This window comes from Sander vitreus, chromosome 14 (genome assembly GCF_031162955.1).
Source record: "Sander vitreus isolate 19-12246 chromosome 14, sanVit1, whole genome shotgun sequence".
In the NCBI taxonomy this organism is placed as follows: Eukaryota; Metazoa; Chordata; class Actinopteri; order Perciformes; family Percidae; genus Sander; species Sander vitreus.
Genome location: NC_135868.1, coordinates 9,844,202 through 9,916,290, shown reverse-complemented (window position 1 = coordinate 9,916,290; position 72,089 = coordinate 9,844,202). Strand labels below are relative to the sequence as shown.

Sequence of the window (72,089 nt, the reverse complement as noted above, 5' to 3'; positions counted from 1 at the left end):
CCAACCTTAAATCCTCTTCAATCATATGTTACTGTTTCTGTTCAGTGACATTTCTTGTGAGAATATAAATCAGTCATATTTCTGTGGCTTTGGCCATTACATATCAGATTTTATAGCATTATACTCATTATAAATGGTTTTCCTTGAATGGAAAATCATCTGTTTGTCGCATGAATACATACTACGCAAAAAAAACGTTGAGAAGTATAAATGTATACCTCTTAGTCCTCTAAATGGTACTTAATTGAATGTTATACTGTGGTTGAGGTAATAAGAGTGTACTACCGCTGTCATATATGAAGCTGGTCTCGTTTACATGCGTCCAACGCATGTTGGAGCCATTAACATAAAGCTGCAGCCACGGCTTAAACTGTTTGGATAGAATAAGCATCTGCATTTCCCATTATTTTACATAATTCATAATAAAGCTACGTTCGATTCAGTTTCTCCCTCCTGCCATCCACTTTGTGCACTTGTCTCAAGTGGCTGGTGGTGTGGGTCTAGGGATGGCAATAGCAGTCGGTCAACCAATTTGATCATCTCTGAAATATCTCAACAATTATTGGATGGATTGCATTGAAATTTGATACAAACATTCCAAACATTCCCAAGAGAATGAATCCTAAACTCTTTGCTGATCCACAGACTTTTATTAGCGCCACCATGTGGCTGACATTTGTGGTTGAAAGTTTTGGTTTTGAGTGAAATGTCTCAGCAACTGTTGACATAAATTGACATTTAATTTAGTACACACATTCCTGTTCCCGTCAGGATAAATTGCAATCACTTTGGTGATCCAGTTATCTTTTATCTACTGATATCATCAAATAAAATCTAACATTTGTCCAAAACTGGCTAGCAGAGTCAGCGGGAGACTGGTGAGTTGATATCCCTATCCTGATCAGCGGCTCATAGTCATGAGATGGCTGCAGAGATGGTCTTGCTAGCTTGAGGTCATCTTCTCGGTGTCTACTCTGATGTTTACATTTGAAAACGTCATCGGCCAGCTGGTTAGCTAGCCCAGCCTAGCAGAGTCGCCAGGAGGCTGGTGAGTTGAACCATCCAACGCCAACCACTTAAAGCACAACTAATGTTTGTAACATTGACAGTTTAGCATACATTTTGCAGACCTGATGGAGAGGAGACTGGAGATGTCCACGCTTTCTAGATCATAAAAACAAAAACACATACAAAAAACACAGTATGTACCAAAAAAGAATCTGAAACTGAAAATAGCCAAACGTGAAGCCAAAGTGACATTTGTTTTAAAGTCAAGGATTCTATTTGTTCTTTACCTTCAAGCGCCAGTAGTGTAACATGAATACGCTTTGTGAAGAAGGTGAAGGGCAAACAGATAAAAAGCATTCAGGGAGGACAGCATTGTGAAAAGCAGCCAGCATCCAAGTGGTATACAAAAGAAGAAGAGAACAACATCTGCATTGGGCAAGGTGTTTTAATATCTGCATTTTGCCATTTATTAAATTATGTTATTATTGTCACGTTAGCAACCAAGAACAAACAAGCTGTAGCCTTGGTTTGCGTGCTTGACAAGCCTGAAGTTTGTTTTATAATGATGACCAACAGGTTGACAAGCCTCAAAACAAGCATACTAATAAAAGGCACAAGCTATACTTGGAAAGCCTGTTGGTTTATAACTACCCAAGCAAATGCGAAAAATACTTTCTATTGAGTTGTGATCGTGTCTCTAAGTATCAAGATTACAAAGATATAAAGATTAAGATGAGGAAAATGTTGGGCACCAGTTGTCTCAGTAGCTCTGCCCTAGAGCACAGACTTGCAGGATGGAGTAGGAAGTGGATTATATTAATGTGTGTGCCATTGTCCCTCTAACACACACGAACACACATGCACATTTGGCACTATAGCAGGAAGCTGGCGACATGAGGATGAGCTCTAAGGCTGGAACTTCAAGATTTGGCCCCTCTATTTTAGAGAGAGCAAATAAGAAAACATGTATAAATTCAGTTGGCTCATTTGAATATTATGCAAGGCCTGATTAGTAACATCATATTTTGACCAAAGCATTGCCTTAAGTAGGGAAATGTGACAAATTCTCAGTAAATCCAGTAGAACAACACAAACATAAGTAACTGGCCTCAAGACAATGCAGATGTTAACCCTTCAAGGTTGTTGGCAAAGACAAAGTCTGATGCCGGCTAATAGGCTTGGGTTCCAGCAGAAAGAAGTCAGAGAACCACTGATTAATAACAGGAAGCAATCAGCTGTTCATCATGTCAAGGACAGTTTAACCTAGGTGTCAATAGAATAAACTTGATTGTCTAACCAAGGCAGGAAAATTGTCTTTTGTCTCACCCAGAAAAATATGAATGCAAAACAAGTTCACAAGATCAAACTGTCACATTAACAGACAATCATTGCATTCATACTGACGGTGTACAGCCTACACTGTCATATTTAGGTTTTACTGTTTGTTGACCACGTTAATTGCATTTGGGATAAAAGAATCATATTGCTACTGAATTTTCTAGGGAAAAAACACTAAATTCTACAATAATTCAGGCTGATTGTGTTTGAGTGTGTAGTAACTAAGTTCCCTGAAAGTGGAGGCAGTGTTTTTCTGAATGTAGCGTATGGTGACTAGCACCCTCTTGTGATATCACCACAGCCTCGCTGTTACCTTGGAGCTGGATAAACGACCAGATGCGATCCAGCTACTGCCTGGAAACTGAGAACTGTGATCCAACGCTGGCACCACCGCCAAGCTGTTTGGTCTTTGCTGTGGTGGTGATAGTGTGCAGCCTCAACGGCGCTGTGGGCAAACTGTGTGATCATAGAGTAAACCAACTTTATCTCAAAAGCAAAACAAACATCTCAGTTAAGGGACAGTTCATATTTAAATTGCTGTTCTACTCTATTCTATTCTATCAAGGTATCAAGTATTGAGATCATTTACTTCAGCAAAAGTAAATGACAACATGAATGGAAGGGGTTTGGCCTATTTGCCTGAACAGTAAAGCCCCCGTCCTCAAGGTCTGCTGACACCGAGGTGACAGAAGATTATACCCACACGCTGCCAAGCGTATGGAAGAACCGCTCAATTAAATGCAATTCATATCTGCTGAAAGGTGTCAGGACAGAGCAGCATGACTGTCTTTTCATTCTCTTACACCCTCTATTTATACCAACCACTGACAGCTGTACGGTGCAGCAGATCTGGACAGCACATGGAACCTATTCCGACAGGTCGTGAACAACCGGATGCCAGGCCCCTATCCACTCTGATCCCAACACTGCAGAGCAATTGATACTCAAATATTGATTTAGTCCCGGTTTTATGCCTCATGTAAATGTGAGACCAGGGACCTCCTCCGCAAAAACATCCTCATCAATTTGAATTGCACCTGGGGGATTTAGGAACTCATTTCTCGATGGTTACAATAAAAATAAAGTAAATAAAAAAGACACTGTCAGCCATCATGTTTCATTAAAATGGGCTTCCTATTTTATTTCCCAAATAATAGACTTCAATGTCTTCAACTTATCTAGGAAGTCAAGTTGTGTTAACAGACCACCCTTCTGTGTGTGTTGCTTTGGGAGATCCAGAATGTGAGATGTCTGAGTTTATCTGTAATTATACAATCGCTTTCACAGCTGCTTGGAATTATGGTCAATTTCTTGCACAAGCCTTGATATAAGCCCAACGCACTGTGCCACACTCCACCTATGCAATGATGTATTTGATTTGGCATCGGGATGCACACAACTGTCTACTTGACATCTCTAATGTGACAGGAAAAGCTGAACACAAGCCAATAAGCTCATTCAGTGTCAGTGTGATCGATGAAAAGAGGTTTAGCGGAAGATTTTCACTCTAATTGCAGAGCAGTCTCTTGACTCTGCAAACATGGTGTGTGTCTGCGCATTTAACCATGAGTAAATGTGATTAATCGCAAAACCAACGCGCTCCCTTGAGTGGCCCTTAATAAATCTGACCTCAGTTTAGCGGTTTAGTCCAGAGAGCTGCTTCATTTCATTTCAGTGTTGTGTTTTATTCCCTCTTCTCTTGACCACACATACCTGAGCAATGTCTGGCTGTGAGCTGCCAAGAAGTTTCCAAGCTTATTATTGCCACGTCTCTCTTGAGTGTCCCGTACATGGCTGGAGAGATGGCATCTGCGTTGAAAGGATATTTCTGCCCTGGTTGTTGAATAGGCTCTTTGTGTGACCGACTCAAACCTGCAGAGTGTCACGAAAAGTGCTACTCAGGTCCTTATCTGAAAACGGACAGAAATGAGTTCCAGACCTGTGCAGGAGGGAAAAGAGGGAAAAGTGTGCTATCTTAGATCTTGTAGGTGATTTGTCATCCTTTTGAAGGCCACTTTTAAATTCTGGCATCATGTTTTAAAATATTGTCATTGTGACTCACACTGTTAGCACTGAAGAAAGTAGCAAATTACACTTTCATTAGGGTTGGTTTGGTTTAAAATCAGATATGGCTTGCAGTGATAGAACTGTAAGTCATGTTTTCGGTAATTCAAAGCTGGTGCAGTGTGTCACTTTAAGGACCTTTTGAGTACACATAATATTCAACTATTATAACAACAATTATAATTAACTGTCCTATTTTGCCTTGGGAATTCAGCTTTGTTTTAGACTGAAAATGCAGCTTTCATCAAGACATGAAACTCTCTAATCCTTTCTGTCAGCATTGGCAGCCAAACTGAAGTAACAGCAATTTCACCCTTATTTTTACCTCTGAACTTGCATTCAATAAACACATAGTTGGAACTTGAAAAGGCCTTGGAGCTCAATGAACAACTGTAATAGAGAGTGCAGGTAAATGTTGGCACAGAAGTCAGATCATCAAAAGGCTTCACTATTAACAGTAATAATTTACTGTACACAACATTTGTATACATTATGTTGAAATTGAACTATCACTCCTTCTGGAGATAACACAATGAGATCAGCCACCTCTGTTGACATGCCGTGCATTTACAAAGTATTCAGACTCCTTCAGCATTTTCACATTTTGTTATGTTGCTGCCTTATGCTAAAATCATTTAAATTAATTTACCCCTATTAGTCTACAATCAATAACCCATAATGACCCATTTGCAAATGTATTAAAAACACTGAAGGTATTCTTCACCACTGCAATGGTGATGAGTGGTGCCTGGTTTCCTCCATGACACTTAGAATTGAGGCCAAACGCATCAATCTTGGTTTCATCAGACCTGATAATCTTGTTTCTCATGGCCTGAGTGTTGCAGTGATGCTTTGTCCTTCTGGAAGTGTCTCCCATCTCCACATATGATCTCTGGAGCCTTCCCCCAGATCTGTGCCTCAGCACAATCCTGTGTCTGAGGTCTGCAGGCAGTTCCTTGGACCTTATGGCTTGGTTATTGTTTTCGATGTGCTCAGCTGTGAGGCCTTTATATAGACAGGTGTATGCCTTTTTGTTTTTGCTATGTCTTTATGGTGTAATGAATGTAGATCGATGAGGGGATTTTTTTTAGCATAAGGCTGCAACATAAAATGGTAAAAGGCAAAAAGGGTCTGAATACTTTCTGAATGCACTGTAAGTGACGCGGAGGCTGTCTTTGTATGGCAATTGATAAACCTATAACACATCCTTCCTTTATTCTTTCCTAACAATTCATTACATGTTGTCTTGGTAGAAGAAGGTGTTAACCTTGAATGTGGACAAAGAGTTCCATATTATTACATGTTTTGTCTTAAGTGCTCCCCTTTAAGAGAATATATCAGTCATATGATGGTCAGCACCAGCAGCTTGTGACAATCACCTTCTGTTTGGTGAGACTGTTCCACATGTACTGTACTTTTATGTATGTATCTGTCTTCTGCCCCCCACTATGCATGTACAGCTATGCTGCAAGATAAACAAGGCAATGACATAACATAAATGTTTGCCTGACTGTCCATGGAATTTGGGCCCCTAATAGCAAAAAGCAAAACAGTATTCTTATTGTATGCTATTAAATTGGCAAAGATAGGAATTTGTATTTACTGCCAGTCAAATTAGAGGGGCTGCTTTCACTCAAAAAGGGTTGTGACCTAAGGCCAAAGTACCCGGATGCGCTTCTCTTATCTACAATACTGAATAATTTCAACAGCTAAGACGTCTGTGCAAGTCTTGATTCATAGCGACAATTATTTTAAGTGCTAATTGGAAGGTTCTTTGTCCACTTACAGAGCTGATGAGGATCTGATGCAGCAGTTCAAAACTGTGTTAAATCAACTTTGATGGGTGTGAACTAACAAACACTAGCATATAGCTGATTTTAACACTTGTGTTGAATTAACATTGACAATATTTGTTGTGTGTCTATGTGTGTTTGAGAGACAGAGTGGTGAAACTGGGAGTTTCAAGCTCATTCAGTCATTGACTCCATTTCTTCATTTCATCGGCGATGGAAACATAGCATCTATAAAACACGGCATCCAAAAATACCACTGAACCACAGCAACCTCAACTCTGGAGATCGGGTGTTCATGTTAAACATACATAGCTGATAAATCCATTATAAAGAAAGTGAAGAAACATTATTTTTAAGGGTAAAGATACTGAAATTGCAGACTTTTAACCCACTTTTTACTTGCTTTATTGATAGTATTCTAAAATAATGATATGTTAAATTAGCATTACATCATTGATTGTTTACGTACAGGAATACTTTGACATTTTTGGAAAGACGCTTATTTGCTTTGTTGCAGAGTTAGATGAGAAGATTGATACCATTTTTATGTTTGATAGTGGCATTGATCTTCTCATCTCTTCATCAACTTCATCAACTATCTGCAAGAAAGCAATCAAAATTCATAATTCATCATATGCCCTTTTTAACCACCTTGGCATCATTTTTTCTAATTCACGCTATTGGTAGTGATTACAAAAGCTTGATTTACCAATTCACCTCTCTGTGGTCAACTAGGTTTACATGCAGTGAGCAGGCCCAATTTGTTCACACCTTTCTCTTTACAAAAAGCAGCGCTTCTCAATGAGAAACAGATTTTTTGTGAAAGCAGCTGTGTGATTTGAAAAAGGCTGCAACCGCTGTAGTAGGTCAGTTGTGGTGGGTCAGATGAGATCTATAAGTCGTACAACCATAGACCTTAGTCTGATTAGAAACACTGATCCCTCCCTCCAGAGATGACTGATTAGAGAATTAGATTAGGTTGCATGGCCAAACTATCGCACATCTCCACTGCATTGTGTGTGTGTGTGTGTGTGTGTGTGTGTGTGTGTGTGTGTGTGTGTGTGTGTGTGTGTGTGTGTGTGTGTGTGTGTGTGTGTGTGTGTGTGTGTGTGTGTGTCTGACATGTACCAGAGGTAATGTCAGAGGTAACTCAAGCCTACCGTGTCCAGGATGTCTTATTCATCAGGTTCCAGGCACGCGACAGAGAGGAGGTCAGAGGGGTGTCTCCGCATGTGTCTGTGTCAGATGGGGTGGTTTTAGGAAACGGACCAGACAAATGATAGCAGCACACATGGCCACAGAGCAGACATAAACTGCTTTAAGTCTGAGCTCCAGTTAATACAGTATGGGAGATACTTGAGCACAGGCCTGGACTGAGGCAGGGGAAGATGTAGCTTTACTTTGCTGGTGAAAATCCCTTATCCTTTCGATCAATTTCAGTGTGGGACTAGTATGACATTTGGGAACTGCGCTTATGCACTCTCTTGTCAAGAGTTAGGTGAGAATATTCCACTCTCATGTCTCTAGCCTAATGAAGCTAAAGCCAGGAGTCAGTTAGCTTAGCAAAAAAGACTGCTGTCTGTTGTGATGTTCAGAGGTGCAGGTAACCATATTTTTTTCAGTCTTTATGCTATTCTAAGCTAATTGACTCCTCTTCTCATCTCATTCTTGGCAACAAAGCAAATATGTATATTTCTCAGAATCTGAAACTATTCCTTTGCTTTACATTTTCCTTGCTGTAAAGCTAATTTCAATCTCATCATCAAGCATCAAGCAGCGTGAGCTATGATTCTAAATGACGCCAGAATTGTCTTTTAAGCAGTTGTGCAGACTGACTGCTGCTTTCCCCCTGTTCTGTGACTTGAAGGAAACATTATGCCAATGGCAGGGGAATCTAATCTGAAGTTAACAATGTATGAGTGCTCTGTAGCAAGGATCAAAGGAGTGTGTGTATTTCAGCCATGGACCAACAAACCCTCTGGGCAAATGGGTCATGAAGGCCCCTGATAGCCACTGCCCCCGGGATGGAACTGGGACAAGAGTGAGGAGGTTGGAAAGTATTTATTAGGCTTTTATCATCCTCAAAGAGACAAAGAAAGTGCTGCTGATAGCAGGGGAAAATCCTCAGAGGGGTCTCAGTGAAAGTCAGCAAAAGGTAAAGCTGGGATTTTGAAGGAATGTTTGATTTCTTTGAGTTATTAGAGGAATTGGGTTACCATCGTCATTCTGCAGCTGGCCCACCAACGCTACATGAGCCCATAAAAGTAATCAAGTCGATAAATCATCTTCATCATCTTTTTTTTCCCCCTCTCTCTATATATATATTGTCTGTTTGGGGATTCTGCATCTATCATAAGAAAAGAGATCATAGAAGTGAATTGTAAATTGTTGCACTGGGAATAGTGTCAGTTTAAATGCAACATTCAGAGACACGCTCTGATTTACTGGTTTATCTTAGAATCTTAGAAAAGACAACAAGAAGGATATGACACATGGGAATATTTAAAATCAGTCTTTTGTGGGGGATATTGTTCATTCCAGTAATGAGCAACCTTTTTGTCTTTTACAGAGTTCATAGACGTTGTTAGAGTGAATATGAAACCATAAATGAATGTGTGATCATATGCCAAGAAGGATAACAAACTTGTACAAAAAAACTACTTCCCATATGATGAAATACCAGTTAGAAATATCACACAAAACTAAAATAACATTTCTATGTTTAAAATGATAGAATATGTGTAGAAATGTATGTATTTGTTTCTAATAATATTATTCACATCATGAAGAACTGCTGTAAATGTAGGCCAAGTGTTTCTTTAAGAGTTATATAGAGAATATAGGGCACAATAAAACATGACTGCCACCTGTTGGATAGAAAAAGTAACACGTAACAAAGCTGAAATAACTGTAAAATAGTCCTCTACTCATCCCTCTAGAGCTTGGTTTGCTTTTTTAACAAACACACCCCACTTTTCTCCATGAATCTTGTCAAACTAACATAAGCAAACTGACAACATAATCAATATTTCATCTTGCCAAGTTCAGTAAAATCTGTTAAAATCACAAAATAATTGAAAGGGCTCTGTGTGTTTAAGTGAGAAAGTAGGTTTATGATCAGTGGACACACACACACACACACACACAAACACACACACATATACACACAGCTGTGAACTATGTCACAGCTTAGGGAGTTAAGTCCCAGACACGCTGTCTAGAGGAGGGCTCATCACTCAGCAGCCTAGGGGGGCTATGCTGCTGGGGTGTGCTGTAAATGTGGGGCTATTATGGGCATTAACTGTTTGTGCAAGTGTGTAAGTGTGTGTGCATGTTCATAGGAAGTGTGTGTGTGTATATGTAGAGTAAAAAAAGGTCTTCTGTCTCTATGTGTTGGGCGTTATGGGAAGTCGCTGCATATCCTTCCTATTTCTATTTCTATCCATACGCCTCACATCATACTCAAAATATACCTGTGTGTGAACTTGTTTTTATAGATACAGTGTATGGTCATTGTAAGCATCTGTGCTGTTTATCTGCTCAACAGATCACCTCCTTATCTTGTTTATTAGAGGAAGCGGCTGCATTATTGAGGGATTTACCGTTGCTTCACAAATATCCTACCTACTTACACTGCAGCCTGTAGGGCGGTTTGGTTTGGCTCTATACTTGAGCACATTGGATTTGAAGTGGAAGAATGACTTTGAGGTTTACGTAAGTGCTGACTCTCTGCTGCAATTTTAGGGTGTTTACATCCACATCTGAGGAACTTTGTAGAAACTGTAGCCATCATTATACATTTCCAAGGGAAAACAATTGCAATGAGTTCAACAGGGTTCTCCCCAATATGGTTGTCAACCCCTTTAAATGTCCTAAGCTATAGTGTGCGACTATTTTATATTAATGGATGTTACAGTCAAGCCATTGACAAATGAGTTGATACGAAGCTAATTAAGCCTATCAACTCCACAAAACTCTCTCTGTATTTCTCAGTATGGCTATGTTTACAAAATGGTGTCCGGCGACACCATTGTTTTTTAATCCTCCATGTCCTCCTTGATTTGACGGGATAAACGCTACTAACAACTGCGTGGAGGAGGGGGTGGGGGTGAGTGTACGATCACCGGAGTCTTGCGTCATGTGGATGTGCTGACAGTGTTGTTGTCAAGAATTCCTCATGGGGGAGACAGAAACACTATAGCTTTATTTTAAGCCTGCAATAACTGATTTTTGTGGTCACTTGGGGGCAGTGGAAACAAGCTGTAAAGACACAACACTGACACATCATCACACTTTTAAGTTGATAAAACAGTTGCCTATTTACACATCCAGTAGATAGAGGGCAGCATCAGTATTCATTTGGAGTAGTGTTTCCAGCCACCTGGTAATTTACTTTCCTTTTATAGTTTGGTTTTAGGTCTCCACCAACTCTTCATCAGTCACTAGGTTTGTCGTTTGTCCTTCTGCCGTTTGGTGTCAGATAGTATAGTCAGTTTTTAGAGCTTTTCTTTGCTGAAACCAGCTGCCTGTTGCGACTGGAAACATCGCCATGAGACTGGTAAGAATAAAGCAAAACAGTTAAGTTGCACACCCAAAAACAAAACAATGAGTAAAAGTCACTATAAAGCCGAAAGGGAAACTGCAGAGTTGGGGGATAATCAATACGAGCGACCCCTTTCACATACAAGTAGTCATTTGATTCACTGTTAATATAAAAAAAAATATTGATTATAGCCGCTTTAAAGTCAGCACTTTAATAACAAAATCTTTATTTCAAATCCAGTGTGTTGGAGTAGATAGCCAAAACAATGAAAAACATATCATTGTATAATAATTTGGAACTGTAAATCCAACGAAACAATCCGGCCGAAACAACAAGACCTACGGTGAGTTGTTCAAAACCTTTCTTTTTAGAGAAAGTAGAGCCCCTGGTGATACTTCGAGCAAAGTTTCATGTTGTGTCGAGCCTTTTTAGTGTTTTAAAAATAGCTGTTTTGAGGCTAGCATAAAAGTGCCCCTAGCACTCCCGTTCAAAAGGCCATTTGACCGAAAAACCGTCCTAAATATGCTTTTAAACAAAAGTTTGACTCGGGTACATTCACAAAAAGACCCTAGGTTGTATTTTGGCGAGAGTTACGCTTTAAGTACTTTCTTTCAACAAATAAGCTTTTGAGATGTTGGCCAGATTTTTTTTTTTTTTTATTATTATTTTTTTTTTATGGTTTTCAGATCACTCTGTTATGAAATCTTGTTAATCCAAAGTCAACACTAACAGACTATTAAAACCAGTGCCTGTGTGTTTCTAAAGAGAGTGTGCTGGACTGAGGTCAGAGTGGAGATAGAGGTTTGGGTTGTCACTGTTAAATACAGAAATTATTTATTTTCTAGGTTATAGTAGCACAAGTCCAAATACAAACACACACACACACACACACACACACACACACACACACACACACAGTACCTATTTCCCCTTCTTTTCCCAGCAGAATTGAACTTTCACTTTACCCCCCAGGGAGAGATCGGTCTCTGGATTGTTTATGTCCCGTAGTCATGTGAGGCTGCACCACAGTGAGGTGGTGGTGATGTTTAGGCTGCCTGTGTCCTGTCTAACCTTCCATAAGAGGGGGGCTAAGGTCCCAAAAGGTCCCAAAATATCCCTTTGTGGGTTGATGGACACAAACCAGACTGTATAAGTGGGAACAAACGGGTATATGTGTGGACTGAGGTTTTCTTCAGTCAGTACACATTTGTGTGTTTAGAGAGGTGATTTAGTCCATTATACCAGTCAACCACTAGATGGCAATAGAGTATTTAACATAAAACATGACTCAGCCATACACACTGCTATACATGACTTCACATGCACACTTAAAGTACATATAAAGAGGTAAGCTCAAGATGTTAGCAATATATGGGAAGTCTGCTGTTAAATCGTAGTCTCTATCAGACAGTTTTGAATTTGCATTCAGTTTTGGAGGAGGACAAATATGTATCACATTACTAAAATGCCCAATGATAGCAAAATGCATCTGCATATAAAAAGCTTTTTTGTGTGTTTTTTATGTGTCCAACATTGTGGTGCTGTTTTGGAGGAGAGTTGCATTTTATGTAACCTGTTTCTGTGGCACAGTGGGTGAAAGAATAATAAATCTATACCCACCCTCCAGCAATCTGACTGTGAATAAAACAGGCTATTTTACTATTTTGCAGGAGAAGGAACACAATAGTCTAATGTTACACCCTTGTAACTCTGCTGTATACAGGCCTTGGCCTCCTCTGTTATGGGTTTTAGAAATGCCAAACCTGAAACATGATATCTGAATAGGTGAGTGAAAGTTAATGTGAACTTGCTTCACCATATACACACGATACACACACCCTTTGGGCCTAATATTTCAGTGTGAGACATAAAGCATTCGCAGCAGGCTCAGTAAGGTGACAGTAGTGGATTTGATATGTTTTCTGTATTGATGCTGGAGCTTGGAAAAATGGCAGAGCAACTATTAAAACAGCACCATTTTATATAGATACAAATATGTATGTGTGTGTATTTTATTTGCCTACAAGACATGAATAGACAGAGAGGAAGTAAGAATTCAGTCTACTAGGACTTTCCATAACAGAATTTGAGTAGCTTAGTAGTACAGTACTTACATACGGCCTAGGAAGGCTGTTGGACATTGGATATTTGAGAATGCTAGAAGTATATTTACAAACAAAAATGTAATCAGGCCATATTTACAGTTCATAACTTACAGGAGGGGCATTCCATCAGAAATCAATAACTTTCTGACCTCACCCCTTTGGATTTGAACACCTTTTTTTCCTGCATGAGAGAGTTGAAACCTGAGATGGCAGTAACTGCTACTGTGCTACGTTAGTTAGCTTTAGCATTAGTTTAGCTAGGTTGTACATCATAAGTGGATTTAACTACTTTCTCATTTAGTTTTTTTTATTCAAATAACAGTACATTTAGCTTCTTTTCAAGTAGGCTATTTAACAGTTACCTGTTTGATTCTCACCAGTTAGCTTTAGCTGTCTGGTAGGCTGTTCCTTTTTGGCAGAAAGAACAGTTAGTGCAACAGAGCCTGTTTTTTTAGCTCTGTTTATAGTTAGTTAGTCTTACTTTGCCAGACCTTCCTCCACAGTGATGCGGAGGAGAGTCTGGCTAGTCCACATAGCATGTCGGGATGGGAGACAAACATGCTCTGGTTTATTGGCATGCAGGGTGACTGAACAGACTCGTGTATAAACATGCGTTGTGCACATTCCCAACATTTAGACCCCCTCCCAACCCACTTCTTCACCCCTCTACTCTGCCCCCTAAATTTTTGTTTTGGACGTGAGATCCTGTGATGCTCTGCCAGTGGCACCCGGGCCATCGAGTGCTGCTCAAATATTTGAGCTCAGGCGCAGCCAAGTTGACTTAGCTTGGAGCACGGCGTTCCCATAGCTTTTGATAGGATGCCTGTGCAGAGCACTGTGCTCCTCTTGTGCCTCGGTCCATCTTATGTCGGTGGGTTTCAAAACAGACAGACTGAGCTACATGAGAGAGGACAGAGGTTTCCTCACCGTCAGAGACAGAATCTGGCTAAATTCTGCTATCCTAAGTTGCTGACTGGCATAGATCAAAGCATTTTGGTTGACAGGTTTGGTGGGTAGCAGAGAAGGTGGGTTTCTTCAAGGTAAATGAGGAATAGTTTACCCTCCATTTTCAAAAACTGCAGTGCTAATTTATATTCTCCAATAGAGTGGTCAAGCCTTTTCCAGCCTTTTCCCATTATACACTGACCAGTGCTGTTGAATACCTAGACTAGCAGAGCACACAAGGATGCTTCTTTATACACTTTCATTATCTTACAATTATGTGCAGTATGCAGGTGGTATAATACAGGGCTGCAATGCAGTATTGTAATTTGTTGAGTTGGTTCAATACAATTCAGATAATTTCAAAAGACAGCAGTTGGACATTTAAGTTGACTTTAACTGACTTTACTTGAATAAAATGCCATGCTGCACAGTGTAGTAGTTTAAAAATCCACTCAGTGTGGTTCGCTACACAACAATTACTTGAGTTCAAACTAGTTCAACAGACTGACATCACTCCAAAGTTTAAGATCAGCAGGGGAGTATGTAGTTTTTCAATATGTATTGCTAAATTGAGTAAAGCTGTGCTTCGGGCAAATCTGCTGCTTTTTGTTCTTATTTGCAACATTTTGCAACCAACTATTTTCCTTGTCAGAAGATTGTTGAGTCACATTTCTGAGTTTGCTACGTTCCTTAAAACATTAAAGCTTTCAGCTTCATTATGAAATGTTGTGATGCATGCTGAAGTGACAGGGCCCCCTTCCTGCTTTAACATTTGGATGAATAATTTCCATTTCGAGATGAGAGACAAATCAAGTTTTAATAAATTAATATTTGAAGTTGAACGTTTTCTCCCACTTGGCTTTTAGATAGCAGCGGAATGAAAAGTGCATATATCAGAGACATTGGAAACAGTGACAGAGAGTGGATCTGAAAGCCTATAATGAAAAAACAAAGAATCGCAATGATAATAGACTGTATACACAATGGCAAAATCCCCTGAACAACAACAAGACAGAGAGGCTAAGCGAGAAATGACATTCCATGAATACCTATAAAAAGGGTTTGATTTTCTCCGAAAACCAAATCCATCTTGCTCCGAGCGTAGGTTAAATAGATGTTTGCAGTCCAAGGAAATTCCCATGGTAGACTAGAACCCTGTTGTTTCCATGAGAAAGAGGAAACCGGGCCTACGCAGATACAGCCGAGCGCTGCAGCCCACGGGCCTGTGTGAGCTGGAGGTCTTCCAACTGAGACGAGTTCTGACAATGAGAGATCTGCCGAACGATCAGCACACATGTGACTACCCATGGAGCAAATGGAATGCTTCCCTTGTTCTCTTTCCTCTTTTGTTTCAGTTATGTCAGAGAAAAGTGTCAGTCTGAAAAAGGCATACTGAGACACACAGAAGACCCATTTACCATCCTGTCTCCATCCTTGCATCACCTATTTTTCCAGTAACGGCTGTTTAACCTGTCATGTCTGATTTAAAGGAAAGGTGGTGACGTTTGGCTGCAGGGTCAGTTGAAATTTCCACTTGTCCATCTCCAAATCAATTTTAACCTGAAGATGAACTCCCATGTGCTCCTTTAACATTCTCCTGTTTCATGCAGAAAACCTTTGTCCTAATTCTCCTCTCCTCAGATAATCATGATGTGTGATACATATCTTTGTTTATTCCTCAGACCAGGGGCGGATTGGCCATCTGGCAACTCTGGCAAATGCCAGAGGGGCTGTACCATTTTTTTTTAATGTGTGTCCGATCTTTATTTTTTTATTTTTATACAAATAAATTGTCTTTACAGGCCAATAGCACAGAGAACAGGTTTTTATCGCTTGCACGATTTCACTATGGTTATAATAATAATAATAATAATAATAATAATAATAATAATAATAATAATAATAAATATTAAGCATTTGGCAAGTCGGCAATGGCCAGCCTGGTCCCGAGATGGGCCGACCGACCCAATCAGAAGTTACTCAAATTGTCCGTCCGGGCGGCCGTCTGACGGCATCAATATTAAATTGAGACAGTTTCATTACCGGTTAAAAGCGTCTCGTTGTTGCGTTAAATAGTAGTCTAATTCGGTGTTTTGGTACAGTTGGTTTTAACGCCTGATGCGAAGTGTAGGCCTATAGGAGTACACATGAAAACCCTGAACAAGCAGCGTCGCTCTACTCCGTCTTTCTGCTGTGCCCCATTCATGTAGTGTTTATGCCGCGTTCTATTTACCTCGGAACTCGGTTTTAATGAGGTCAAAGTCGTAAACACGCCCCCTGACCTCGGATTTACGAGCTCGGAACTCGGACAACCTCACAGTAGCCCGAGTTCAAAATCCAACATGGCTGCCCCCTATATCAACAGTAACATAAAGTTATAAGCACTTCTGTCTTATTTGTGTCACTAAATCAGTCGTTCACACAGGCATGTCCAACTTCTATCTGTGGACATGTTATGCTGTTTGCATGCACAAAAAATGGTGTAATGCGTTGTTATCAACTGGTATTGCTAACAATAGCTAACCGGGCTAGAGCTAATGAAAACAATGAAAATCCGACTTTTAAATAGAACGCATTCAACTCGGGTATGACGTCATTCTCAGTTCCCGCTTCCGAGTTCCGAGGTAAATAGAACGCGGCATTAGTTTTACACTATGTAGGTTAAACTCTGCAATTAATCCGCGGTTCACATGTATGCATGAACTGTGGTGGTCCATTACACTGTAGTCTCAACGTCACTGATCATTTTTGATCAATAGAATATAGAAAACATTACAACGTTTTGTATCCATAACATGATTGTGTTATTGTACAATTTAGCAGTAAAAGCAGTAGCCTCTGTAAGTCAATCCTACATTTTTCAACTTGGGAGCAAAACGTGCTCTTTGAGGAAAAAAACCATAAAGCCCTGTTCATGCTAATTAAACAACTGGACTTTGGGGTCAAGTGTTGTTGTATCCCATGTCCCGGATGTGAAAGCCCTCTTACTGGACTACTGAATATAATAATATTCCATTATATTTTGTATTTTACATTGTTACCTGCCACCAGAATTTTGTGATTTCCTTGCCATAAATAGACATTTTTACCTTAAATTGGTGCCCAAAAATTGATCAGAATGCAGGAAGTCTTTTAACCTCAAAATTTCCTGGGGGAGACCAGACCCCCCCCTGCTTTATGTGTTCCCCCAAAGGCCAATTCTGAGCAAGGAAAAACCCTGAAGTATAATCACAGACAGCCATAAAAACATTAAAATTGCAGAGTTAGAGACTTAAAACAGATGAAAAGATGGAGCACCAGACAGACAAGTACTCAATGATGATGATGATGATGCACTGACATCTCTCACTACATTTGAAAATCATCGAAAAGCCTTGGCTTGACAATAAAGCAGTACAGTCGTTTATCTTTCTACACTGGCAGTAAAGACTTTCTGTCGCCTCAAACCTTCTCTCTGATCACACGTTTAAAATGCGTCATCAGAGAATACACAGCACAGCTGTTGTCATTGACCTGGATTTATGCTGATTTGGTCAGACGATGTCGTGACCATGAAATAATGATTTTGTCAGCCAGGCTCACCAGATGTTGGTTGTGATGTACAGTTTTGTTTGCCAACTGAAAAGAGGACAAGAGGGCAATATGTACCCATTTGTATGTTGTTTCACTATGGGAAGAGGTCTCTACTAATACAACCTGGAAACGCTAGTGTGGATGAGTCCCTTTAAAGCTTTAGTGTGTAACTTTTTGATATTAATAAATGTCCGTTACATTCAAGCCGTTGCCAAATGAGTTGCTACAAAGCTAATTAAGACTATCAGCTCCACACAACTCTCTCTGTATTTCTCAGTCTGGCTACGTTCAGAAGATTGTGTCGTCCGGAGACTTTCCCGCACGGAAGCTCGAGTTAAGATAATGACCTCTTCTGAAGAGTCCATCATGTTTTTTTAATCCTCCGTGTCCTCCTTGGCTACTAGCAACTGTGTGGGGGAGGGGTGGGGGCACGATCACGGCTCCTATCATGTGGACGTGCCGAAAGTTTTGTTGTCATTACTTAGAATTTGTCATGGGGACGACAGAAATTATGCACTATAGCTTTAACACAAAATTGCCATTATAAAAGACTGTATAGTGTAAACGTAGTCTCAATAATGCTTTACTGCCCAACACTGATCTTCTAATTCTAATACGTTAGCAGACATTTATAAGACACTCCAGCGGCACACAAGGGTTATGGCTTTTGTAAAAAATCACCTCCAATATGTATCCTACTGCTGAAGGGTGAACTTCAGGGCAGTTTGACTGACTTATTAGAGCCGTTCAGGACAATTTCCTTTACTACATATTACAGTGGATGGACTGCTTCCACAGAATTGTAAGCACTTGAATTGTCAATAACAGCCACTGATAGACTCAGCGTAGGGATTCATTTCTCCCTTTAAAGTTTGGCTGACATTAACAAAGTTTCATTTATTGTCCTTTGCAATTACATTTTCATAAAACCACACAACTCACCACTCAAACCATTAGTTTGATTACTCACCTTCCTATAACACAGCCCATGCACACCCACACACCTACTCAAACACACATACCCATGCATGCACACACACAATGCTTTGTCCAGTTCCATGTCAGTTAATGTGTAATTAGAGGCAGCTTAATTTGCATTTTTAATTAAGCAGTGCATAAAGGGGATACAAGGCCCAGATATTGATGTGGTATTTAATGGTGTGGAGGCAATCAGAGAGATTACTGTTAATTACAGATACACAGTCTGATTGCTTTCTGCTATCTAATGAATTTTCTGCCAGGATAAATGGCTTGATCTAATAGACGTGCCCTGGTGAAGCCACTGGACCACCAGCTTTAATAGCAGCACAAAGTTCAAGTTTATTAGATAAATCATTTGTAGATGTTCAACAGGAACACAGTTTATTTGCATGCTTATAACAAAAATCTATTTAGTATGCAGGGGTTAAAGTTGACTCAAGCTGTTGATTACTTCCATCTATATTTCATGAAGCCCCCCCACCCCACTCCAGGGGCATGCAATGGATTGCATAACTGATTGTACAGATTGAAAAGAATGTGCATGGACTTCTAAACCATACATTCAGTTTATTTTCTTTCAAATATATTTGTTTTACTTATTTGGAAGAGCACTCTTGTACAGCATGTCACCCGACCATGTTTAAAGGCAAAAGCATTCATATCTGTTCTGGATGGCCTCAGTCACAGGCGAGCTAAAAGCCAAAATTCTATGTAGAGTGGTGGGTGTGATTGTGGGATTGTCTCTTTCAGAATGTTACATAAAAATGTCAGACGCAAATCTCAAAGAATATTTTGCCATCAAAAAGGAAGTATCAGACACCGTTAGACGATCCAACAAGAAAGTGGTTTGTTTTGAAAGTACAAAACCACAGTGATATGGCATGTGGCATATTGTTTCCTTTTTAGATTTAATCTAAAAAGGTATGTTGTGGTGTAGTCTGGGTCCAGACTTTACTGACATCAAACTTCAAATTCCCCACATTCAGCTTTTGAAATCTCAACTGCCATCCTGAAATTTCCCATAACCCCTGTCTGCTGCTGCCGGGAAGAAGTCCGTCTCTTGTGAGCTTTTGTGGGTGAAGATGACACTGAAAGCAGAATAAAGGCATCAATTTCTTTTTAGAACATCTGCGCTTCTGGTCTGATTTGGGAAAGGTTTTCTTTACTAAAAGCTCATCCTTTTCTCTCCTTTTCCAGCACACAGCGATTTTCTCCATTACAATACAGAACAGATGATAAAATAAGGCAAGATGACCTGAAAAGGACACAGTAAACATGTTTTTTTTTTGTACAGACAGTGATGAGGCCAGGATGATCTGACATACAATATGTTGTGTGAATGTCATGCATGTGTAGCACACATTACCATCCAAGGAGAACTTTTGAGTGAATCCAAAATAGCACATTCAGCTCAGTCGATACTGCTCTTTGGCTCTTCTTTATCAGTGTTTCTCCTTTACAAACAAGTATGAGCAACACACACACACATATGCACGCACGCACACACACACACACACACACACACACACACACACACACACACACACACGCACAGAAGTACTTCCAACAAGCATATCCCTCCGCTTTTGTTAAAAATGCATGTGTGCTGGCATCCCATTTGGATAGTGGAAATGGGATGTGGTAAAGTGATATCGTAGAAAAAAATTTCAGTCTCAAACATCTTCTTAAATAGCTCTGAGGGAGGGGAGGGGTGAAATTAAATTAGGATTATGTAGGAAAGAAAGCCTTAGCGGCTTATTTAAAAGATGAGAAAGGAAAAAGAGATGCAATTATCATTAAGGAGTGCGACAGGTTAAGAATGCCCCTCATCAGCCGTCGCCATCGTGAATATGAGTCGTTAGGGAGTGCTAAAGAAAGGCAGCCAATCTGGATGGAAAGTTGAATTCTGGGACAGAAAAGGATCATGGAATTAAAAATTAAAGCTGGTGAAGATTTCATGCCGAGCTGCTAATCGGCTGTTATTCGTACAAAAATGAACCCCAAAAGGAAATCTGTGTTTAATGTTTAGTTATGTGATTAAAGATTCCACTGACTTTGCAGCCCTTTGGTCAACTCAGTTGTTGTGCGACATTAAAAACATGGTGTCAGCCTCTGTGCTGAGGCACTGAGCTCACTACACTAAAGGACTAAAGTCTGTGAACGTACTGAATGCCAAAACAAAAGTGATCTAAACTGCCTGTCTTCCCATTACACAGCAACTAGATCAGATAGTTTAAATGCAAGACAAGGCTCAGTGGTGGTAAATATTATACTTAGAGGATGAGGCTGGTGACATTCTACTAGGATATAGGTTGTTTTGCGCGAGTCCTCGTTTCCCCGAATCTCTACAACAGACATGGTAAGTGCAAAGTTAGCATGACCCACACACAATGGTCACTTTTATTGGAAATGCACCAGGTTAAAGAAAAGTATACCATAAATTCCCTTTAATGTTGCTCATTTTAGTGAGTTCCTACAAGTCTCTTTACTGTATGTGTCTTCATGAGTTAGTCAGTTCTATAAGTGTTTGAAGTCCAGTTTAACTTACACAGTTTATGTATTTTTTTCCTGTCACAGAAGAAGTAAATGCCTGATGTTTTGTCCTTTGTTTGCAGTAAGAGACTGTCTTTACTGCAAAAGTGGACTGTGGAAACCAAATCACCTGTCAATCAGAGTTACCACTGTTACTGACATGATGAGGAGCTCAAACTGTCACAAAAACTAATTAACTAAACGGACATACTTGCAACCTGTTTTTAAGAATTGAATAAGCATGAATGGGCTTAGGGCTGAGTGCCATAAAAAAGGTAGAGAAGAACTAACAAATTGTTGGTTTTTGTAATTTCATGTGATGTGTTGACAAAAAGGAAAAATAGAGAATAATACCAGTCTTATCATTTAACACCTCCGAAGTTTCAAAAGCTCTAAATGCAAAAAGAGTAATATAACTACTGCTATAGTCGTGTCTTCTTGACATAACAAAGTAATCATATAGCTGTCATGCTAGAAAGGCTTGTGTATTCCGACTTGTATGGTAGACAAAACCTTCTTTAAAAGCTGCCTCTGATGGGAATGGGAATGTTACGCCTGATATTGCCATCTTGATCTGTTTGCAGTTATTCTCTATGGCTTTGAAATAACATCAGTGTTGTTAAACCGGAGAGGGACAAGGGCATAAGATTTGTTATAGTGTATGCAGTTAGCTGGGTCCTCTTGAAATTCAATGCTTCAAGTTAACTTTGTCTCTAGCTGCACCCACCCACTGACAGTTTGTCTGAGGACCTGAGCAGCGGCAGGTCTCTGTTTGAACGCCCTTACTGGAAAAAAGTATTGGCTGGTGCCCATGTCTCCTGCCATGTGGCTGACAGGCCGGCTGGCTCAGGGATGGCCCATGTAACTTAATAAAAGACATGACTTAGCCTACGCCTTAGGTTTTCACAGCCTCCAAGCATGTTTCTTTCTTCTGTGTTGCCAAGGTAACCCTAAGCCTGGAAGAAAAACATCCCACTTACTGTCTACACAGCTGAGAGAAAAACTGACGGCGAGAGACAAAGCAGACCAGTCTAAATATTCTATGATTTAGGTACAGTAAGTGTGTTTATCACAGTGGTATGTGGCGCTGTCTTTTTCCAGTAGAGCCCTGCAATGGTTTTTATTGTCCCCTTTCCAGTTCTATAAAACATGTTCTCGTAAACTGACAAAGTTTATACTCTTGACGGCGCACCTGTAGGGCAACGTGTGAATGTGCTCTTTCTTAACAGGAGAAGCCACACACGCGGAAAGAGGCTAACATGACATACTGCAGAAAACACTGCAAGACCGCGGGATTTTAAAGAAATGTGTCACTGAAATAACATCCTTTCTTGGCTTTAAAGCAGAAGGAGACTTTCTATGTATAAAACTGATGAAGACAGACTCTGTGCAGAATTCCAAATGCTACACAGACATTAATTCTGTGTCTATTTTATCTTCATTAAACATCTTTTTATTTATATGGTTGAATCTTGAATGTCAACATAATTTATTGGTCACAAAGGCACAGTCATCAGCAGTGGTGGAGGAAGTGTTCAGAGCCTTTACTTAAGTAAACCACACTGTAAAAATACTTATTACAAGTCCTGCTTTGAAAATGTTACTTAAAGTACCGTATGTAAGTATAAGTAATATGTATCATTATAAGTATTAAAATTTAAAGTACTAGTAAATGCAGAAAAATGCCCTTTAGAGTGTAATATTATTTATTATATATCATTATTATTACTCATTTAATAATAATAATTTGGTTTGTAGACTAATGCCTGTCACAATTGCCCAGAGCCCAAAGTGACACCTTCACAATGCTTGTTTTGTCCAAACCTTATAAATATTAAGAAATAAATTCAAATTATGAAAACAATTCAAAGGAAAAGCAGCAAATCTTCACATTTGAAAAGCTGGAACCACAAAATATCTTTTTACAAAGTACATTAAAAATGAATGAAAACAATCATCAAAATAGTTGCCAATGTATTGCCTGTGAATTAATTGACTAACTAATGCTTCAGTTCTGTTGATTTATAACAAAACGTCATTCTACCGTAATTTGTAAAGTAACTAGCAACTAAAACTTTCAAATAATTGTAGTGGAGTTGATAAAGAATAGTTTTCTCTTAATTGTAGTGGAGTAGAAGTATAAGAAAATACTCAAGTAGAGTACAAGTACTTCAAATTTGACCTTAAGTACAGTACTAGAGTAAATTACATTGCACTACTGGTCAGCACTCATACCAAATATTAGTGCATGTTATGTAATTTCTCCACAGCAATCTACCAAAAGTGAAATTCAACATTTATATATTCAAAGAAGGTAAAGTCTGTACAATAGCTTAATGCTCCGTAAAAATACCTTCCTCAGGAAAATTCCTCAGGAAGGCCAAATTGTGGGCCAAAACATTGTCTGCATTATTTGCACTATTAAAGTATTTTTCCGGAGCATTAAGCTGTTGTTCGGACTTTACCTTCTTTGAACATTCACCTTTTTGTCCTGCACCCGCAACTACATGGATGTGCACAACATCGTCTTTTTTGAACAACATGTACAGGCTATATTGACATGCCAAAAAACCCTTGAGGGATTAATAGGGTGCTGATGATGTGAGTTAACATTTACTATGAAGTCCAAATGAGAAAGTTGCTCACGTGATTGTTTCTCACCACATAGATTTCCTGAAATTCACATTACACCCAGCATGTCACAGGATATTTCAAAATCAATGGAAATTGGATTTCTCCTGGAAAGTTACAGTACTGTGAGCAGAGAGAAATCAGATAAGCTTTATTTTTTAGGGAGAAGGAAATGTGGATGAAGAGGGTTTTCACCAGAAAAGGTGTTGATGAGCCTTTACTGCTCTGCTCCTCTTGTAACAGACCACAGTACATGTATGTATTTCACAGATATTCCATCAACAATGGATGGGTAGTAATAATGAATGAGGGACGCACTCAAATTCACAGGTTGCTGTCTTTTTGTCAGCTACAGCATAAACACATTTCTCACTTCGAGCAAACATATGGCACCGTATCAAAATAAAGCAGCAATATTTTTAGACAAATTAAGTGATGCAGTTTCAAGATAAAAAATAATCAAAATGTTTTTTTGTTGTCATTTATCATTTCAAACTGCTATACTGCGACAGGATATTGACAGCAAGGGTTGATTGAAGGGTTCATGGTGCATAGGATATATTTTTTATTGTGACAGCCTTCACATTTGCCACAATATTTAGCTGAACTGCTCTATTCAATTTGACTCTGTCACACTTTGTCTCACCTAAGCACCCAGTTATCTAAATGAAGAACGGCTCTTTGACAAGAGTCATTCAGAGTTTTCTGGGCCTGGTCAATTTTTATATTGGTTGGAGATCATTAAGTCCCACCTGTCCCCTTAGTAACTATTGCTAAGACTGTCAAACTTAAGCAATTTAAGCCAACGAGAATTTTGCTGGCTGAAATGACAGCTGTCTCTAACTAGCTAGCTAACTGATCTAATGTCGGCTCACGTCTCCAGCTGACTTTTTAATGATTCCAGCTGGCTTGTTTTAAAAGGCAAGGCAAGGCAATTTTATTGATATAGCACATTTCAGCAACAGGGCAATTCAAAGTGCTTTACATAAAACATTAAACATTAAAAAGCAAAAAACGAATAACAGTTTTTAAAATAGCTAAAATACGAGAATAAAATTCACAGTGCAGTATAAGGCATTAAAGAAAGGCAACATCAAAAAGAAAGGTCTTCATCCTTGATTTAAAAGAACTGAGAGTTGCGGCAGACCTGCAGTTTTCTGGAAGGTTGTTCCAGATATGTGGAGCATAAAAACTGAACGCTGCTTCCCCCTGTTTAGTTCTGACTCTGGGGACAGAAAGCAGACCTGTCCCAGACGACCTGAGAGGTCTGGGTGGTTCGTAGTGCAGTAGCAGATCAGAAACATATTTTGACCCTAAACCAATGTAAAAAAGAACTAAAAACTACAAAAAACAACAAATTTATTATGCACTTGCAGGACAGAGCTGCTTAAACTCTGATAGCAACCAGGACCAGCTTTCACAAAATGAGGAAATACTACATAGTGGATGTGCTAGTCGTGAGCATGGCTATTTGTTTTTAAAGTAACCTGTAATCACCGTAAAATAATGTAGTTAGTTAACAATGTGCTCACATGGCCTTGAAAAGTAACACTCCATTACTGCTGTAGATAGTACACTAGTTAGTTGGACATGCTTAGAACTGATAAACCAGAGCTTGACAGTCCTGCTGTGCCCAGTTAGGGTTGCTATGCAATGATTTGACAATCACTGTTGAGGAGAGGGGTATATCAAAGGGTTAGGGTTAGGGTTAGTTAACCCTATATTAAACGGTCAGTTAGCAGTATAAACTAGGGCTGTCAATCGATTAAAAAATTTAATCTAATTAATTTACATTTTTAATTAATCGAAATTAATCGCATACATAATTAACGGTGCCTGGACCGATACTTTTTAAGAAAGTTAAAAAAAAAACTAAAAAAACAAGAAGGGTACTAAACAACAGTCGGCGACATTAAAGAACGGCTTGTTTATTGCTAAGGCCATATGGTCAAAATGAAATGATTCAATAATAATGTATAACAATAACAATAACTTATTTCACTAGTAAATTGCTGTTGAACGACTAAAACAACCACCAGATGGAGAAAGGACATATCAGTGGCCCAAGGTTTTGGTAGCCAACCCTATTCAGGAAGAAGATTTTTACAAGTAAATGTTCCAATCAATGATCCTGGCAGCACATTCTCATCTCCCTCCTTCATTTTACAGTCAAATGGTGGCTAGAACGGCTCTGGGTCAAACGTCAATATGGAATGGATTAATCTGCGTTATTATTTTTTTAATGCGTTATTTTGACAGCCCTAGTATAAACCTATAAATAAATCATTCAAACCTGAGAGTAAAACTGCTGTTTTGGTGTCAGTCTGTGTTGGCTCTGAGTAAAGATTCAGATCTCAGTGATTATAGCTCTGAGAATCACTGAGATTATACATAATGTATTCATTTTAGTAAGGGGTTATCACAGAGATATGAAAATAAATAATAATATAAATCGTTTTGGAAGTACACACTTGTTATGCTTTACCCATACTGCCTGTGAGTCATGGCAATATTGGAACATGGCACACGCGGCAGGACACAGCAGGACGCAGCAGGACATCCACACTATACGAAATTAAATAAACGTTTCTACACTAGAAGCCTATCTGACAGTGCTATAGCTAAATTTAAGGAAGATACAACAGCATTTAACTCAATGTCATGCCTTAATATAACAGACGACCTTTATGTTAACTTTAGTCCCTCCCAAATTGATAATTTTGTAGACGCTGCTACGGCCTGCCTACGGACTACTTTAAACTCTGTTGCTCCTATCAAAAAGAAAATGGCGATGCAAAGGAAACTAGCATCTTGGTATAACTCCCAAACTCGCAAATTAAAACAAATCTCACGAAAACTTGAAAGTAAATGGCGTTCCACCAAACTGGAAGAATCTCGTGTAGATTGGCAAGATAGTCTGAAAAATTATAGGAGGGCCATCAGAAATGCCAGATCAGACTATTACTCATCACTAATAGAAGAAAATAAGAACAACCCAAGGTTTCTTTTCAGCACTGTAGCCAGGCTGACTGACAGTCACAGCTCCATTGAGCTATCTATTCCTGTAGCTCTGAGTAGTGATGACTTCATGACCTTCTTTAATGATAAAATTAGAACAATTAGAGATAAAATTCATCACCTTTTGCCCACAGCTTCTAACAGCTCACCATTGGGCGCAGGAGGGCTGGAGAGAACGATAATATAGAATAGAGAACTGATATATATACTTAGACTGCTTTTATCCTATAGACCTTCAACAATTAATGTTAAAGGTCTCTTCAGCTAAGCCAACTACCTATCTCTTAGACCCCATTCCAACGAGGCTACTTAAAGAAACACTACCCATGGTTAACACTACATTACTAGATACAATCAATATGTCTTTATTAACAGGTCATGTACCGCAGTCATTTAAAGTAGCTGTGATAAAACCTATTCTGAAAAAAAACAGTCTCGATCCTGAGGTCTTGGCCAACTATAGACCTATATCTAACCGTCCCTTTCTCTCCAAAATCCTTGAGGTGGTATAAGGTAAGGTAGTCGCTAATCAATTATGTGATTTTCTACATAGGAATGGTCTATTTGAGGACTTTCAGTCAGGATTTAGAATGCATCATAGCACAGAGACGGCACTGGTGAAAATTACTAACAACTTTCTAACTGCTGCTGACAAAGGACTTGTCTCCATACTTGTCTTATTAGATCTTAGTGCTGCATTCGACACTATTGACCATACCATCCTGTTACAGAGACTGGAACATTTAGTTGGCATTAAAGGAATCGCACTAAGCTGGTTTAAGTCCTATTTTTCTGAGCGATCTCAATTTGATAATATTAACGATAAATCCTCCAAGTACGCTAAAGTTAGCCATGGCGTTCCTCAAGGCTCAGTGCTTGGACCAATTCTATTCTCCTTATATATGCTTCCTCTAGGCAATATTATTAGGAAACACTTAATTAACTTTCACTATTATGAAGATGACACCCAATTATATCTGTCAATTAAGCCAGACGAAAGCGGTCAGTTAGCTAAACTAATTGCATTAAAGATATAAAATCCTGGATGACCTACAATTTTCTGATGTTAAACTCAAACAAAACTGAAATTATTGTGCTGGGACACAAGCACCTCCGAACTTCATTATCTAAAGATATAGCTACCCTAGATGGTATTGCCCTGGCCTCCACCACTACTGTCAGAACTCTAGGAGTTATTTTTGATCAGGATATATCCTTTAACGCCCACCTAAAACAAACCTCAAGAACAGCCTTTTTCCATCTTCGTAACATTGCCAAAATTAGGAACATCCTGTGGCAAAACAACGCTGAAACACTAGTCCATGCATTCGTCACTTCCAGGCTGGACTACTGTAATTCCTTACTATCAGGTTGCTCAAATAAGTCCCTTAAGACTCTCCAGCTGATCCAGAATGCTGCAGCACGTGTTCTGACAAGAACTAAGAACAGAGACCATATTTCTCCTGTACTAGCTTCTCTGCATTGGCTTCCTGTAAAATACAGGATTGAATTTAAAATCCTTCTCCTGACCTACAAAGTTCTAAATGGTCAAGCACCATCATATCTAGAAGAGCTCTTAGTACCTTATCGTCCCACTAGAGCACTGCGCTCCCAGAACTCAGAGCTACTAGTGGTTCCTAGAGTCTCTAAAAGTAGGCCAGTACAGCCCGATTCGGTTGGGGAGAGCTCTAGCCCGACCAGGCATCTCTCTTTAACCTGCCTCTCTTAGTTATGCTATTATAATTCTAGACTGCCGGGGAAGTTCCTTCCTTCCTATGACACAATGAGCTGCTCTCTCATCTCTCTTTTCATTTGTTTCCTTTTGTGTGCATCCTTGTCCCAGAAATGCTTGTTACTAACCTAGCTCTGGGGAGTTCACTCCCCGGAGTCCCTATGTTTCTTCTTTTCCCAGAATATCGCCTTGGATTAGGGTGACACCAAGATCTGGGTCTTGGGTGCAGCTGTCGCTGTGGACCTGCTACACCCTGCTACGCTCTGAGATTCCCTGCAATGTCCTGCTGCGTCCTGCTGTGTCCTGCCGCGTCCACTGCATCCACCCATGCTCTGCTGTGCCACGCTACATCCCGTAACGCCCTGCCGTGCCCTGCTATGACATGAACTACTACGACTACCATTGTAGTCACTGTCCCATTAGCTTTATTATGACTATTATTGCCACTGTTCATCACACCCCCAACCGGCACCGTCAGACACCGCCTACCAAGAGTCTGGGTCTGCCGAGGTTTCTTCCTAAAAGGGAGTTTTTCCTCGCCACTGTCGCAATAGCTACTGCTAATGCTTGCTCTTGAGGGAATTACTGTAATTGTTGGGGCTTTGTAAATTACAGAGTGTGGTCTAGACCTACTCTATCTGTAAAGTGTCTCGAGATAACTCTTGTTATGATTTGATACTATAAATAAAATTGAATTGAACTGAATTGAATTGAATTGCACAACCTCCTAACAATGAACAATGTTCTCATCTGGTCTCTTTCAAAATATAGTCTGTCTTCAATTTAAGAGCAACTCATTAGAATTTATACTGAGAACATTTTAAGAGCTCCTTTTAGTTAGTTTTGTTACAGTTTGCTTGTGTAAACTACAAAGTCGAGATACCACTTGTACTTTTCCTGGCAATATATTTGGTACGTTTTCCATTCATGATCATCAATCTCAAGAAAATCACTTGCTCATCACTTTGGCTGGGCTTTATGATCCATCAGATGACTGGAACCCCTAACCTCAATTACCGCTTTAAATCAGCAGTGCGAGACAAAGAAGATGGGAGGGAGCTTTGCATTTTCTTTCTTTTCTTCTGAGACAAAAAATCAATAAGAAGTTGTAAAATATTCAACTTTTAGAATGGTCTTTTTCCTGTCCGGGGGTCTTAAGTGACTGAGCCTTCATTCATATTTATGGCACCCCTTGGTGTAGTGATTTAGGATCATGCACCAACTCCCTGAGCCCCTTTTCCGTCATTCCTAACCACAAAACTGAGGCTAAATCATAATGTCATACTCTGCGGTGCTTAGGTTACAGTGACTGGTTGCAGTGTGCTCACCCAGCCTTCAGGGTCAGAGGATTCTGAACCATATAACACCCTGTCAGCAAATGAGGGAGGGTACGTCAACATGTGGTTACACACCTGTAATAACATGCTGTCCACCTTTTATATACACTGTCTCAACACCTGTGAGCCACAGTCTCGCTGAGTCAGCTTTTTATTTGCTTGCATAGCCTTACTTTTTGTAGCTGGGGTGCTTGCCTGCATGTATTTTACTGTGTGGCCAACAGACAGCACGCTCATTCCATAGAAAATGTATTGCAGCATTGCAGTGGTGAAAGCTGCAACGATACACTTTTACAGACAGTGTATCGTTATGCATTCAGACTTTGGACAAGTCTAAATTACGGTGGCCGACAGGGGCAAACGCCCTGCAACTTAAGAAAACACACACAAATAGACAAAACACAAGCAAATTAAGAAAACAACTTCATTAATTTGACAACACATGCGCAGCATTCAGCAAACGCGCTGCAAATGCACACAACACAACCAAATACATAAACGCGCTGCAACACAACGCAATTACACAACGGAAGTTCTCCAGACCTCTAGAGGGAGCAGCTAAGTGGAACAGCTTGATTTTTGACCCCACAGGGAGAGAGAGAGAGAGAGAGAGAGAGAGAGAGAGAGCAACTGCATAGACTGTAAATATTAAGTCTATGTTTGAGATATGTTTTCTCTCGTTTGGTGGGTGTGTCTCGGCTCAGGTCACAAGTGATACTCAATCAGCAGAGACGTCTGTAAACTCGTGGTAATAAAACAGTTAAAACTGCATCAGCATTTAACGTTGACATTTGTTTAAGCCATATTACATGAGAGGGTTTAATTTAGAGGTCCGAAAGGCGCATCACTGAAGTTTAGGCCTCCTCAAGTGTAATATTGTGATTATACAACAACGGTTACCAACAAAATAAGTGATCAATCTGTATTCATATTGTGGAGCAATTCGCTCTTGAAATACAAAAAACAGACAGGATTTATAGTCTCTCCCTGTTTAGTAAACCAGTCAATTTACCGTGGGATTTATCAAACTGAATAAATCCCATTCGCACATATAAACACAAAACTGCTTTGCTAACTCCAACTATGGAGTTCTCCAGGCTGCAGCCATACCCAACTCTAATAAAAAGGCAGAGCGCGCTCTCCCCGTGGGATCGAAAATCAAGCTGTGCCATTTAGCTGCTCCCTCTAGAGGTCTGGAGAACTTCCGTTGTGTAATCTGGATGCTGTGTTTTTTTGTTGCATTTGTTTTCTGGGTTTGTGTGCTTTTCTTTTTGCATCGTGTCATATTTGCAGCGCGTTTATCTATTTGGTTGTGTTGTGTGTATTTGCAGTGCGTTCATGTATTTGGTTGTGTTGTGTGCATTTGCAGCGCGTTTGCTGAATGCTGCGCATGTGTTGTCAAATTAATGAAGTTGTTTTTCTTTTTGCATCGCTTCTTTTTTCGGAGTTTGCGTGTTTTTCTTTTTGCATCGTTTTTTACTTGCAGCGCGTTTGCTGAATGCTGCACATGTGTTGTCAAATTAATGAAGTTGTTTTCTTAATTTGCCTGTGTTTTGGGTGTGTTTTCTTAAGTTGCAGGGCTTTTGCCCCTGTCGGCCACGGTACTAAATGCTGCAAAATGCTGTAATTACCATAAGAAATACAGACATGCTGAAGTCAATTTTCAAAACTCCAGCTGGAGAGTGACGGTAAATAGGCATGGTAGGTCTGTGCAGCTTTGGATTTCTCAACATACCAAGCATTTAAAGAGTTTGGAGGAAGTTGTCTTTTTTTCTAGCCTTTCCACAAGAGCAGTGTAAGGAATTGATGAAACAGGGTGTTTATCTTTTTTTAATATAAGCTGCAACACTTAGCATGTCCGACTAACTAACTTACTAACTAGTAAGTTGTATCAGAGTGTTACTACCAAGGAGCACATCATTAACTAGCTGACTAAATAGGTTTGCCCGGATCTCGATGACCACATCCACTTAGAAGGTCCTGGATGCTATCACAGTTTTGGTTGGTTAGCAGCTCTGTCCTGCTCTGTATCAGATTTGCGATAATGTACACTCGCAGCCCCAGCAAACGTTACCCGAGGTAGCATTACATTTGCTAAAATCATCAGTTACTCCTTATCCTAAAAGTCTTTTCTCTTGTAATGTCAAACAAGTATGTAAGCTAGCAGCCAAATGGAGTTAAGTTAAAAAGAAACAGTCTGACATTTTCCTTATGCTCATAATTAAAGGACTAATTAGCTCTGCGCTGCAATACAAGGACAATGCGGTTTTTTTTTATACATCTTCTACTTGGATGTTAAACTATGAGGATGCTTATTATGTGTCCGGCACATGAAACTTTAGCTTCAGTCTTTTAGCCTAATATTATTTATGTAGCCATCAAGTGAATATTTAAAAACCCTTATACAAGATCCTCATTTTAAACATCAAAAAGTCAGCCAAAGATGGCATATCTGACCAACTTACGCAGCTAACGTTAGCTTAATTATATAGCTAGCCACAGCTGAGAAATCTGCCAGCGACAGTTAGAACTTCTGCTAAATCTGCTAAAAATAAGAAGCTGCTTTTGTCTACCTCTATCTAAAATAAAAGACTCATTGTTTTAATGTACCAAGAATTTCAAGTGGTTTATCTGTCACTGTTAACTTTGAATGTGCTGTGCTAGATCTGAAAGCTTGACAGGCAAAGCAAGAGTAACTAAGGTGGGGCAGGGTTTAGCTAACTGTCAACATATCAGCACCTCCAACATTCCATCTCTAAATGATCAGAGGCTCTTGGGGTTAATGGAAAACATTCAAAAAATGAAGAATATAAAGGAAAAGGGGGACTTCCCAAACATGTGAAACAGATGCTTCTCATTCTCTCTATCTCCTTTCTCCCATCTTTTTCCATGAACTCCTCAAGAAATCATTCAAAAGAAATCATTTTGACAAGATTTTGAGGTTGTATACCACCTGGCACAACTCAGGAAACTATATGTCAACTTAAATTAACATTATATCCTCAAAAAGAGACAATTTAAGCGGGTTAGTAATCTATTTACATTTTATTTCCTCCCACTTTTGAAGCAGAGGAAAGAATCTGGCTCATTTAATTGGCCTCAATAATGAGCTTGATGAAAATCAATACACCCTCTTTCATTCAGTGTGTGTGTTTGGGCTATAATTAGCTTATAAAATGTACAAACTTCTGTAGTGGTTTATGGGGCTCAAAACACACAATCTGCGTCTTACACACAATAAATATTTCTGCAGAATGTTCATTACTTTGCCAAGTAGTTTATCCCTTTTCTTTGCCCACCAAAAGGGCCTTGGTGATTGTTAGTGGTTATATACAGTATGTACATCTGGTAGCAGTTAAAGCTATGTATTTGGCATCACCAAGTTTTCTGCAACTCAAGGAGAGCAGCAACACGTTCCAAGAGCAGCTCAGGCCCGCTCAGTTCTCTGATATAAACAAAAGAGACGTTTCATTCAAAGGAGCCCAACCTTTGGTCTCTATGGGAGGGAGGCGAGATGTGGAAGTCACCAGCTACCTCCATATCTTTACTTTGACAGCTGAGTCTAAGATCCCTCTGTCTTGAACAGGCTTTGTTTCATGTTCTCCTCCATGTATCTTAAGACCTTTTTCTGATAAGAACGCCTTACTATTAACCCCCCCCCCCCAAAACAAAAAAAACAAAAAACTGGAAAGATAAATAGATAGACCTTCTATGTAGTGCAAATGGCATTATGCCCAACAGAGCCATTACTATTTGGGTTATTTCATGCCATTTTTTATCCCACACGAGTCCCCTGGCTTTCAGCTAAAGCCAATGTTTGCTGGAAAAAAACGAGGTTGTGATGCCAGCTCCTACCAAGTGTTCTGTCCTTGTGAAGCACAACTGAATGCAAACCAAAATCACACACCAGCTCATAGCAACAAACCAATTCCAGACAACAACACGTTTTAACTATTTTCTTGAATCCAGATGCTGCTTGATGTAAGTGGTTGAAACAAAAACACAATATGTAATATAGCAGACTCAGTTCTAGAGGAATGTTTTTACAAGTCAGTTGTAAAACAACTGGACTAAGTAGTTCAAAACTGGCTACATCTCGACTACAACTGAAAAATGCTAATGATTATCAGTGATGTAATACATAATAATATATCAATCATGGGAGGCAATTCAGCAGAAAAAAATACCTTTACTTTTAATACTCTATTTACATTTAGTTTCTGTGCTTTTTACTTAAGTAGGATTATGAATGCAGGACTTATTATTATTACATTGTGCTATGGGTACTTTTACTTGACAAAATTATCTGAGTACTACTTTCTCCAGCATGTTCGCTGTACGTACGTTTATAGTATCTGGTTCGCCAGGAAAAAGAAAATCTGTGATCAACTAATCCTGATTCAACTGGGTTGGAATGCAATTATAAAGGCATTATGAGGTGCTGAGAGCAGCAAGAACAAGACAAGCAAGGGAGAACAGGCCAGACTCTCCTTGCCACCAGGTGACTTTACATATCTGCAACCCAAGCAGCTCAACCTTCCCACCACCCCTTCAGCTCCTGATTGTGGTAATGACTGCGAGCAGTCAGTCTCCTTGGCACAGCCCATCTGTTGTTTTTGTTTTTCAGAAGGGGTTGTTGGAGGGGAGTGGGTTGATGGGTGGGCTGGTGTTGGCCTGGGTAAGGAATGAGAAAATGATGGAAGGCTTTAGCCACAAATTGTTACCGGTCTGTTATTATTACAGTAGGTAGCCGTTAGCAACGGTTACATGGCCAAACAGTCTGACACATTGGACATTTCTAAATAAAGCCTGGCCCTTCTGACGCAGTCGGTGAGCCACTTTGGGCCTGATGAGGAGGATGAAGCAGAGCAGGTGATTTGTAGCTTGGCTGTACCCACCGCAGACGTGCAGAAAAGAATACTGCAAATGAAAATTGATATAATAAATATTATAAGTTTAAGGTCATGTTTTGGATTTCAGAATCAGAAACAGTCTATTTAGATACTTTAACTGGGCGGTAGGGTGGCTCAGTGGCCAGCACTGGCTCCCCACAACAGGACAGTTCTAGCTTCAAATCTCCACCCTGGTCCTTTCTGTGTGGAGTTTGTATATGTTTACCACGTTTCCGCTGCAAAAAGGCATGTTAGGTTTATACTCCCGCCATTGCCCTTGACCCTGTGCACTGACATTGTGTACGGAATATACTGAAGAATGGCTTAACAATTAGGATAGATATGAATGATTTAGGATAAATAAAACAGGTTGATTCACCAAAACTACCACACAACAGTGAGTGAGAGTGAGCAGTGAAAGACTTGTTGATGAAATCTCATACTCTACCTTTCCTCTCAGGGTTTTATATTCAGGTCCTTCAGCCATTGATACGAGTGTAAAAATATAACGTTCTCCTCTCCATGATCCCCAGACAAGCTGGCTTTTGTATGCAATGTAAGCAGCTCACTGGTTGCTCGCTTGCCCTCTCTGTCTCATGCACACAGTCACTGTTAAAGCCAGTCATTGTTACAGGCCATGATAATAGTATCAGTCCTTGACAGGGGGGAGTTACAGTTGGATTGGCACCAGCTGTTAAAGCAGCCATACTTTGTGGACCTGATTAGATTACAAAATTGCACTCAATCTCATCTGACATTAATTAATGGACCATGATATGTAACACTGTGCCTTACAATTTAGAACTACAAAAAATTGCATCGTGCCCCTCTGCAGTTAAACATGTCCAGAGTTAAGAGAGACATCTAAGTCCAGAGAATTGGTGTGTGCTGACTTTAATAGGGAATTCAGACAGCTTAATCAGTATCCCAATCACAATTTCCCAGGGAAAGGATAGTGTTTTCCATTGTTGGCTATTGTTGCTAGACCACCATCTGAGATTATTGTGTGCGTGTGTGTGTGTGTGTGTGTGTGTGTGTGTGTGTGTGTGTGTGTGTGTGTGTGTGTGTGTAGGATCTAGCTAATACAGTTGAGAGCTCTTGTTTCATCAGTAGTGGATTGTGCCCATGTTGAAATGTAACACTTTTAATTTCCTCTTATTTGCATGAAGATGCGAATCAGTGCATGTGTTGCCGTGTCAAATTTAAGAGTGCATGGATAAAAGTTTGTTCACAAGACTGTTGTGTGGCGATATTGAGGTGTGTGTGCACAGATGTGTGTTGCAGGGACATAGAGGTGACTGATTTGTCTGTCTTGGCTCTTTGCACCTAAAATAGTGAGGAACAGTCAATACTGTCAACATGTCAGAGAGGTAGCGAATGATCCTCGGAAATGAACTGTACTGATTAGATTAGTAGAATATGTGATCTAATTGTGCTATGGCACAGCTTTGATGTGAACACATATTGAGCTTAAAGAATAGGTGGATGAGGTTAAAGGTCAAAACTTTAATTGTTATACTATTTTGGTTTATAACTAAATACTTGCAAATCTTATGATGGGAATGTGTTTGGGGCTAATGAGCAAATGCTAGAATGCTAGCACTATGAACTAAGCCTCACAGAACTGCTAGCACGGCTGTAGATTTTAGTCTTGTTTACATTATGAAATCATGAAAACCATGACCTGAGTGAAAAATCTCCACAGTAACAGTAATTTCATGCAATCTGCCTGGTATGACTAAGTCACACAAAAGGCAACTTTTAAACCAACAGACGCACTGCCATCTGTCATAAACAGCACACATCATGAGAATGGCCTTCTTTTCATCTGTGAAATGATACATATACCATCGCTTTAATTACTGCCCACACATCTGTTGTCACTGCTTACAAAATCCCCATGCAGACTACGGGCAGCAGAGGGAAGCAACTGTGGGAAAGAGGGAGGGAAGATGTATGTAGGTAGTGAGAGATTTACTGAGTGATGTAGTGGAGAACAGAGTGCCTGAGATTTACGGCAGGTCTGCTGCCTTCGAGGCAGAGACACCTTCAGAGCCGTCCTGAATCGTTCCTATTAAGATTAATAATGCTAGTATTTACAAGGCCCAGATCTCCCCTCAGAACCCTGAGGCCGCCCTGGTGCCAAACCACCAGCAGACCACAGCAGAGAGGCTGACGGAAAGGAGGGAAAGAGCAGTGAATGAGTGTGTGTAAGAAATGAAAGTGAGAAAACGCACGCACTGATTGGCCACAGCAGTTCTTTTCAGCTTACAAGCTAAGACTATTTTTTTTTTTTTTTGGGAAAAAGGAGGAAACAGCTAGCCTGGCCCTGTCAGAAGGTAACTAAAGCTGACCAGCGCCTCGAAAGCTCACTTATTTACACATTACTTCAAAGTTACTGTTTTACAGAGGATTATGTGCCGGGATGTTACTTCTTCAGGCCAAGAAATTGTTCTAAGCTAAGCTAATTTGCTTTTGACTAAAGCCTTAAATTTAACAGCGAGATATACCAATCCTCTCATCTAACTCTCGGCAAGAAAGTGAATATTCATATTTCTCAAACTACTCCTGTATTTCATTAGGAACAGACACATAACAGTATAAACTTAGAACAGTTTTATTAACACCATGTAAACACTTAAACAGAGAAGATTAGACCTCTTGTTAATATTCCATATCGTCATTATAAGGTAGATGCATACTATTTGAAAACTATAATTTAAAAAAATATATACTACATGAGTATGCATTGTATATGATCAAAACACATAAAGGCATCAGATTCAGTCACTCCTTAGGCATTTTATTTAAACAGTCTGAACTTCGTTGACCTGTGAGGTTAATTGTTTTATTTTCTTCACACATGGTCTGCTCGACCGACCTGTTCTTACTCCCAACTCGCAAAATACGCATGGTCATTGGCTGTCAGCGTCAGACACGACGCAATAAGCACCCCTCAGCATGAGTATGGAACGCACCGGGCAGAGCAGCAGCTCCGTAGCTCGTGAAGATGACATAGTATTAAGAGCTACCATGGTAGCGAGTAGTATTAAAGCCCGAAATTCTGCGTTGGGAGGTTGGATGGGGTGGTGGATGGGTCAGCCAACACTGGACTTAAACCCAGGAGAGCGGGGTTCGTGTCCCACGTGTCACAGAAACATGCATTTTATAACGTTTTTCTTTTCCTAAACCCAACTGTTGCGTTCTTTTTCTAAACCCAACTGTCCTGTTCTTGTCCCGCGTGTTACTTAAACGCACCTTTTATAAGCCCACCCACCATCTTTTCCTAAAACTGTGTCAAAAGTGACGACAATAGCGCGTTTAGATAAAGTGCGTTAAGATAAAGTGCGTTAAGATCTGACGCTAAAAGACACTTTTAGTGTCAATAACAAGGCCAAAGGCACCTGACCAAGCGTCCGTATTTTACGCGATGGGAGTGAGAATGTGTTGGCTCTTCATTGCTTTAGATATCTCATTATGTCTCACTATTGAGTCTCAGATTGAAATGACACCTTCTTCTCTTCCTCACTCTCCAGCGGAGCATACTCACAATCACTTGGCTCTAAAAGGTTGAGATTAGCTTGTAATGCTACCAGTTTTTGCACCCTGTCAGCTGGGAGAGACCCTTGCCCCTTAACATTGCAAAAACGTGACCGCAGGTGCTCACAAGCACCTGTTGCTGGCGGGATCTGGAGTATCGCAGAGGCCACAGCGGACAGCGGTTCGGAGGAACACAGCCCTTTCCACCAGGTGGATGCGGACACGTGCTGGCATGAGCTCCATATCCCAGCACCCTTCCATAATCCCTGCTTGGCTGAGAATCTGGCGAAGCTGCCAAGCACTTTACCCTCATCAAGATTTAGATGATGCGACAGGTTGGAAATCACATAGTAAGCGCTGTTTATCTGCTCCCCTGAGAGTGTCTGCTGTCCAGCATGCTTTGGATCCAGCATGTACGCCGCTGCGTGAATTGGCTTCACGCAAAACTCCTGACACCTGTCCAACGATGCCATGACGGCTTTCTGTTCTGCGCTGTGCAGCACAGACCCGGACAGCGAAGCTCCGATGTGGTATCTTAACTGACTGAACAGGTCAACAACACCAGAGAGTACGGCATCTTCTCTTTTCATGTAATCAATGTAATTCCCAATCAAGTAGAGCAGATTACGGCTTCCGCTTAATCCTTTCCAAAAAGCTGCATCCTGTACCGTGGCCCTGATGGATGCTTCAACATCCAGTGTGGGTGAGACGGCCATCTCTTGTAGAGAGTTCTGACCCTCCAGGAGGCTGGTGAACATGTTAACCACACCAGTCCAGTCAGAGTTAATAGGCAGTGCCAATGTTGTCCCATTAGCAGTGTGGTTTCTTATATTTGAAGTCTGCCAGCACCTAAAGGCCTCTGCTAGTAGTTTTCGCTCTTTAACATACGTCACCACCTGCTCAGCTCTGCTGCACAGAGCTGTCATAGACGGCGTTGCAACTGTGTCATCGAAGAGCTGCTGGACGCCACACGATGTGCAGCCGATAGCTGATATGTGCGGGAAGGCTTCTTCTACTTGAGCCCAAGCTGCCATCATTTCCGGGGCGTTGTCAGTGACAACGGCAAAGACCTTTTGTGGTCCTACTTCATTTATAATATCTTTCAGTTCCTCAGCAATAAAAGTGCTTGTGTACGTCTGCTCCTTTGTCGTTGCACGTTTGTAGAACAGTGGTACAGGGGTTGCCACAACATAAATGATAGTTCCGGTTTCTTTTATGTTAGACCAGCCACTGCAGACGATGGTGACACAGTCTGCTTTCCCTATGGCCTCATGGACCTGGCTTTGTACTCTATCATACTCACAGTCCAGGAGATGAGAGGACAAAACCTCTCTGGTGGGCGGACAGTAAGCAGGCCGGAGCACGCTGAAAAATCGCTTCCAATAAATATTGTCTGTGAGAGTGAGGGGTGACGAAGTGGCATACACAGCTCTTGCCAGGCACTCGTCAGCATGCGCCTGGCTGCGCTGATCCACTGAATCAATAAGAAACTGTCCCCCAGGAGTGGCAGATGGTAAGAACGAGAAGGAGGGAACAGGAATGGAGGCAGAGGAGCTCCCATCTGGGCCCGGTGACTGCTGCGAAACCACAGAGTACTCCTTGCATTTGTCCAAATGCATCTGCATCTTGGTAGCATTCTTTGTGTAGGTCTTTAAACAGTAGTTGCACATGAAGGTTTCCCTCCCTTCTTTGATAGCCGGGGTGAAATGCTTCCAAACACCGGACTGCAAGCGTGGCATCTTCCTGTATGGGTAAAATTAAGAAAAAGTAAAAATATTAGCTATGTATGAAATTGGTGAACTGACACTACTTTTGTGTCTGAAAATGGCAGAGTAACCAGGACTTGTTTTGTCACACTGATGCTAATATGGTCTCAAGTCTTTGTTTATGTGTTAATTAGGATGCAACTAACGATTATTTTCAATAGCCTATATGTTGATTATTTTCTTGATTAATGAATGAGTCTTTTATCAATCAAATGCCTGTCACTACTTCCTAAAGCCCAAGGTGATATATTAAAATGCTTGTTTCCCAAGACTAATACTTAAAAATCTATAAATATTTAGTTTACTATTAAGAAAAGCAAGCAGGAAAGACAGCAGAAAATCCCCACGATGGAAAAGGTGGAAATAGAGGATGTTTGACATTTTTGCTTTGACATTTTAGCTAAATGCTGAATCAGAAATTGGCTAACTCTATTAAATCAAGGCAACTGTAAAGACACCAGAGGTAGCAACTGGATAGACCTGCTAGTAATGAATTGACAAACAAACATCGTTGTTGACAGCCAGGCCAAGTTGAGAATCAATCCTGAAGCTGAAAGAAACATAATTTTGCCCTCCTCTACAAAAAAAAAGACCTTAAGGACAATATGATATATTGGGATGTCAAACTCTTTTTGTGAAGTGGGACTTAGTTTTTTTTTATTACACACATCCCTGCTCTCTTTCTTTTTCTCTTCTTTAATTGATAATTATGTTTTTCCACTCTACCTTTAAGATCACTGAAATTTCCTTATGACGGTGATCCCCAGCATTTTAGCTTATAACCCCTTCAACAACTTATTTTGTCTTGTGACCCCTTATCACAGGTTAGGCCTACATCAGACTACAGGTGGAGGCCAGTTCAAAGAGTGATTTTTCCATCATTGTGTTTTATTTGAATGCTCTTCAAAGATTTCAAGACGTAAACATGTCTTGTGACTCTCAAGGTGATAGCAAATATTTGAGGAAAAAAAAAAAGTAATTTTCTGTGGCACTGCCTTGGGACAATCTGTGAGTTGCAAGTAAATTATTGTAACGTTATCAAATGAATTTAAAGTGTAACAGCAACCTTCACTTGCTTTAAATGAGATGAATGTTTTAATGTATGAATTCATTGAAAACATTAAACATGCTAAGGTCCTTATTAAAGTAAACAACTCCTTGGACTACCTTACAGACACAGTACATAAATTACTAGCCGTTAGTTTATCCACCCACCTCTATATATGAACACTATTCCACTTTCACAACGGTCTGAAAACACATTTAAAGCCGCCTTTGGCTCCGTCTTGTTGTGAATCGTTATCCAGCTGAAGTTACTTTAACATTAACGTTAGCTGTTTTGGCTAACGTTAACTTGATAGCCTGCTAACGTTACACTTTACCAAAGTGGTTCAAATGAAGGAATAAAGTACACATTATCCTGGCAGTAAACGGGATCGCGGACTGTCACAAGTATCCCGTGTTACGGCCTGATCTACAAAGCAATTTTGAAAAATAGTCATAATTTGGCGAGAAAACTGCGTTACACACGCTGTTGTTGTGGTAGTGTAGCTAGCTAGCTACTTCCTGAAACCGTCAAGTAAGGGAGCTCAGATGGATCAATACACGTGGGTTCGACTGTGGAAGTTGCAGGGAAGCAAACTGTTTGAACCCATACTGTTAAATGACAGGTGACTATAGCTGGAACAAAATCATGAAAGGTGAAAGGTAAACACTATTCAATTTAACATGAAAAGTACATAATGGCGAAGATAATAAGGTTTGTAGCGGTGAAGTGCTCTGAATTACTCCTAGCTTAAGTGGAGAGTAAGCTACATTCACTCCTTAAGTTTTCTTCATTGTCACTGCGGGTTTAAGTGTTACAATCCTCAGCAGTCAAACGTGGCTCACATCGTAAATTGTCCTTACTCCTTTTCCTTTTTATTTCCCTCTCTCCCTATGGTACCATGATCCTGAATTACTTGGCCCTAGGTTATTGACATGATCAAGTTCCTATATTGTTTTTTCTTCTTAGAATGGCTTTAAATGTCTACCATTATAAAAAGGCTTTAAGAAATGATAATACTGGTTGGCTGCATGACTTTGTCATTAAATGCTTACATTGTTAACAGTTGAGTAAAATACATCTTTTCCCATCAGACATCTTGACATGCCAGAAGGAAAAGCACAGGTGCAGTTAATTGCATTAATTGGAGCTTTGATATATGTGGTGGTTGTATCACTCTAAATAAGAAGGAACAGCTGGATGGAGACGATAGCTTTAAGCTGTCGTCTCCATCCTTTAAGCTTTAAGCTCTTCTTTACGCTTTATCAGCTCCACAACAACAACAACACTTCCTCGTTTTACTTTATCACATGTTGCTGAAGTAACCAATCAGACGATAGCAGAACTTAGACTCAGGTAAATGTGAGGAAAACCACAGAGGTAGATTCTTAACTGCTGATGTAAATAATTAAACATGTATACATGTGCAAGTACTGACTGTTTAAACACAAATATGTAAATCGTTAACTGTATAAACACTTTAAATACATTTTTAGTAAATTAACTCAAATATATGAATTAACGTGTTACATTAGTTCCACCTGGCTTTTCCTGCCATGAAAATAATATCAGCTGTGAAAAGTGTGTATTTAAGGATAATTCCAATTAATTACAACTTTGGTTTCATTGTTATATCTTTGGCCATATGGTTTCTATCAGTTTGTTTTTACTTGTTCAAGTTATGCTTAGATCTGGACTAACCAACCCAACCAACAAAGACAACGAGTACTAGCTCTATAATCAAATGGGGGAGTAGGGCGGGTCATGCAATTGTAATTGTAACTGTAACTGGTGTACAGTACAGTAGATCAAAGTTGAATGAGGAGGTCAGTATGTAAACTGTCATGGTTGTTTTACAATGGACATTTTGGGTAACACTTTCCAAAAATTTCAAAAATTAAATTCTGAGCCCAAGGTGTTGTTTTTTTGAAAAGTAGCAAATTCTCACATTTGAAAAGCTAAAACCATCTAATGGGGACGTGTTTATACTCTGTCTGATAACTGATATAAAACCAAACCTAAGCCCAAAAATGTGTACTGTAAGTATAAAGTATGTACTTTTATTTATCCGAGATGAAGGCACTTAAACCAAATTCATATCTAGAAGTTTTCAAACACAAGTAGTTTAAAGTCTTGTCCCTAAATGCAATATATAACAAACGTGATCCCTTACCGCTGGTGTAGGTCTGGTTTTGGTGTTAATGCCCCACACTGATTTGCTCCAACACTAAATGACAGTGATTATCTCTAGCTCGAGGTCGCATTTCAGTGCAATGTGTCTGTCATTAGAGACATTTCTGGAGTTTATACAGTGTCCAGGTTTTTGTGGAGCGTTGAGTGCAGCCAAAGGAAACTTACTCTATCTAATTTGGGGGCAATCTGAGCTGGTAATGTCAGGCTGTATCGCTGCACTCTTTGGAGGGAGAGTATTCACGTTGACACGGGCCAAGCACTATTTTTTTTCTTGTCTCTCAGCGTTGGATTAAAAGTCACCTACTCTTTTTTTGAGAGCATCAGTATTTGAGCCAGAGAATTAGGAGTCCAGACCACAGGGACACCAGTAGAGAGGAAGCAGGATGATGTCATGACATGGCAGTAATGGAGGGTGATGTTGGTTTTCTGGTTAGTTGGCGGGTTTGGCTGCTCTCAAGCCTTCTCTGATCTCATGGGAATTTTTTTGCCATTTATTCAAAGGTTATACTTTTTTCATACTTAAATGTTTCGATAGGAAATTCCACCGGGGACAGAAGGATCAACACAATCAAGATGTCTCAGAGAAATAGAATTTGATTTAAAGCACAAAAAAGCACATTTTAAAGTACGATGAATGTTTTTTTCCCCTCGTTTCGTTCCAGATTAAGTTGTCCCCCTAGCAATACTGTCTAATCCCATTTTAATGTGGAACTGTAACAGGATGACATACCAAAAGCAGTTTCATGCTGGCATCTTGACTGCCACTCTTGCACACAAGTAATTTCTTTTGTAAGAATACAGTAGTAGAATTTGCCAAATTCGTAATGACGAGACATAAGCCCAGTCTATCTGTAGGTTGTTGTGGAAAATTTGGCTCAAAGATTAAAGTTATCGTTTAAGATCCAAGAAATGCTTTCATGCGTTCTCTGTGAAATGCCCTCTCTTTATATCGCTCTGTCATAGTCTGGGCTTAATCCGCCAGCGCTAGCTTTGGACTTGTGACATAAAAACCTGTAAATTGCCAATTAAAATGCACTTCTTTAAACATGAAACAGCGACACCCATTCTTGACTTAGGAAGGCATTAGGCCACTCAATAGAGACAAATTAAATGGTATCATTTATTCCACTTCATGGCCAATCTCTACTTCTTGGAGCTTAAAGCTAAAATTACATCATGGGACTGTTAGCAATTACTTGATTTATATCAGAGCTTGGCTACTTTTAAACAGACTGAAAATAGCTTTACTGAGGTCTTTGAGAGCAGTTTATGGGAAAACATCACGTACTGTATGTATAGGCTGTATTTTCTGCTCTCAGAAAATGCCATTTGCTGTCGTGAGAGTTCAGTTTTTAACACCAGTTTCATTTGTTTTCTCTGTCTTTGGTTGACGTTTATTATTATAACAAGTGTTTCCATATTGTCCTAAAACTTTGCCTTCAAACATTGAGATGTTTTTATGGATGTTAGGTATATTTGTGTGTGCTCGTACTGTCTTAATGTCTTACTGTTCTCTTGCGCTCTGCTGTTGCTCTCAGCTTCTGTTCTTAGTGTGTTTGTTGTCTGGGAAATGCTAATTAATGTCATATTAATTTGATTTTGCTCTCAATGATATGACTGTACACACTTGATTCCCACATTATAAAAACATTCCAGGTATAATGTGATGAGCTCCATTCACGACTGACTTTTGATTTAATCACACAAACCCCACCTTATTCCAGTTTTAATTAAAAAGCCAAACATTGCTGTCATCATTCTCCAGCAGCTGTGCAAAGGCAGGACAGATGCATCCCACAGCCTCTCCCAGTAAGCAGTTGGGCTCCATCCACGTCAATTATAATCCACCGTGACATTTGGCTGAGTGTGATTCATTATAGTTTGATACAGGATTAAGCTAATTAGCGATTGTTAGCCCATTTATGAATAAATAATACGGATGCGTTCCTCCACACTTGAATCATTGAGCTCTACCCCTGCATGCTCTACCCTTACCACCCAGCAGAGGCCACTGTGGCCAAGTGTCTTCACAAGACCTTTGACATCAGTAGACATCTTTTCTCTCTCTCAGACACACTGGTGACCTCAGCTTGATGCCAATTGGCTAAAACACCTAGCACTCAAAATAATGCACTCAGAAATGCCTTATAATGCGACACCATGGCTCTGCAGTAAATGGGAATTTGGTGAAGCTCGTACTCTCTTGTTCTTTACCCTGTCAAATGTTGAAGTTCATGGTCATATTTGAAGCTGTAGATTGTTGTGCTGTCAAGGCAATATGCCTTGCGCATATGTTTGATAATTATCTGTCGTCATGATTTTTGAGACATTTCCATGCTCCTACATGATATAGCTTTGTGTCTGCGATTGTAGCGACATGCTGAAAAATCCAATACACAGACTGCTGCACACACATGAGTCATGTCAAATTTAGTGTTTAGCAGCATGTGTCCTTAACGGAGTGTTTTTTTGGAAGTGGATTTTAAAGGCAAGGCAAATTGCTTTTACACCAGTTGTCAATGATTGCGGAAAAGTCTCTTAACTCATGACAACACATGCAAAAAAAGAAGGAAATAGCTCTTAAAGCATAAAGGAGCACAGAGTCACAAGTAGATCCTCATGATGGAGAGACACTTAGTGTGATCATTACTTGACAATAGAGCTCTTCAAAGATCAGTCTGGTTCCCAGTAAGTTAGACTGTAATTTGGGAAGATGCTCACTTGGTGTGACTAACTCAGTCTTCAAAGCATCAAAATAACTTTTGACAGACATTTGAATATATTTTTGCAAAGAATGAGGACTGTGTAGTCGGGATCGATTGATACTGGTTTTTCCAAGGCCGATACCGTTTATTAGTTGTTAATGAAACGGATAACCGATATTTGGAACCGAAATGCATTTACAGTGAAAAAGAGTCAAAATTAAGATTTTGGAATGTTACATACTCCAACACAAAACTTTGTTTAAATGCTTTAAGGAGTTATTTAATAAATTACAAACTTTCAACATAACACACAGTAAAAGATAGTGTTGTAGGCGGGACATTAAGTCAGACTCAGTGTTGACTGAAACCGAAGCCGAGGGACAGACACAGAGCTGTAGCGGAGCCAAAGTAACGCACTTTTTAATAATTAATTTTATCGTTTATCAGGCAAATAAAACACAGATACAGATATTCTGCAAACTGCCAAAAAACGTCCCGATAATCGTCCAGGGCCGTTAATCGGTCTATCCCTACTGTGTTCCTTCGCAGCCAGAAAGGACAGGTGTGATTCATTACAGGAGGGAACAATTACAGCGACTCTTTCAATTTGCAAATTGCCATGTTAGTATTGTTTTAAGACAGACTTGAAAAAAATTGTGATCCGCATTGTAGTGCATCATTCTGCCAGTTGTTGGTTTTTTTTCTGTTTGGGTCAGTTTAGTTCAAACACACTACTTATCCTCTGGTCTACTATTTGGACGTGGTCTGACTGTCCTCAGGTCCAACGTCATTTGAGAAGCTTTAGATTGCTGTTCTGTTGGAACCTCTGAAGACCTCTACCCAATCACACTACTTACTGTGGCCTCAAAAAGAACAATGGAGTTCAATCAACACCTCTAAAGTGTGATTTATGGTTGTGTGGAGTCTCCACGCAGAGCTTTCTCCGTGGCATATGTAAGTGGCCGGAAGTTTATACTTGTGCGTTGGTGTGTGCGTCGATCTCTTTAAGAGAATAGCAGAGCCGGCATGTCTGTGTCCGTGGGGAGTAGTGTGTGGTAGAGCGAGTGAGAGTGACGATGATTAGCTTCTCAGCTAGTACCGACTGTGGTAGCATAGTGGAAATGAGTCGGGGGGGGGGATGCAACGCTACCAAGCCATGGCCGAGCAACGTGCGTCGCCATTTTTTTAGAGGTGCACGTCAGGCTACAGCGTAGGGTCGTGTCTCCACATACCTACATACGTAGCCATGGCGTAGATTTAACGCCGAAGCAGAAATCTCGCACAACAGTCTCAAAAAAGCATTGACCGTCACTAAAGTGCAATTAATATATTGGTTCTGTAGTTTATTGCATTGGTTTGTGTTAGTTTTGAATATGGACTTGTGTTGTGTATGTGGTTATGACTGCAACAGTGCAACACTACAATAGTACCAGTGTTTTTTGATAATGCCGGGCCTCTTGTGTAACATCCTCTGTCGCTGCTGGTTGAATGTCTCTGTACAGAGACAAAAGGCAGCGTTTGCTTGCACTTACTGTACCTTTTTATATTCTCCGTTTTCCTTTCTCTGTCCTCGCAGTATGTTTCTCTTCACTGTGTGACGGCATTCCAGTGAGCAAAAACAATCATGACCGTCTGCCGGTAAACAGTAATTTGCACAGGTACAATAGCTCGCCGCTCACAGAGCGGCTATATGCACAAGATGGATGTATTGACCAACAGAGGCTAAGAGGCAGTGTGTCTTATCTCCCCTCTGAACACAACTAATGTCCCGTAAGGAAGCAGGTGTGTGAGAGGAGGCAGATCAGGAGTGAAAAGGATGGGTAAAGCTTAATGGCTCAGAAATGTTTGCTAGGAAATCAATCTCCTCCTAGCCTCTCTCCTCCGATTGTTTCCAATCCCTATTTTCATTTTCTGTGTGAAAACGACTCGCTCCATTCAACCAATAAACACCCTGGAAAATATCACAACCATTTTTCTTTGAAATTACCTCTCGCATCAAAATGGAGATTTCCACCTGTTTTTTTGTGTGTATGTGCGAGGCGGGGAGAAAAGGCAGCAATGCTGGATGCTAAATCTAAATCCCATAACATCCTGCAGATCCACTGAAATAGAGCAACATTGATGATTAAAGCAAGTTCACAGGCAACCAGTCTTTGTAGATAAACACCAAAGCCATTGTTTACAGCAGCAGACAGATGCTAAACATTTGTAGGGCCCCGAACCGTAAAAGAAAAGAGTGTATTCTCAAGTGTCTAAAGTTTGCAAGACCACTCCTAACCGCGTTCTCTTTGTTGGTAATGGGCTTGAAGCAGCAGCCTGCTTTGTTTCATACAGTGAAGTCAGGTGGGAGACAATTTGTCTAGTGGAGAACAACATTTAAGTAACAAAAGAGCTTTAACAGACAAGAAATGTAAAATAAATTACAGGATACAGAATACATAACATTGCACCCAGTGTTCTTACAGTATAGCGTGAGTGTAGAATCACAGTGTACAATATGAGATGTGTAGTGCCAGTATGCGGGTTAGTTAACACACAAGATTGTTTCATCCTTGGATGCTTTAATCTTCCCGAGCTGTTTAATAATGTGTGTAATATATAAAACAAAGTTGTAAACAAGGAGTATCAAATCAAAGTAAAGTGTATGTGTCAGAGAGAATATGCACAAGGTGCCATCATGATGATGAAATTGCCATAATAATGAAATTGGTGTGAAAAAAAGGCACTTTGCATTTCAACAACAGCAAATCCTTTGCAGACAGACATATTTGTTCTGTCAATGTAATTTGTAACACATCCATGTGAATCCTGTATTCTTTCTGCTGCATTTTCTGGTGAAGTATCACTCCCTTTAGCAGATGTCATGACCCAAGCTCAACCCTCTTAGCATGAAGCATGGGCTCAGCTCACAATTATGTGTTGTCATAGAGACCCATAGGCTGACACAAACGTATGCCCATAACGCTAAGATAACTCACCCCAAATAGCATCCAGAAAGATCTACAACCAGATCCACACAACAAGGCCAGAATCAAAAATGCCGAATGTTAAATTTTTTTGGCTGCAAGAATAAAGAAAGAAAACAACAAAGTGAAATGAATGACCGCAACAGACACATTCTTAAAGTGTCAGGGGTTAAAAGGAGCCCTTCGGGTTGAGTGCACATGCTTCCAATTAGGTCTCAAATAGGCAAGAGGAAACAGTTGATTTAGGAATATTACTGAAGAATGACTTCAATTAGCGGAGAGACTAAGGGGCCCTGAATGCGGGTACCACGGTCAGCACCAAACAAGGCCAGACAGCATTAATCAGCAGCACTAACTGGGGCTGAACTCACTGGAAACAAGACCTTTGTTTATCATCGTTCTTTTGATAAATCTGTTGACAACAAGTTGAAAGAAGAATGATAAAAATATACCGGATGGAAGAGGCAGGGTTGTATGAAACGAACAAAGGTTCAGCCCTGCTTGTTGCTTTTTACTCTGCAGCGGAAACCATGCTATTGTCACTTCCAACTGGCACAGCTGGATTGTGACTGTTGTGACTTTGAAACCATCAATAGGCTCATTTGAATGGCAAATACAGCCAAATTGAGTCAGTATATTGCGAAGGCTGTGACTCACGCTCACTCTGAATATTTCAGCATGCAGTCTCGACGTGTTGATATTGTGGGGGAAATTAGGCTTGGCTTTATTTGGCTAAATGTATTAGCATTAGAATTGAATAGTTTGCCGCGTGTTTGAAATGTTACCTAGACGTGTTTTGAGATGAAGACTAGGTAATATACAGTAGGGTAAGGTTGTACTTTATACTCTACTACATTTATCTGGCAGCTGTACTTACTAGTTACTTTGCAAGATTAAAGTTGCACGTAGAAAGCATATGCAGAGCTTATAAAATCGAATGCATTATAATCAACCACAGGATCCACAGGAAATGAATTGTTTTTATCTGTTTTGATAGCTGATATGTTTTTATTAAGCAAGAATGCCAAAAAAAATGGTTTCAGCTTCACAAATGTGAGGATTTGCTGCTTTTCTTTGTATTAAATTACAGTAAACTAAATGATTTTAAGGGTTGGACAAACAAGCCCTTTAATGCTGTCACTTAGGGCTCTGAATTATTATGATGGGCATTTCTCACTATTTTCGCAAGTTATACAAAGCAGACAATCGATGTAATCGAGAAAATAATCAGCAGATTATTCTGTATTTAGAATCACAAGTTGCAGTCCTATATACTATAGTATATTTAAAAACCTTTACCTCAGCCAACTACAACAGTAAAATGTTGCCTACACATTCATACATACATTACACATAATGTATAATTTAATTGCATAATAGTCACAGAGGACATTTTTCTGCACTGAGTAATTTTACTTTTGATACTTTTACATAAACATTATCAGTGCAGGACCTTTTACTTTTAATTAAGTAGTTTTACAGCATGTTTTAGTACTGTTTACTTATACTTGAGTAACTGATCTGAATACTTCCTTCAACACTGCCCCATTTACGCTAAGATCTCTCTGTCACAAATCATATCTGTCAGCCACAAAAGAAGTGCTTCCCTGGTTTCAGTCCCTTCCTCCTGTAATGCCAATCATCACTTTATAAATCCAGGTTTTTATGTACTGCGGCAGCAGCTCCCCAAGAAGTGTTTTGCTTTCAAACAAGCCATCTGAAACTAACTTTTCACGTATTTATATTCAGGCCCTGACTTAACCAGGTAGAGATCCACCTGAAATGACTCTTGAGTAATTATGTAGCAATTATCCAGCCAGCGGAAGAGGCAGCGTATTAAAACCATTATGGGGCCTTGACAGAGTCTCCTAATTGATTGATGCATGGCAACTAGCTGGTGATTACCATGCTGTGTGCTCACATGAATCATCTCACATTAAAATAAAAGGCTTTAAGCCACACACCCTCCAGAGAGCGAGAGCACGTGGCATGGAAATTCACATGTAGGGAGTTAATTAATCCACAAACGCTTGAATATTATCATTACGCGTGTGTGTGTGTGTGTGTGTGTGTGTATTCACGCAGGTGTGTCTTTGTGAATATGCTGGTATACATAAAACATAATATGCTGGTCCATTATGTATAATAACCACAGAGATTCCTGTCAGAACATTTAAGTCTCTTCGCTTAACTTCACACTGAATTTGATAAAAACCTGCAATTTTCTTTGCATTCCTTGAACAGCTTTTGTCTTGGAAGACTGATTGAGGAAATGAGCTGAGAGATGATTGCAGAGGCGTACCAAGCATAGTTGAAATTGATAATTATATATATATATATAAAACACACAACAGGTATGACATGAAGACATGGATATGGGTTTAGCAGGTCCCCTCTTGTTGATGCGGAGTATGTAATTTAATAAACAGAGGATGATTTAAAAAACAAAAACAAAGCTCATGATCCTTTTGGAACCTCTGGAGGCTGTGTTGTTTTAGCTGAGTCATCAGGAGCCCCTACAGCTGATGGTTCAGCACAAGTGCATGAGGTCAAGCTGGTCAAAGTATCAGGTGATACTGTGGCATGCTGTTGTTCAAAGAATAGTTCGACATTTTGGGAAATGCACCTATTGCGTTCTTGCCGAGATTTAGATGAGAAGATGTATACCACTCTCATGTCTGCTACATATGAAGCTACAGGAGATGGTTAGCTTAGCATAAAGACTGGAAACGGGCGGAAACAGCTAGCATAGGTCTGTCCTAAGGAAAGTAAATCTGCCTACTGGCACCTCTTAAGCTCCTAAACTAATGTTTTTTTTTCCTCTTTTGGACAGAATCAGGCTAGCTGTTTCCCCCTGTCTTTATGCTAAGCTAAGCTTACTATTTCCTGGCTTCAGCTTCACACAGACACAAGAGTGGCATCTCAAACCTCAAGCTTTTCCTTCAAATGCTAAATGGTCACACCACTATAATAAGAGTAAACACCAACATACCAATATACCGTGTTGTGTTTGTAGATAGTTCCTAAAATGATAAAGCAAGAAGTCTTAATACATTATTCATAACCCAAACCTCAAAGCCCATAAGGACACAGTTAGATACAGTGGCATACATGAAGGAGCCATATCCCCCTATTCATGTGCACTTTGTCCTACATATTTTGTGTATTTCTCTGAAGAAGCAGCTCCTCTGCGTTCAACTGCTTCCAGATGTGGAATGCCAGTTTTGGATCTAAATGAGAGCGGGTGTCTTGCAGAAGCCATGTCCAGATCCGGCTCCCAGATTGTAGACATCCTACACGTGCGCAAGGTAAGAAGTAGAAATGCACATGTGGGTACACACAAACACACACAAACACCCACACACACCCACACCCACACACACACACAAACACAAAGCTCTCAAGCCCTCAAACCAGGAAAATGAGTTAAAACTATCTAACTTTAACTCAATTATTTTTTTTAAATTCTTATTATTATTTTATTGGTTTACACATATACAAATACTACCGATTAATATACACAATCAATAAAAAATGTGATGGAGAGAAAAACCCTCAAAAGTGGCTTAATCTGGGCACTCTGCAATTCATAATCCAATTAAAGTACAAATGCAAAAAATAAAACAATATTAGGAATTACATGGGTTGTTTACAAAGTTGTTTGTTTCTATAGGGATAGCATTACTTAAATTGTACAGGTGTTAGCTTTAAAAAATCTGATGGCAAAGCATTCCATATGGACCTTTAATCCAAACTGAGGTTGAGATGTTCGACAGATAGGAGGCCAAAGTTTATTTCGAGTGGCATGATTATGAAGTTGGTAACAGTAAAAATAGATTATAGTAGAATCAAGTATCTTGTTTAGAGATCTGTATACAAATAAAGCAATCTGTAGTTGATTAACTTGATAAACAGGGTTTTTTTATGGGTTTTCCAAAAGAACTATGAAGCAATAAAAATTCACATTATCAAGTGACATACAAGCAAAAAAAAGAGCACAGAGACACTATGATGGCCCCAGAAGGGGTTTTTGATATATGTGGATGTGCAAAATATCCCAATACTGTATCTTTCTAGAAAAATGAGACAAGCCCCAATTTGTGACATAAAATACGCTTTCAAATTAAGTTCCTTTTGTGGTCTTGGTTTCATGTAGTTTTCACAAAAACTCATTCACACCAAATACAACAAGACAAATGACTCCATTTGTTTGTTTTTTAATAGCGAAAAAGACATTCAACAAACACTGTCAAGATGGTAAATAAGAATTATTTTTCCCCTGCTATTTTATACTTTGATTACTGTTTATTCATTCCATTTTATAGCTTTTGAAGTGGTGTTTCGCTGATGGTTAACATATGCTTAGGGAGAGACGGAACAGATAGGAACTCTGGAAGCTCTGAAAGCTGGATGCCATTTAAAAATGTGAGAACACTGCCTGTTTAATGCACATCATCACATCAACACCAACATTATCATTACAAACATGTCACTGTGAGCGATGTGTTGGCCTGTTCTGCTTGCCTATAAAGCAAACATCTACAATGCATAGCAACGCAGAGGAAGGATTTCTGGTTGTTTAATAAGTGCCATTGATGTCGGTTTTGATTTTGAGGGGAAATATCCAGAGTAGCGTTTCATTACAGTTCCAGTACCTCTAGCTGGCAGGTCTCCTATAACCTACATGAACAACCAGTTCTGTACTCCGGGTGCCAGGCATCGCAGCAACCCAAAATGTATATAGCAACAGAACAGAGACCGGGCACTCGGGCAACTCGTCATCCAAGCAGAGTAAAGGTTTCCAGACTGGAAAAAGTGTCCGAAACATTTATCATAGTTTAGAGAGAAAAGCAATTCAAGCATCAAACTGAACAAGAATTTAAGAAAAAAAAAAAAAAGAAAAAAGCTTCTTCATAAACATTAGCAAGTAGAGAATGAATGTCATTACTATACATCTGGGTATTTTTCTGCCCGCAAAAACAAAAGATTGGCTTTGTCTGAAAAACCGTTCATGTACAAATTTTCCCTGGCATCAGAGCAGTCACAATGTTTGGCAGCAGCTGGCCTGTATGGACAAATTTTCGAGCAAGATTCACATCCAGAGAGGGGAATACCAGTCATCCAGAATGAGCTGAGCTGGAAACGTCCTAAAGTAGTTTTAAAAAAGGAAAAAAAAAGAAAAGCCACATCTATGGCCTCCACCAACCTTTTACCGTTTACGTGCGAAGCTGCATGGGATGTTGAAGTATGTTATCGAAGGGTTCTCTTGTGGTAGAGGAGGCAACGTGTCTTTACAGCACCAGATTGCAAATCATAAAGCATAACAAGCTCACATTTCTCAAAACAGTCTGCTTCTGCTTGAGGAAAAATGGAAGCGTTTAGTGAGAGAGGAGAGGGGGAGAAAAAAATATTCTGATGGATGTCGGATTCCAGGCTCATTGTTGTCTCTGCAGAAAGCAAAGCAGGATTTGGGGCCCCGTTGCGTAGTCGCCTACGAAAGTAATATGCCATATACTCGGTGTGAAACTATCCAGAGATACAGAGTATATGTAGTCTTACTTAACAGTCAAACTTTCTCCATTGGTAGTTTTTACGTGGCTCATAGAAATTGAGTGTTTGCTAAACCTCACCCTCTTACATGTACTTACTGTTGCTACACCTGTAAAGCTTTCTGTTCTCATCTTAAATATGCACTTGACTTGGCTACATACATTATATCGTGCTAACAGACTGAAGCTAAAGCTGCTTGTCCCAGGCAAAAAGTCAGCATTCACAACAATTGATGACCCCTGTAAAGATATTGAAATAAACAAGCTGCATTGTTTTGAGCTAGTTAGTCCTAATAGTAAAAGTATGAAATAAGGAAAATGCAACATTTCATTCTAGCATAACTGTGTTTATCTGCTCAGCTTACTTTATACCTTGTTTGTAAGTCTTTACTTTTAAAAGAAGTCTTACAGGCAGACAGATACGGTGGCCGACAGGGGCAAACGCCCTGAAACTTAAGCGTGTTTATGTATTTGGTTGTGTTGTGTTGCAGCGCGTTTGCTGAATGCTGCGCATGTGTTGTCAAATTAATGAAGTTGTTTTCTTAATTTGCTTGTGTTTTGTCTATTTGCGTGTGTTTTCTTAAGTTGCAGGGCGTTTGCCCGTCGGCCACCGTAGACAAACCTTTTGCCATCTCCGGTAATGCATCTTCTCAATATTGTCTATCCTGTTATTAATTCACCTTTTTTTTTAATCTCCTTTCAACTTACCTTTCCCTACTGCTATATATTTTTCAAGCTGTCTTATAGTTCTTCATCTTTCCTCCAGCCCTCCATGCCACCTCTCTTGGAACCCTTAACCTCAATCATCCCTGTACTCTCACTTTATTTTTCTCTTTTCTTGCTCTTGCCTTATTTCTATCTTGCTCCCTCAACATGTTTTTAATGCATCCTGTCATGTGTAGTCTGGCCTCATCTGATCTCTTGCTCTCATCTCTGCTCCCTCACCTCCTTCTTCTCCTCTCACAGAGATGTGAGGAGCGCTGCCCCGGGTTCTGGCCTTAGAACAAGCGGTTGCCTTGTGAGGCTCTGTTTGCTTTGCGTGGTGTTTTCTCACATAGCAGCGTTTCGCAGCCTTGCCTGGCAGATCACACCTCTGTGTGTGTGTTTGGGAATACTCCGTATGAAGTACTCCAAGCTTGTGAATTAATCTATAGAATATGCACGTTCTTTACTGCAGCATGTGTGTGAGCATTTGTTTACAGTCATGAGTTTGGAATGAGAGTTGCCCTCGGGCGGTGCCTACCCAAAGCCTTGCTCACTGCGTAACTAATGAACCAAGGCCTGCCTGCCTTCCTGTTTTCTTAATCAACAAACATTTAGGGGAAATCAGCAGTTCTATACAAGGCTTTATTAGAAAGACCAAGAGGAAAAACACCATCTACCTCAAGTGTTCTCAAATGAGAAAGTGCTCGGGGAAAATATGCTGCAAAAGTGATTATATCAAAAAATTGGATTTTGTGCTAAATCGAAAAAGATTGAAAATTGTTCTTTGCAAATGAAAATGAGTTTAGCTGTAAATGATAAACATATATTTCAAAAAGCGCACCAGTGGATAGATAGGCTGACATGTTTGGACCTGCTGGAATAGTTGATAAAGCTGATTGAATGATTTAACATTTTAATACAAATCCCTCAGGTATTCTTATTGTTATCATACACCCTGAGTTTCATTTTGTACCTCCCTTGAAGCTGTAAAAATCCATAAATTTTACATGGTGGACTCATAGATAATGGATTTGCCGAGTTAATAAACATGAAACTAAATTCAGCAAAAAAAGGAAACGCCCCTTTTTCAGGACACTGTATTTTAAAGATACTTTTGTAAAAATCACAATAACTTTAGAGATCTCCATTGTAAAGGGTTTAAACAATGTTTTCCATGCTTGTTCAATGAACCATAAACAATTAATGAACATGCACCTGTTGAACGGTCGAAAAGACAATAACACCTTGCAGGCTGTAGGCAATTAAGGTCACAGTTAAAAAAAAAATTAGGAAAGTAAAGAGACCTTTCTACTGACTGAAAAACACCATAAGAAAGACGCCCAGTGGCTCCTGCTAATCTGCGTGAACGTGCCTAGGCGTGGTGCAAGGAGGCACAAGGACAGCAGATGTGGCCAGGGCAATACATTACAATGTCCCTACTGTGAGATGCCTTAGACAGCGCTACAGGAAGACAGGAAGCACAGCTGATCGTTCTCACAGTGGTAGACCACGTGTAACAACACCTGCATAGGATCTGTATATCTGAATATCACACCTGCGGGACAGGTACAGGATGGCAAAAACAACCGCAAGAACTGGCCAGTGTGGTGCAGTCCATGAGGAGGAGATGCACTGCAGTACTTAATGCAGCTGGTGGCCACACCAGATACTGAGGGCTACTTTTGATTTTGAACCCCCCTTTGTTCAGGGACACATTATTCCATTTCTTTTAGTCACACAGTCTGTGAAAATTGTTCAGTTTATTCCTTAGTTGTTAAATCTTTTAATGTTCATGCAAATATTTGCATATGTTAAGTTTGCTAAAAAAAAGTTTGCTTGTTTGTATACATGTGTATGTGTGCGTCTGCGCTGACACAGCAGCCATATGAGGCGATAAAGGCCACTGCAAAGAGTCGGCCCACCACAGACATTTTCCATCAGTCTGGACTAAACATTCCAGAGACCCTAAGTGAGACGGTCCTTGTTAACAAACATAACCTACATTCTTTATATGTCTCAGCGAGGAACAAGAATAACGCATTTCATCACTCCAAAGTCATGACAGAGCCAGGGAGGTTCATCTGACAAAATAGCATTCCTGCATTATGTGTGTTTATCACACCTGCCCGCTCGACAGCCCCCTGGCCTCTCCTGAGATGTCTGAGGCGATGCATTCACAGATGTTAGCATTCCCAGACTCGACTCCATCTCAGGACGTTTAGCACAAAATGAGCTAAGGGATGGGATTTCCCCAAGATAATCTCTGAGGCAGCAGTCAAAGGTAGCACATAAGCACTGATCTCAACCAACATCAGAAATGCCTCTAAGGCTCAAATCTCACTTGCTGAAGATGGAATTATGTCCTAAATTAAACTGTTCTTATTGGAATCTCTCTTTTGCATCTAAAGAGTTCGAATCATGGTCTTTCACCCCTGCACCCAAACCAGTTGTCCTCCTCAGACAATCCTCCGAACCAGCCCTCTGATGTTATCACTGTAGCCGTACAGGACATGGAAAAAGATGAAAACGCAGACATACTCTGATGCATCTTGAATTACACCACCATGACCTCCCTCTCTCCTCTCCCATACGAAAAGAGAATGACTGGTTAGAACCAGACAAAGAGGAATTTTAGCACTGTGGCCAAAAATCAGAGACTAGAGCAGAGATCACATTGCATGTAGATGTAGTTTCTGAGCTTTCACTGATACCAGCCTCACTGCAAGCTTTTACAGGATTGGCTAACAGGGCTTATGCAACAGGGAGTACAGAAAACATTGACTGCATTGGGAAATCCAAGAGACTCATGCTCAAAGTCTGAGTACCCTTAGCATACTTATTTGTATTGTAAACAGTTTGCATAATATTTAAAACATTGGCTTTACTTCCTTGTTGAGTACAACAATGACAGATACAGAGAATATGAAAATGTATTGTATTTAACCATGCATTACAGCTGGGGTCTCCAACACTCTAAAAAGTAAATGGCTATTTTCTGTTGCTTACTTCCAAAACAATGTTAAGTAGTTTATGTTTTTAAGTAAGTTTCAAGTGGAGAGGAGACATGGGCATCTTTACCACAGCCATCTGATTCTGGCTCTGCACTGATCAACACATAGCTGTGACGACCTACAGGTTCATACAGCACAAGCTCCCATTTTAGAAACCCTTGCCCACACATTTTCCTTCGCCCTTTTTTCCCACACCCTGAACGTCTGTTTTATGTCTCACACTCTTTCTGTGTTCTCTCTCTCTCTCTCTCTCTCTCTCTCTCTCTCTCTCTCTCTCTCTCTCTCTCTCTCTCTCTCTCTCTCTCTCTCAGAGTTGGGCTTGCGGCAGGATGACTGACTGGCTTGTAGAAAGGACAGAGGAACCATTTTGTGCCCCGCCACCTCGCTGAATCCCTTTTTAAAATATTCATTCATAAATACTCCTGGAGCCTTTTACTCCACATCAAACATTAGACCCATAGGAGAAGCACTGAGCTGATGCATCCAGAGAGGAAAACCAAAATACAGGGGTAAACAGGACCACGGGTGAAGACCAAAATTAATCTCAATATTTATGCTCTAAATATACTCATTTGATGTATTCATTGTGTTTTTAGGGAAATGATTTTGGACCAAAAGTAAGTCAACAGGATTTGAATTTGGGAAAATCTGCAAAACCTGTTAAAACTGCTTACTCATTTTGCAGAGCAGCTGTGTTTATTTCTGTGTAATTGTCCAAAACAATGAGGTGTTTTTGTTTTTAGATAAAATGCCAACAAGTTTTTCAGATAGATAACGAGATATAAAGCATTACAAACTGTTTTGGTGAAGTTAAGCTGATGAGACATTGTCATTTGTATCTTTAGGATTGTGGATTATAAATCCATCACTAACTTTGTGTGTAAAATTCTTCCAAAGTTCTTAGTAACTAGTTTCAAACTAGTGATTTTTCTAAAATGAGTTGCACATTAAATCTTAAGAATTGCCTTGTTTTAAATAACAATGTTTTAAATAAATATTAATCTTAATGTCCAAAGACCTAGGAAACACCCTTAGCAATCCACTATGTAAACAGGAAGTCACTGTAGCATAACTGGGTTTAGGGGCTAAACAAAGTATTAAACTACTTCCAAAATGTTAAACTACTAATCTCTTTTAGAAATGGAAATATTACTTTTATTAACATGCGTACATGGAGAAATATGTGTTTCTGAGTTAGTAGTATATTCATGCAGTTTAAAGTGGGAAGTATCAGATTATGCTAACGTAGCTGGCGTTACCAGGTAAACGTCTTGTAATTTGAAGTGTTGTGTTATTTTTGTAAAATGTTATGTAGAATCTTCCCAGTTTACACCATTTTAAAACAGAATTGAATCAAGTGTCAAATCAGATGTGTCAACCATATACTCAACTCTTATACTCCTAACTTATAACAGGTCATGAAGGAGCAAGCTAACAAAAGTTTTCTTTTAAGTTATTATAAATTCCCTTTCATGCATGTGTTTGAACTGGTGTGTTTTAACTAGATGCACGCCCGTCGATAGGGGGGGACAAACGGGTCTGTTGTCCCGGGCCCAGGGTAGGGGGGGGGGGGGGGGGCAGAACTGGGCCCTCATTAAATTAATTAAAAAAAATATTATAATATTTGAATTACATAAAAGCTTTTATTTGTTTTCTTCCTAATTGTCCTTGAATTAGTGGTCAAGAACCCCCCACCCCCAACACAAAAATGGTTTGGCCACTGATCAAAATTTGATGTCATTTGTTTTGAACTTCAGTACGCTTAAAATGTCCGGTCAGCACAAGTCCGGTGCTCAGAAAAGGAAAGAAAAGAGAAGAATAAAATAGAGGCCTTAGAGATTTTCTAAACAAAGATTTTAAAAAAGGTGGTGACGGTGCGAAGCTGGAACTAGTAAAGTCAAGGTAGAGCAAGGTAAGAAACAGCGCAGCCAACGTTTACGAGCCTTGTAACTTAACCTAACAGGCCAGCTCTAATATTAACGTCCATTAGCTTGTATAAAAGCCGAAGCTACCCCAAAATGTTCCTAAGCTACCCTAAATAATAATATAATGCTTTATTTATATTTCACAAACTGTCAGCTGGAAAAGGCAGAGACAGAGGACAAGCGCCCGCGTGCGCACCTAACGATTGTGGACGAGCGAGGTAGAGAGTGACTGAAGAGAGAGAGCGCCTGGTGGCATTAAAACAAAGCAGTAAATCAGAGAAATAAAACGTTTTCGCAGATTTCTCACTCGAAACGCAACTCTAGCAAGCATCTCACTATCGCTCACGTTATCCACATTCATATTTAGAAACAACACAAAAGTCGAAAGTTAGACAGCTAAGTGCAAAGAGTCGATGAATATGAAGATGATACACCGTCTTGTCTCGTCTCATTGGTGTAAACAGCGTTGCAAGTAGCTGCAGGATTCATCACATCGGGAATCTTTGGTCTGAACTTGCTACTGCACACACAGTGAGTGAACAGGAGAGGAAGAGCAGAGGAGAGATCTGGGCGCAGGGGGCATCTAAGATTATCTCGTCCCGGGCCCAGGCAAGACTTCAGCTGGCCTGACTAGATGACAAGCTTTTTTTTTTTTTTAGCTTAATTGACCTTAACTGAACAGCTTTGGAGTCATTGGAATGGTTATGTGGCTTTTTTCGGGTTGAATGGTGGTCGTCTCGCTTCCCTCTAGCGCCTGTGAGCGGAAAAACCACCATTGCAACTTTTGGCCGGCGAGCCGGCGGCCTCAGCGTCAGGAAGTATTGCGTGATATCAGGTAACGCAATGTAACGAATTGCTTCACGGCACTGCACACATCCAGGAACCGGCTAGCTATAAGAACAAGGTAGTGATGGAGGATTTCACGCTATCGTCGTGGCTCAAACCCTTCTATGAAACAAATGCACATGACCAGAGAGAAAAGATGGGAGGGGGGAGAGTCGCCAATGAGTTTTTACAACAGTGTGGCCAAATATCTATTCCGAAGCTGTAGGGGGAGCTCTATAGCGAGCAATATATGCGAGCAAAAAGCGAGAAAACAGCGAAGAAATTGCCAACACTACATAGCGCCTCTTTAAACACAGAATTGCTGTATTTAAACTTTTTTCTACCCTTGTCTCACCACAAATGACTCCTTTTAACAGAAGCTTCTCTGACATCTCGTGTATCACCCAAACTAACTCCCTTGCTGTGCAAGTACAGAGTGCCTGGGCGGCAGTAGGATCTCTTCACAGAAAATACTACAATTTCTGTACTGAATGTCACAACTAATAGACCCCGGCATGACAGATTTATGAGCATGAAAGTGGGCCAGACAGAAAGGAGAAAATGGAGAGGAAATCAGGAGTGATTGTGATTAAAGCGAGGCCCAAGATGAAAGGAAGTAATGCATGAGTGTAGGAGGGGAGCACAGTAGGGGGGCAGTAAATCTGACTCAGTTTTAACTAACCCAGTACCAAGTAGGATCGAAACTTCTCCAGTCAAACGATACTTGCACCACAGCAGCTCCAAGCCATACAGTTTGTTGTGTGGTGAAGTCCAGTGCGGCATATTTGACAGAGTTGGCAGTTCAGCGTACCGAGATGCTTCCGTTCACATGATGGGTATCGAATTAAGTACTATTGGTATCGGTATCACTTTAAGGGTATTTGTATTTGGTACAGTTATCGTAATTTTTTGTAGACGATACCCAGCCCTAGTTTTAATTTAATTTCAATTAAATGTATGTGTGCAATGGCTTGTGTATCTAAATCAGTATGAAATTAGCGGTGCATTTGATGGGGATCTGTTGAGAAGTAAATGTTACACTTTGTCGTCGAATATGAGAAAAGAAAATGGTGGAGGCGGTAAAATAAAGTGGGATGAGGCCTCTGTAAAAATCATCGTTCTTTGTTTTTTCACAGTTCCGTGTTCCTGAAAGCACCTTGGCCTATATATATATATTTTTTTAGATCCATGGCGTCAACACAGTTTGTCACGGCAGGGGCACCAAACATGCAGGCTGCCAAAACATCCCATTCTGGATGGGGTATTAGATGGCTCTCTCTCCTCCCCCCCCCTCCCCTCTCTCACTCCTCCCTCCTGTAGACACCATAAATCACATGTCTCTTCGAGGTTGACCTGCTGGTGAACCATCCGCTTTTAAAAAAGTCATTTAAATAGCTAAAGCAGGGGCCACGCACATGCGTTCATGCACTTCTGTGAGGTCAGAAGTTTAATATTTAATACCTTACTACAGTACTTTTGCAGCTACTTAAATAGAAGCAAATAAAAGGTTCAATCTGGCAACAGCAATGACCTGATGAAGGACAAGTGCTCAAAGGCATGTAGTTCATTTTACAACCAAAAAGTAAATTTCCATGCTTGGTTATGGAGATGATGTCTCATCTTTATATTCAGTTTTCATTTTTGATAAGTTTTCCTGTGAGTATTTTGTCATGGCGGACAGGAGAGATTTGGGAAGTTCAGGTGGGTCAGCATCAGGTCGTAGCAGAGAGAGGAGTTGACAAAGGTAGAAAAAACGTGGGTAAAAATCTGAAAAATAGACACCGCAAGAGACACACAGAGAGAAACAAACCTCCAGAGAGAACCGGTGAGGAAAAGAGAAGGAATAGAAAACCAGAGGAGTGAAAAAGCAGACAAAAGTGTCCCGGGGCAAGGCCTGCAGGAAAGTCAACAGTTTTAGAGAAATGAGAATGGGAAAAGCAGCTGTGGGGCTGAAGTCCTCTGCTCCCCCAATGTGCGAGGCCTCTGAGGGCCAACTCTACTAACACTGCATGGTTAATGAGTAAAACCAGAAAATTACACTGTAGTTACTGACAGGCTGTAATTAAATGCTGATTAGAGTGTGATTCTAGCATTCCTTGTGCCACAAGTGCTATACACTGATGACATAAGCTTTAGAAAATCAACAATACCAATGTGAGGGACTGCAAGGTCCTCATTGTGACTGATTCCAACTTACTATGGGACAGATTTTTTAAATAAAGGCTGACAAGAATTGAAATAAAATGTAAGTGTGGAAAAAATAGATATGCATGCATTGCTGGCTGGGATAATTGAATTATTAGACTTTGTAGCCGTAAATCCCACGTAAATAAACACTTATGCAAATGTCAAATGTTTTCCTATTAGATTACAGTTAAACAGGTTTGCTTCCTGCATCCTTGGTGTAAAGCGAATTTTGCATTTATTTTGCAACATTTTCAGCCCTTGATTCAAAATGTCCGCTATCCAAGGAGGATTAAAAAACACTGTTTGTAGCATGAAACTTAAAAGTCCCAACAAAGACTAGAAGAATGGAGGGATAGTTAGGGTCTTTTCGGTTGAGGATAAGCCCACACAAATGGTGCTGGGACAGAGAGAGGACTGATTAATGATTAATCTATCTTGGCCACAACAGAGAAGATGCAAACATGGCCCAGGAGGAGAGCCACTTCAAACTCTGGCAGAGAAAGCAGAAACAAGGCAAATGTGCCATCATTCAGCGTGCTCACTGGACCTCATGCACATTGTATCCTTAAGTGATAGACCAGTGAAAGAGAGAGCTATTTAAGGCCTTACAGAGACCATGCTTAAAGTGAGTGAGCGAGTGGGTGGTGTGTGTGTGTGTGTGTGTGTGTGTGTGTGTGTGTGTGTGTGTGTGTGTGTGCATGTGTGCATGTGTGCGTGTGTGGATGTAAATGTGTGTGGGAAAGATTGAGAAAGAATAAGGCTTATGAGAACACTTAACAAAGGAAGAACTGCCTTTTATGTTTATTCACTTGTTTTTTTTATTTTATTACACTGCACTGAGTTGTTAATTATCAGTTGCTTCCATTGATTGAGAGGTTGTAAATGAGATCATAATTTCAATTAACTTTTCAGATATTGTGATATGAGGAAGGGATGTGGTTTCCTCAGTTACCTATGTTTATATATTTTATAGTCTATATCCACAACGTTCCCCTTCTGGGATTGCTGCGGTGCCGCCTGAAATTCCGCCGGATGTCCGTTACCTTCCGCTTTCTAAATTCCGGTCGATTAATAAAGACTATAGTTAACTGCTCCTCAGATCTCTGCAGGGTAAATCCATAAAGCTAGCTAGACTATCTGTCCAATCTGAGTTTTCTGTTCCACCAAAACAAGATCCTTCCCGAGGCTATTTTGCAGCGGCACTGTGGCTCTGTCTGGCCCTTAGCGCCGCCCATGATGATTGTGATTGTTTTAAAGAAATGCCAATAAACCAGAGCATGTTATTCTCCCATCCTGGAATGCTGTGTGGACTAGCCAGACCCTCCTCCGCAGCGCTGTGGAGGAAGGTCGGGCAAAACGAGACTATATATTTTATGACTAATTTGTACATTTATACAATTAGTTTCAGTTGGAATAAAATAATTCCAAACTATTATGTAATGCTGAGTTACGTTTTAATATCATCATTCTGATCATTACATCACTTGAAATCGTATTGTTCTTACAGTAGATGTGTATCATTGAAGTTGCCTTCTCACCTCATTTCCTAACTCCAGTTGTTGTACAATGTGAGTGTAGCAGGACAAGTCGGGTTTAAGCCAGAGAATATGAATGTACATGAGCGGTCCGGTTCGGGTCGGATCTAATATCTAATAAGTGATAATGACCCAATTTACATGTTGTGATTTGTATAGTCACAGCGTGTACAAAAAAACAACGTAACATGAGACACAGCCATCTTCTAACCGTAAACAAACTGGGAACTATATTCTCAGAAAGGTGAAGCTCTGCTACTTGGGCGGAGTGATTTGCTTTGCAGCAAGCCTTTCTGAGAATATAGTTCCCGGTTTGTTCACGGTCTGTTTACAGTCACAAACTCCACCAGCGGTTAGCAGTTAGTTGGATACAAGCACCCCATTTCTGCAACAGTCCGTGTTAAAAAAGCCCACCTCCACTAGCTAGTCTTACCCGGTGACAGAGCAGCACTGTTGTTCAGCTATGTTTCCACAACAACAAAAACACAGCAGTCTCTGAACTCGTGTTGGGAGTTTCGTTGAAGTTGGATGTAGTCCAGTTTGTTGTCGAAAAAGAGACACTTGCAAGCAGGATTGATGGGACAGGTGTCCGGCAAAGATTCAGCTTTCCAGCGGTGAAATAGCCATTTAAATGGATGAAGTAGCATTTGATTTAATTCACTGTTTAACAAAGCTTGATAAAGTAGAATGGCACAGAACAATAAGGATTGATGGTACATGTCGTTAACAATTTTTAGATACTGGAGTAAAAAACACGGAGTGTACTGGTATTGGAGCGGTACTTGGTATCTGAGTACTCTGAGTTTGGCTATTGGAATCTGTATCAGGAGAAAATTAATGGAAAATGGATAGGTGGACTGCTTTTATCCCTTGTACTTTACAGTCCTGCGGCATTGTTAGGGAGTAAAGAAGAATGAGAGATTTCCAAAAGAAACTGCAGCCAAGTAACTAATAAAATAATCCAGGGTTGTTGTTTCAGTTTTACATTTGGGAGATACATTTGCCTATTTTCCTCAAAGAGTACAATCCTAAACCTAAAGCAGTAAAGGTGAAAGGCTCATACTTCAGTAGGATAATGAAGCCACTGTGGATTATTTCTTGTTACTGCTTCTGTATCTGCCTCTCATCTGACAGCACAGCTGAGGTTATTACTTCTCTAGACAAATACTGAGAACAGATCATGATGTGGCCCTGCCAGGCGAGGATGGCAATTCTGGTGGAGAGGAAGACGAAGACGGCGAGAGGAAGACAAAGGCAGAGTGTGCAACACTGGGGATAGGTGTTTTTTTGTGTGTTTGAATGTGGGGTGCTTGTACATTTGTGTTTATGTGCGGTAGTGGTGGTGGTGGGGGCTTTCATATAACAGATTAAAATCAAAACAGAAAGACATTCAAAATGAAGCCTTGTGGTTTTGATGGACTGTCAAAACTCTTATCGTGTGATTACCCACCTGTCACAGGAATGCTGTCATGGACGTTATACAACACTGATAACATAATAGGATTCCTGTTATGAATTTAGCTGTGCCCTCAAAAAAACAAAACACTTTTCGCTATTATTTAGCTCTCTGTGTGTCTTTAAGTGCCCCTGCCAAACTGAGCTCAGCCCTCAGTGTGCAGCCCAATCAGGACAAACAGCAACTGAACCTCTCACTGCTTACCTGCATGAATCCCAACAAATTGCATTCTATTTATGTTGATTTATTACACCTTTTCATCACTTATTAGATCACCACAGCACTCAAAATATTACTGCAGTCTTTTCGCCCTCTCTCGTCTTCCTCTCCCTCCCTTTCCATCTGTTCTCACCAGTGGCTTTTGATCAAACGGAAGAAAAAGCTGCTAAAACCAATGTACTCGTTCTGTCAGCCCAGCCTGGAAAATGCCAGGCGCCAGCATCTCAACTCTGTCATGTGAGTGTTGCAAGCAACTGCCAGTCATAATTGCATCTCCTTTTTAAAGAGACATTGACAAGAGACAGATGCAAAACAAGCTTATGTAAAATTTGTGCTGTTTCATGGTACTTAAAAAGGAGTAAACTGAACTTCATGATTCATTACAAACTAGAAAACATAGTGTTTTGAATTTTTAGGGGTCCAAGCCCGAGTCTGCAAGAACGGGCAATAGCAAAGCTATGCCGTTCTTACAGCAGGGCTGTAGAACCCTATTGTTTTTCTACTGATTTTTATTATTCTTCTCCGCCTAAAACTCCGACTACAGCCTAAACCGTACATGGTGGGGGGTTGGCATTTTCAGGAATGGTCCAGAACTCCGCAAGGACCTCAGGTGCAACAATTGACCCACTTCCACCACTAGGTGGCACTATTACGCGTTTGGCCCTATAACTCCCACACCATACACCAAATACACGTACATTCAAAAACCATACATCCACGCGTTCCCTGGATCCAACTGAATCACGTGATATAGGCCACGCCCATTTCCACCTAAACTTTTATGCGTGAAAAATCGCGATTTATGAAAAACCTACTTTTTCGAACTCCTCCTAGACCGTGCGACCGATCGGCACGGAATTTGGCAGGTAGCATCTCCAGATGGGCCGGACAAAAAGTTAATAAAAATAATTTTGATAGGATAAAAATTGCAAATATTACGCACAAACAAATTTGTGTAGCTAACCATGAAAACACCATATCTCGGCCAAAATTTGATTGTTGACTTTGACACACATACACCTACCTCCTGGAGAGTGTTCTTGATCTGGCCAACCTTTGTGAAGGGTGTTTTCTTCACCAGGGAAAGTATTCTTCGGTCATCCACCACAGTTGTTTTCCGTGGTCTTCCGGGTCTTTTGGTGTTGCTGAGCTCACCGGTGCGTTCTTTCTTTTTAAAAATGTTCCAAACAGTTGATTTGGCCACACCTAATGTTTTTGCTATCTCTCTGATGGGTTTGTTTAGATTTTTCAGCCTAATGATGGCTTGCTTCACTGATAGTGACAGCTCTTTGGATCTCATATTGAGAGTTGACAGCAACAAATTCCAAATGCAAATAGCACACTTGAAATGAACGCTGGACCTTTTATCTGCTCCTTGTAAATGGGATAATGAGGGAATAACACACACCTGGCCATGGAACAGCTGAGCAGCCAATTGTCCCATTACTTTTGGTCCCTTAAAAAGTGGGAGGCACATATACAAACTGTTGTAATTCCTACACCGTTCACCTGATTTGGATGTAAATACCCTCAAATTAAAGCTGAAAGTCTGCAGTTAAAGCACATCTTGTTCGTTTCATTTCAACTCCATTGTGGTGGTGTATAGAGCCAAAAAGATTAGAATTGTGTCGCTGTCCCAATATTTATGGACCTGACTGTATCATACATGATCCAGCTTCATAATGCTTTAATTTAATTATTGCTTACTGAGATACAGAGCAATGGCAACACGGTGGCCCAATGCTAGCTAAACCCAAACCCCTAAACAAAAGCCATATTTACTGTTCAGTGTGAAAACACTGAATTTTATAATGACATTGACATAGAAAGTGTATTTAATGTGGATTGGTCATGCCATCACGATACCCGATCCGCTTAATAGGGTCAGTATCTGACGAGACATCCCAGTTTATCCCTCACGTTAACTCCATTGGCTTGTTTCCAGCCTGCATCTAGGTAGAGTAGCCTTCTGCTTCTTTTGTCTAGTTTCTTGTTGCCTGGTATTTGAATTTCATGTGGCTAGCCTATCCCCAACCCACAGCCAGCGTCAGCCCACCAAGCCTCTGGCCTTTAGGCAACCCATTCTTAAGTACCAGCAGACAACATTTTTTGAGCTCTCAGCTTGTTATCTTTCAGGCTTCATGTTAACTCATGATCCCTGGGTCCAAGTGTGTTGCTGAGGCCAAGGTTCCCATTGGCCTCAGCAGGTGCTTTCTCTGCTACTCAGCAGGTCAGATCCTCTGCCTTTACCTTGTTCTCTTTACCTATTAAAGTGGCCATGTTATGCTCATTTTCAGGTTCATAATTGTATTTTGAGGTTGCACCAGAATAGGGTTACATGCTTTAATTTTTAAAAAACACCATGTTTTTGTTGCACTGCACATTGCTGCAGCTCCTCTTTTCAGGTCTCTGTTTTAGCTACAGAGTGAGCCCTCACACTGCTGTAACATCTTTGTTGGCAGTCGCACATGCACAGTAGTAAGGATCACATCATCTAGCTAGCTGTTTGTTTCTACAACTTCAGTAGTACAAGGCAGGATTAGCTGGGAGACTTCTTCTAAACGAGGGCACCCTTCCAACTTTGCGTGGAATACCTGCAGAATAGGGACACGTAAGTAGTTCTTTGGTAGATTATGGTGAACTAGTGTGTGTTGTAGCAGTGTTTTGCCATTCAGAACGAGCTAGCATGCTACGGTTAGCCACCTTGTTTCGGCTAGTGACGTAAAAAGCCCTGCCGATTTTGAACAGCTCACCTGGAGACTGAAGGCAGGACACATTCAGAAACCCATATCTCACTCAAAACAGCATGGATGTTTTTTTTTTCCAAGTTTGTATGCGTGTGGAAGCACCAGAGACACAAAATAACACCCCAAATCCCAGAAAAAGTTTTTTTTTTTTTTTTATAATATGGGCACTTTAATGATGTCCTTCCTGCCTGAAACTTCATGTTCACTAATATATTGGGTCCTTATTTCTTCTACCAGTAAGGGGATTTTTCAGTATGAAGTATGTATGAAGTATGTATGATGCATGTATGTGAGTTTAATATATTGTATGAGTATTTTCAGATGAATAATCACGTTATTGTCTAGCTGAAAATATACATTTTAGTTGAGGCTATGGTTTACTCATTACTCATTTATTTACTAACACATAAGTATAAACACATAATGTCACCTTGAATCAGTTGCTTTCACTCCCAGTATTTTTTAAGCCACGGAGCACGTTGCTCTTCATACAGTACTCCTTGTGGTCTGGGTCTTATCACTTAGCAGGCAGGAAATTGGAAGCGACAGAAAGGTGTGTTTGAGTGGTTGCAGGTCATTTTTTATTGATGTCAGGCATGGAGTGAATGAATAGGGAGGCTGACATAGGTCCCTTGTGATCCATTTTTTGTGGTGTCGATTGGAGGAAGAGGTGCACAGCAGATCTATACAGCAATACCTGACAAGTGTGTGCGCATGTGTAGGAAACAGAGCTAAGCCTCTGAGCTCCCATGGGGTCTGAGGGATCAGACAAAGGAAACCAATAGGTACCCAAGGGAATCAGAATAAAGCCCCATTTGAAGCAAACACACACCTGCGCCTCACTGTGCACTGGGTTGTGCAAGGGTGCTGGAGGCAGACTTGTTGTGTCTGGAGTTCTTTTTTTTTTCTAACAGGTACACTGTAACAGACCTCCTTTTCAGGGCCATTGTACTGTGACAACACACAGACACACACACACACACACACACACACACACACACACACACACACACTCTGACTAAATATTGTCTTGAACAACATCATAATCCTCTATTTGAACACTTCAAAATCTTAGCTTGCCATGCTGGCAGCCTATACAAAGTGTGCCCCCTCACATTACAAGATTGTTGTTACGAAGTCTGCAACCAACTAGACTATAATCTACCTGTAGGCTTTAAAGCAGCTATAATCAATATTTTCATATTAACAATGGATTGCATCAGTTGTTGTTTGTGAAGGGGTCGCTCGTAGTGATAAACCCACACAAAATGATTGCCCGACTCTGCATGTCCCCTCAGCTCTACAGAGCTTTATAGCATGTTTCATAGCTTGTTTAGTTGTGCAGCTCACAACCTTACTATCTCACAACTCTCATAGCGTCATTTTTGGCTGTGGCAGGCAGCTGTTTGTGTTAACTAGCTGGTGAACATAGTGGACAATTTGATAAACAATCAGAGATTTTCCTCAGTAGTTGGTAGAGACCGAATAAAACTGTTAAAAGGAGAGTGAATATGGGACTGAGGGTCATTGGATTTATGATTGTGAAAACATGCGCGTTATTTGAAACACTTTTCAAATGACAGCAGTGCCACACTCAGACTCAACATACTCTCTGAGGACCATCTCATATTAGCGTAATGAACACACAAAAGCCAATTGTAGGATTTGAGGACAATACACTCCACATGGTGAACTAGTAAGCCAACCCCTCCTGCTGCAATAAGCCTACATCCCACTGTGGCTTGATTTAGCACACAGATCAAATAGGGGGTTCTCTGTATTAAAATTCATAGATTCAGTTTTTTATTTTTTCTCTCTATGTGCTACACAGATACACTTTAATCAAAATGACACCCATTGCGACACACTGAGAAGAAGAAGAAAAAGTCTGATACTAAAAAGCTGCCTTGTAGTGTGGCAGTAAATCAATGAGTCATGGGTCTGGGAGATTAGACAGCAGGCTCTCTGGTGCTTCAGAAGGGATTATAGAGCATACATTACAGGTCAATGATTAGAAACGAATGATCATGTATGTCTGAGACAAAGTGTTCAGGCCTCTTTACTCTCCTTCATGACCCTTGGTGCTGTTCGAAGTGTCACCTTCCTGACCACAGTCACCCCTCAATGTGATTTACCTCACTCACCAAAACGTATTAGACTGCAAAGTTCAACTGGTGACATTCAATCCTGCAAATCTCCCCTCTCTTCAGCTGCGCAGGGATACCGATATGCATGTTAAAAACTTATGCAAACAACCTCGTATGCACACATGTATGTACACGAGTGCTCGCACACAAACATACCTTATCCAGTTCAATCCCACACCCGGTCTCTTTCAAAATATAAGCAGCTTTCATGCCGCTTCTTATGCAAAATTAGTTAAATGTGCTACCGCTGGCCTATAGCAGCCTATTCTTGGTGGATGCACTTCTCTGTTTTCAGAGACTAGCAGCCAACCATAGGCAGGCAGACAGCTTGGAGACAAAACAATCCACTATTATTAATGAGGACACTTTTCAACTCATTTAGAGAGGTAAATATACCCTCTGAATGCTAAGCCATATGGGCTGCTTCAGAGAACCCAGATCAAAGAGGATTCAGTGATTTAGTTTGACATCAGGACAGCCCTGAAATAACAACGATCAGACAGGGAATAACTACCCACAAATTGTACTTAACTCTGCCTGGTTAACAAATATCCCTATAGTTTCTGCTAAACTATGAGATTGTTTACAAATGGAGCATATGATGGTATTAAGCAAACAAACTAGCACTTAAAATCATCATTTTCAAGTCCTCTATTTTTTATTCATGAAGTAATCGGTTTTGAGGGTCGATGGTAATACTTTAATCATCGTTTGCTGATTAACTGCCGAACTGCTAAGGATGATATGTTTATATTATTCCATGTGGAACCTCGTAAGATACCTGTCTTAAGACAATATTAAAAGAATATTGGCAATGTAATATTGACATTTTGGGACCAGGGTATGCTCGAAACTAAGTACTGTAGTTCAATTGAAGTGTCATCCAACCACAGCCAACAGCAAAAGTGTTTATTGCTGATAATGTCTGTGTGGTAGGCATGGTATGGAGTCTCCTTGCAACCTTACTGTGACTCCAGGAAGTCACTACACTTAGACACCAGAAGAAAATAGAAATAGTTACTCTTACTTATTGTTTTTACATTCTGTTTGTGTACAGATACAATATATTAGTGAGT

The 72,089-nt window shown here is 40.2% G+C and overlaps 1 protein-coding gene and 1 long non-coding RNA gene across 2 annotated transcripts; one reads left to right on the top strand and one right to left on the bottom strand.

Annotated features, from left to right (window-relative positions):
- Positions 1 to 37,093: 37,093 nt before the first annotated feature.
- On the bottom strand, positions 37,094 to 41,384 carry LOC144529098 (uncharacterized). The gene is made up of 2 exons (XM_078268046.1): positions 41,014 to 41,384; positions 37,094 to 39,775 (listed from the first exon to the last, which is right to left on the bottom strand). Exon 2 carries the CDS (start codon positions 39,769 to 39,771, stop codon positions 37,978 to 37,980), a length of 1,794 nt encoding a protein of 597 aa, XP_078124172.1. The 5' UTR covers positions 39,772 to 39,775; positions 41,014 to 41,384; the 3' UTR covers positions 37,094 to 37,977.
- Positions 41,385 to 41,421: 37 nt separating this feature from the next.
- LOC144529097 (uncharacterized) lies at positions 41,422 to 59,482 on the top strand. Its single transcript, XR_013502955.1, has 3 exons — positions 41,422 to 41,505; positions 51,885 to 52,015; positions 58,284 to 59,482. It is a non-coding gene; the product is annotated as an uncharacterized LOC144529097 (long non-coding RNA).
- Positions 59,483 to 72,089: the final 12,607 nt, after the last annotated feature.

Coding starts and splice junctions, on each gene's coding strand:
- LOC144529098 (XM_078268046.1), bottom strand. CDS start 39,771: ATGCCACGCTTGCAGTCCGGTGTTTGGAAGCATTTCACCCCGGCTATC.